This window comes from Nicotiana tabacum, chromosome 21 (genome assembly GCF_000715075.1).
Source record: "Nicotiana tabacum cultivar K326 chromosome 21, ASM71507v2, whole genome shotgun sequence".
Taxonomy (NCBI): domain Eukaryota; kingdom Viridiplantae; phylum Streptophyta; class Magnoliopsida; order Solanales; family Solanaceae; genus Nicotiana; species Nicotiana tabacum.
The window spans coordinates 59,212,047-59,284,135 of NC_134100.1; the positions used below are offsets into that span (position 1 = coordinate 59,212,047).

General features: G+C 39.6%; 1 non-coding gene across 1 annotated transcript; it reads right to left on the reverse strand.

Annotated features, from left to right (window-relative positions):
* Positions 1 to 14,134: 14,134 nt before the first annotated feature.
* Positions 14,135 to 14,241, reverse strand: LOC142175644 (small nucleolar RNA R71). Its single transcript, XR_012704739.1, has one exon. It is a non-coding gene; the product is annotated as a small nucleolar RNA R71 (small nucleolar RNA).
* Between the last annotated feature and the right edge of the window lie 57,848 nt (positions 14,242 to 72,089).

A 72,089-nucleotide genomic window follows, 5' to 3' on the forward strand; every position in this document is an offset into this window, starting at 1 on the left:
GTTACTTAAGGACTATGACATATCCATTCTATATCATCCTGGGAAGGCCAATGTGGTGGGTGGTGCCTTGAGTCAAAAGGCGGAGAGTTTGGGTAGTTTGGCATATCTACCGGCAGTAGAGAGGCCATTAGCATTGGATGTTAGGCCTTCTCCAACCAGTATGTTAGATTGGATGTTTCGGAGCCTAGTCGAGTTCTTGCTTGTGTGGTTTCTCAGCCTTATCCATATGATCGTATTAGAGAACGTCAGTATGATGACCCCCATTTGCTTATCGTTAAGGATACAGTTCAGCATGGCGATGCCAAAAAGGTTACTATTAGAGATCACAGTGTGTTGTGGATGCATGGCCGGTTATGTGTGCCTAATGTGGATGGTTTGCATGAGTTGATTCTTCAGGAGGCCCACAGTTCGCGGTACTCCATTCATTTGGATGCCGCTAACATGTATCAGGACTTGAGGCAGCACTATTGCTAGAGGAGGATGAAGAAAGACATAGTGAAGTATGTAGCTCGGTGCCTAAATTATTAGCAGGTGAAGTATGAGCATTAGCAGCCAGGTGGTCTACTTCAACGACATGAGATTCCCGAGTGGAAATAGGAGCGTGTCACCATGGACTTCGTTTGGCTCCCACGGACTCAGAAGAAATTTGTCGCGGTATGGGTGATTGTGGACAAGTTGGCCAAGTTGGCGCATTTCATTCCTGTAGTGACTACCAATTCTCAGAGCAGCTGGCTTAGGTTTATATAAAGTTATCTGGAGTTCATAATTCCATAAAAGGATCGGCGAGATTGTCCGACTTCATGGCATACCGGTATCCATCATCTCTGACCGGGGTACGCGGTTCACATTGCATTTTTGGAGAGTTGTACAGTGTGAGCTAGGCTCACGAGTTGAGTTGAGTACAACATTTCACCCTCAGACGGACGGACAATCCGAGTGCACCATTCAGATATTGGAGGATATGCTTCACGCTTGTGTTATTGATTTCGGGGGTGCTTGGGATCAGTTCTTGCCACTTGAGGAGTTTGCCTACAATAACATCTACCAATCGAGTATTCAGATTGCTCCCTATGAGGCCCTATATGAGAGATGGTGTCATTCTCTAGTTGGGTGGTTTGAACCAGGAGAGGCTAAGTTATTGGACACGGATTTGGTTGAGATGCTTTGGAGAAGGTCAAGATGATCCAGGATCGGCTTCATACAGCCCAATCTAGATAGAAGAGTTATGCGGATTGGAAGGTTCACGATGTTGAATTCATGGTTGGAGAGCGAGTCTTGCTCCGAGTTTCACCCATTAAGGGTGTGATGAGGTTTGGGAAGAAGTGCAAGTTGAGCCCTATGTATATCAGACCTTTTGAGATCCTTGAAAGGATTAGAGAGGTGGCCTACAAGCTTGCTTTACCGCCTAGTTTATATGCGGTTCATCCGGTGTTCCATGTCTCTATGCTCCATAAGTATTATGGTAATCCGTATCAAGTTTTAGAGTTCAGCATAGTCCAATTGGATTAGGGTTTGACTTATATTGAGGAGCCTGTGGGTATCTTGGACAGACAGGTTCGAAAGTTGAGATCAAAGAATATTACTTCAGTGAAGGTTCAATGGAGGGGTCATCTAGTTGAGGGGGCGACCTGGGAGACCGAGAATGACATGCAGAGTCGTTATCCTCATCTATTCACCACTTCAGGTATGTCCTTATGAATGTTCGAGGATGAAAGGTTTTTTAATAATGGGAGAATGTAATAACCCGATCGGTCGTTTTGTGTAATTATGCCCCGTTACCCCTTTTTATGCTTCACACATATGTATTTATGATTTTATGATTTGCGGGATTGGTTAGTTTCGTTCCGGGAAGCTTTCGGGTTGATTTGGTCCCTTGATTCTTGACTTAGAGGTTTAAATTAGAAAATGTTAACCAAACTTTGACTTTTGTGAAAACGACCTTGGAATAGTATTTTTATGGCTTCGATAGCTTCGTATCGTGATTTTGGACTTGGGCATATACCCGAAATTTATTTTGGAAGTCCGTAGGTTGATTTGCAAAAAATTTTGCAATTTAAAGTTGAAATATTTGACCGTAGGTTGACTTTTAGTTATCAAGCTCGGAATTTGGTTTTGGGACTTGGAATAGGTTCGTTATGGTATTTAGAACTTGCCTGCAAAATTTGGTGTCGTTTGGAGTTGATTTGATAGGATTCGGACATTTAGTGTAATTATAGAAATTCTTGAACTTTACTTTGAAATTTATGTGTTTTAGAGTTCAATTCATAGTTTTAGATGTTATTTTTGTGTTTTGATAGTGCGAGTGAGTTCGTGTGATGTTTTTAGACTTGCGTGAAGGTTTAGTTTTGAGCCCCGAGGGCTCGGATGAGTTTCAGACATATTTCAGAATGGTTTTGGACTGAAATTAGACTGTTGGTGCTGCTGGTGCTCAGGTGTCGCAATTGCGAGCACCAGCATCGCAATTGCGAAGGTGACAGTGGGGGATCTGATGTCGCAATTGCGACTCTCTTTCGCAATTGCGACTCCCCTTCGCAATTGCGAAGACTGCCAGAATTTGCCTTAGTTCGCATTTGCGAACATTTGTTTACTTTTGCGATGCCTACCAATTCGCAATTGCAATGAATGATGAGATTGTCAGGGTTCGCAAATATAAGCCCTAGTCCGCAATTGCGAGGGTTTGCAAATGCGAACCCTGTGTCACAAATGCGACTCTACAGCTGGATAAAGGGCTGGGAGAGGGGATTGTTGAACACATTCTCTCATTTTTGAACCATAGACTCGGTAGGAGGCGGTTTGGAGAGGGGAGCTTTACCTACAAACTTTGGGGATGTGATTCTAATCTATTTCTAATCATATTCCATCAACATATCTTAGACTTTAACATCAAAATCATGTGAATCAAAGTGAAAATTTATGAAACTTGGTGAAGTTTTTGAAAAATAAGAAATTGAGTTTTGAGACTCGATTTGGACTCGGATTTTGAAACTAATCACATATATGAACTCGTGATGTCTTGGGTAGACGAAATCTACTATTAGATCCTGGTTTTGACCGGGCGAGCCCTGGGTTGACGTTTTGGGAAAAGTGTAAAGATCTTAGCTTTATCTATTGTAATTGAATTCCCTATCATTGCTTGATGATATTAAGTCGATTTTGGTTAGATTTGAGCTGTGTAGAGGCGAATTTCAAGGGAAAAGCTATTTCCGAGTGTTGATTTGGCCTAGTTGAGGTAAGTGTCTTCCCTTACTTCGTGTGGGGGAACTACCCCTTAGGATTTGGTATTGAATTGTATCTTTTGTGCTATATGAAAGTCGTGTACGCAAGGTGACGAGTGGGTACACGGGTTGTACGTGGTGTTTAACTAGTTTAGGCTATTTAGACTCTTCTATGTTTTAATTGAATTGTAGTATCATGTTCTAAATTCTCATAGTCAATCCATTCATACTTGTGTTAGTCTATCCTTACATGCCTTAAATGATTTCATTAGCATTTGTTCTACATCCTAATTGATAAATTGCGCTCATGCTTTAGTTGAACTTGTTGCCTCTTTTATTGTTACATGTTATCTCTTCATTGTTGATTATTATTCTTTGAAGTCATGTACATGTTATCTCTTTCATTGTTGATTATCATTAATTGAAGTTATTGTTTATGTTACCTCTTTCATTGTTGATTACCGTTATTTGAAGTTATTGTTCATGTTATCTCTTTCATTGTTGATTTCCATTATTTGAAGTTATTGTTATACGTTATCCCTTTTATTGAGAGTTAGTCTTATCTAATATAGTGGTTATACTTTATCTCCCGCATTGTTGAGTTATTGGTGTTGGTGCTGTGAAAGTCGTTATCACATTGAGGTAAAATTGTTATTGTTGAAACATCTTCCTTGTTGAGCATTTTACATTCATTGTTGCTGTTGATATTCTTGTACATGTGGTAGTGGAGCCGTGTGCTATTATTGTGAAAACATTAATATCGTTGATTGTTGACAAGTTGTGATATATGGGCACTTGTGGTGCGAGTTGTTATTGTAATGTGATATTGACGTGCATACGGCTGTATAAGGGTTGGGGTTAATGTGCATGCGGCGGGATAAGTTGGGACTTATGTGCGTGTTACTTGTAGGGGAACTACGTGAAGTCACGCGGGGTCATAAGATGGGCTAAAGTGCGTGTAGCTATTTCGGAAAAACTGTTTTTCAAAAATCTATTTCAAATGTAAGGCTCACTCGGCGTTATAAGGAAAGATTGTGATTGAGATTGTGTATTGTGAATACGAGGCGTTACCTCAGTTGTGATTCTTGATTTATACGAGGCGGTAACTCAGTGGTGATTCTTATTATACACGAGGCGGTACCTCGTTGTGTTATTTTGTTGTTTAACTCATGTTGCAAAGAGCTTTTGGCGAAAATGTTCTTGTTGTTTTGTTCTTCTTTGTTCTAGCGGTTGATGTCCGTATATGGTTTTTTTGGTTCTCTTCAGTTGCTTCTTTTATGTACTCCCATGTCTAATTTCTGGTATTAGTTCATGTTATTATCTTGTTTCCTGTCAGTTATTTCTTCGCTTCCATTATTTATCCTTATTACATTTCCATACTACTCATTTATATGCTAGTAGGTGTCTTGACTTGGCCTCGTCACTACTCTACCGAGGTTAGGCTTGATATTTATTGGGTACCGTTGTGGTATACTCTTACTACGCTTCTGCATATTTTTGTGCAGATCCAGGTACGTCTGCTCGTGCTGGTCATTAGAGATCATTTGTAGCTGCCTTACGGAGAGTTCAAGGTATGCTTGCTCGGCGTCCGCATGCCTCGGAGTCACCTTCCTTTGCTTTTGTTTTTTACTACTGTTGTACTTCTTTTCTTTCAGAGAATGATGTATTAGATATTCTAGTTTTATTCTATAGTGTTTATGACTCAATTCCACCCGGTTTGAGAAAGTATTTGTTGAGATTCTATTTTGGGAGTTTATATCAGTTATTCACCCTTGTTTTAGTAATTTGGTTGATTAATTTTGTCATGTTGTTATTAATTATGAGGCTTACCTAGTCGTAGAGACTATGTGCCATCACGATGTCCTACAGAGGAAAATTGGGTTCGTGACAAACATCACGAGATATCCAAATACATATCCAAGTTATGAGGCATTGTTATGTATAACCCCATAATTTATATTTTTTAAAACATAAATAGAGTTATATACCTGAATTCTCTTATACGAGTATAATTTGTACCAACCCTGAGTTATTTTCATACATTCATGTGTCAGCTTTACTTTATCTAAAGCTTTTTGTACTAACTTTTATCAAGTAACTATATCTTAATGGCCATGAACAACCAACTACAAAGTGTTTCAAATGGTGATCTGCAATCTGACTTGATAACTGCAACTACACACTAACTTGACCAATGGCATGCGACCGTACGACTTCCGTTAAAATTAATACAACCACCTCAAATGTATATACAAGTCTAAATAGTTCTCTCTAGCTTCTCGTAATCGAAAGAGTGAACTTGTAATCGACTAAAAATTTAGTACAAAATTCTTTCTGGAATTTCAGCCTAGACTGTATTGCGAACTGAGTGTCTCCATTTAGGAGGGTGAGTTTGGTGACTCTTGTTGTCATTATTTTCCTTTCCAACAAAACTAAGTATACTAACCCGTCATATGGTGAATTATACTTCTCTGTTGCATATGAGGCTAACAACGAATTTCATGTTACTATGTTCTCACATCTATTCTGAATTTTTTTGTGCTTTGAACTGACTCACTAAGTCTTTGATGGTCAAACAAAACATGTTATCAAGTTAGGCACTTAATCATAAATATAGATACATCATTCTTCCTTCTTCCTTTCTAACAGGGTTCTTTTCAGTTCTGGTACCTTCTGATAGATTCTGAACGAACATGATACTACAAAATGCTTTACTTCCGTTGTTTCCACTAGCATGACCCTTTTGTTTATATATGCTTCAACAAAAAATATTAGTGCACTCTGTTTTATTATATATTAGCTTGTATACTGAAACTTTAACTATCACTTACTATATTAAAGTCATCAATGTGTTTTCACATGAATATTGATATACTGGAAATTGCAAAATTCGTCGCTGGATATCTGAATGTTGATAAGCTAGATCGTTGTAGAACTTCTAAATAAGAGACTGTATAATTATTAACTGAAAAAAGCGGATAAGTGCAAAACACAACTTGTGACACTTGGTAATCTCTTCTAGTACTTTTTGCTAAAGGGTTGCACTCTCTCCTATAACAACTATCGCTCAACCAGTCCAAGGACATCTACTATATTATACTCACAATAATTCATTAGGCAACTCCTTTTTGTTTTCGTTTCATACATAAAAAAATATACTTGTGTTAACTCATGGAGTCATTTTTCTTATACATTTACATATTCCCAATTGTTGTTTTTCTTGTACACCCCCCTACGAGTTTGCTCTAACATCATCAATTCACTCGGTTTTCTTCAGCCCTTCTTAGATATTTAAGCCTTTATTCACAGGTTCAAAAATCTTATCTTATCTAGAATGTTTCACCAACATGAGGCGTAAGTTAGAAAATCTGATCCGGAATATATATCATATCTACAAGACTTCAAAAGTTACACCTTTTCTTGCAACTCATCATACTGGGCTAATACTTCTAGTTTCTTGCCTAGAGGGCCTTGCTTTCTCATTTAACTTTTATACTATGTGTTTGTACGAGTAATCATATTGTTGTCTCATTGAGGAAATAAAATCAGGAAAACTTAAATATTCAAGTTTGTGTCCACAAATTGGAAACATACATGCATTCTGCCTAGCTAAAGTTGTAGGAAATCCGTCTAGTCTACCTCTTGTCTGAGTTTCGTGGTTAACTACGCCATGTCCCATTTGAGTATTACGTGTCTAAGTTAAAGGTGGTGTGGCCACAATTATAACTATAAATGCCGATTGAGTGAAAGAAGCATTTCTCTTAGTATGATTTCAAATTGGGCAATTTTTTCTTTTATAACTCTGGTGCCTACAATAAAAATAACCCTTCTGACCAGCCTGACATGGACTCGAATGTCTCTTACCACATGTTGGACAAGTAGGAAATTGTTGCTGAGATACAATTTTTATTGCCCCTATACCCCTACTAGCCCTGGTCGTGTCTCTTTTTAAGTGTATCTTGAACGAGGGAGACCTGTGGTCCCACAAGTAGTGTATCAATATTTGGAATATCTAGAAAAATCAATTGTTGCGGCCCAAAAATCACTACCGGTTGTGATGTCACCTAACCCAATTGCTAGGCAAGTCAGTCATAAAATAATATCAAAACATGATAACGAATTACAAAATATGTAAGTCTAAAACTCAAATAACACTAGATAATGCCAAATCTTAATACAACTCCCCCGAACTGGTAACACTAAGTCATGAGCTCTATAATATGGATACAAGTCTGAAATACAGAAATACTGTCTAAACAGAAATAACAGTAAATAAACATAGGAAGAGACACCGGGTACTGCGATCAGGAAACAACTCTACCTCGGTCTCCGAAATTCAGCAAAAAGCTCTCCTCACAAAGCTCGGCTAGGTCCAACTCCAGAATCTACATAATTAAGTGCAGAGTGCCGTATGAGTACAATAGACCCCATGTACTCTGCAAGTATCATGACTAACCTCGATAATGTAGTAGCGGAAAGAGTTACCAATGATACTCACCTAACAACCTACTTAGAATATAATTATACAGGTACATATCAATGGTACCAAACTAAGCATGAAACATAGGTATAATCAAATCAATGCACATAGAAAAGATGTGCCGAGTCTTACAATAGTTTAACAACTCAGCATATAGAAAAGATATGTATTAATAATCTAGTCAATATGCACAGGTTAACATATAGAAAAGATATGTACTACACCTTTACCTTCCGGTCAAAACAACATATAGAGAAGATATGTATAAAGAGATATGTATACATTTCAAAAATAGCATATAGAAAAGATATGTGATAAAAACATAAATGCACCCCAAGGTATTTGCAAATAGAGAAAAGATTCAAAAACCAAACACTAACAAGTTTTTCTTATACCGCATGTATGTCATCGAGAGTACGATCCTAATGGGATGGATCCTTATCCACGCGTTTCACGGTCAACTCACATGCCATAATATATCAACCGCACGAACCATTCACGTGCTATCATAACTCAAATTGCACGGACCACTCATGTGCTACCAATTCAGTCTATATTACATAGAAAGCATATACAATAATACATGATACGAACAATTGATATCAATTCACTTACTCATGGACTAATAAAACGTTACATGCTAAGGTGTATGCATGTGCGGGGTGTACTAACATAGGTCAAATTAGGCAAATACACCACAAAATAGAAATAATCATATTGAACAAGAGATTAGCCTACATATGATCTGTAGCTTGATTTAAGTAGCTCACAAAGGGATATAAACATATGAAGAATGATAGCAAGAAGCTTAGTATTCAATTCAAGGCATAACATAGCCTAAGTAATACCCCGAGCATGGATTAAAACTAGGTGCACGCATACATGCTCGTTCCCCGCATGTGTGTCACCTTCGGCACTCCATAATCAACAATTCAAGCAATCGGTGCCTCAAACCAAGGCTAGGCAAGATACTTACCTCAAACAAGCCAAATAAATACTCCAAAAATACCTTCTCACATAAATCAAAGTCCGAACAACTAGAATCTACTCAAATAGCACACCACGATATTAAATAATAATAAAGGGAACAATAACAGACTATAAAGGCCCGATCTTTAATCAAATACATAAAGTCAACATAAAAATAAATTCGGGCCCGCACCCCTGAATCCAACAAAAGTTACAAATCCCAATCACCCATTCCAACACGAGTCCAAATATATAAGTTTCGCCCAAATCCGACTTCAAATCAGGGTTCAAATCCTAAGTAATCACTCTCCAAAATTCTAGCACAAAAACTCTAATTTTTCTCTTTCGAATCCATATTCTAGGTGCATAAAGCAATAGGAATTAAGATCTAACATCATAATCAAGTAGAGATTACTTACCTTCCAAAGTGTGGCGAAATTCTCCCCAAAAATTACCTCTAGTCGAGCTTCAAATCTTTAAATAGTAAAAAATAAACTAAACCCTAGAATTATAATACTGCTCAGTGATATCTGCATTTACGAAAACATTTTCGACCCATCGCACTTGTGCAACAAGTTTCACTTCTGCGGAACCGCACCTGCGCAAAAGACCTCGTAGATATGCCATCGCTTTTGTGCACTTCCTCCGCATATGTGGGCTCCCAGCCAGGCACCTCTTCTACGGTCTCCCTTCCACTTCTGGAGGCTCACACGTGTGCACCATAGCTTGCAGGTGCGAAACACCAGTACCATAATTGCCAACCAGCCTCCAAATGTTCTAAAACATACCTGAGTCCCCCGGGACCCCTTCTGAACATACCTTAAAAGTCCTAATACCTTTCCCAAACATATCCAAAGGCTCGACACACCATAATTAACATTAAAAACCAAGAATCGACGATCAAAATACAAGTGGACCTTCTCTTAAGTTTATCAACCTTTAAACATCAAATCAAGCGTCTTTCAAGCCTAACCAGTTTGAAATGAATCCAAACTTTGTGCATAAGTTTCAAATGATAAAACGGACCTATACCAAATCTCGGAATAACAATTCGAGCCCGATAGCCTCAAAGTCAACTCCCTGTCAAACTTATGAACTTTCCAAATCTTCAAATTCCCAACTTTCGACAATTAGAGCCAAATCAACCTAGGAACCTCCAAATCCGAATATACGCCTAAGTCCAAAATCACCATACAAACCTATTGAAATCATCAAAACACGAATTCGAGGTTGTTTACTCAAATATCAAAGCTTGGTCAACTCTTATGACTTAAGCTTCCAAAAATGGGACTAAGTGTCTCACTTAACTCCAAAACTTTTCTGAAGACAAACCAACCATCCCCCTAAGTCACCAAACATCAAATACACATATCGGGGACATCAAATAGGAGAACGGGGCTAAAATATACAAAATGACCGACCAGATTATTACATTCTCTGCCTCTTAAATAAATATTCATCCTCGAATAAGTTTAGAGTTATACCTAAATTTCCAAAAGGTGAGGATATATTCTCTGCATATCATGCTCGGTCCCCCAAGTCGCCTCCTTGACAATTTGACCTCTCCACTAAACCTTCACAGATGCAATATCTTTAGAGATCAGCTTCCAAACCCGCCTATCCAAAATGGACACCGGATCCTCATCATAAATCAAATCCATGTCCAACTGCACCGACCTGAAATTCAACACAGCATGAAACACCAGATGAACTCTTAACAAGCTGGGTGGAAAAGCAAGTTTGTAAGCCACCTCGCGAACTCTCTCCAAAACCTCGATTTCACAAATAAATCTCGGGCTCTAGTTGCCCTTCATCCCAAACTTCATCACACCCCTAGACGGAACTCTGAGTAGAACCTTCTTACCCACCATTAATGCCACATCATGAGTCTTCCTATCAGCATAACATTTCTGCCTGGACTGTGCGGTATGAAGCCTCTCTCGAATCAACTTCACCTTATCCGAAACATCACTAACCAAGTCTGTGCGCAACAACCTAACCTAGGTCAGGCTCAAACCAACCAAATGGAGAACGACATCGTCTCCTATATAATACCTCGTATTGAGCCATCTCGATACTGTATTGATAGCTACTATTGTAGGCAAACTAGGCTAGTGGTAGGAACTTATCCTAGTGGCCTTCGAAGTCAAAAATGCCATCCCTCAACATATCCTCCAAAATTTGAATAGTTCGCTTCGATTGCCCATCCGTTCGAGGATGAAATGCCATACTCAACTCAACCTACATGATCAACTCACGCTGAATAACCCTCAAGAAGTGCGATGTAAACTGAGTACCACAACATGAGATGATAGAAACAGGTACACCATGCAAGCAAAACATATCTCTAATGTAGATCTTGAAAACTGCTCCAAAGTGTAGGAAGTCATTACAGGAATACAATCTGTTGAGTCAGCCGATCCAAAACGACCCAAAAAACATCAAACCATCTATGTTGCCTCAAATTCAAATCTTTCTATTTAAACAGATACTGGAGACTCCGATGATTCATATACACATCACAAGACATGCAATATAAGTAATGCTTCCAAATCTTAAGCGCGTGTACAATAGCTGCTAAATCTAAATCATGCATCAGATAGTTCTTCTCATAGGGCTTACACTGACATGAAAATTAGGCAATCACCCCACCATCCTGCATCAACACACACCAAAGTCCAACGATGCACGATAGTGGAGAACACCCTATCCTTCAACTCTGCTGGTTCCATGTGATGTGATAGAATAGAGATAGGTTTGAGTGCCCGACACCAAATCAATACCAAAATCAACATTCCTATCGGGTGGCATGCCCGGTAAGTCTGCCAAAAATAAATCTAAAAACTCCCTCACTATTGGAACTGACTCTTCAATAGGAGTATCATCACTAACATCTCTCACAAAGGCAAGATACGCCACACACCCTTTCTCATCCATCTGTTGTGCCTTCAGAAAAGAAATCACTCTACTAGGAGTATGACCAATAAAACCCTTGTATTCCAACCTTGGCAACCCCGGCATTGCTAATGTCACGGTCTTAGCGTGACAATCAAGAATAGCATGGTATGGAGATAGCCAATCCATACCCAAAATCACCTAAAAATCAACCATATTGAGTAAGAAAAGATCAACCCTAGTCTCACAACCCTCAATGATAACCACACAAGACCGATCACATACGATCTACCACAATAGAATCACACCCAGGTGTAGACACATGAACAAGAATACCAAGATAACCACAACGCATATCCAAATAACCAGCAAAATATGATGACGCTTAAGAAAAAGTGTAACCTGGGTAAAATTATACTAAACCATCCCTGTGGAACATTAAAACAATACATGTCATCATGTCATCTAAAGTAGCTACCCCCGATTTGGCCGGGAATGCATAGCAACAGGCCCGTCGTCTACCTAACTAACCTTCCCTCCTAGGATGGCCCCGAACAAACTAAGCTCCACCCCTCTCAGTAGGGACCAAAACACTACATGACGAGCTAACTCCATGAACCTCATCTTGTACTGAGTGACAATTAAGTCCTCCTGGTGTAGATGCTCAAACTCACTATGCAACGCATCTATGCGAGTCTCAGATATGAGCTTCTCCAAGAAGAAGAAGTGAGAACTAAGATCGAGTAAGTGGTGCTTCGCCAGCTAGCCTACCCAACTCATAGGTCTACCACCACCTGTAGGCTGGCCTAGTGATGGTAGGCTATAATCTCGAGTTTTAGTCGCTTATTGCACTCTAGTTCACTACACTTTATTTGTGTTTGAGTGTTAATTGGTAGTGTTTTGCACTTATTGTGTGTTTTATGCCTTGTAAGAGTGATTCCAAGTGATGTAGATGTTATGCAGCTAATTTGAGTTATTAGAAGCTTTCAAGTCTGAGTAAAAGCCAAAAAGGATTAAGTCGGGATCGTGTTTGGGGGTCGAGGACCAAGTCTGGACATCAAAAATTGAAGTTTGAACCGTACTCTGAGAAAACTTCACAATCACAGCGCGTGGGGAGGCGCGTGGGGCACCGCGGCTGCCCAAATCCTGCTGCCTGTCAAATTGTTAGCTCTCTATATTTCCCCACTAATGCCCTGCATGGCGCGTCACCCCATGCGGTGCGCTTGTGTAATATTTAAAGAGCCAATGTCCTATTTCGGCTAGAAGAAGGTGGTTTTGTCTGGTCCCGGCCCTACTTGGTATAAATATATGGAAAAGATGTTATTTTCTAGACTTTTGACATACATTGGACCTAAGGAGGCTAAGGAGGAGTTGGAAGAATACAAGCACAAGGATTTCATCATTCTCTCCTCACTCAAGACACGAGTTTGGATTGAATTTATGTTTTCCTATACTTTAATTATATTTGTGATGAATTGCTCCATGTCTATGGAGTAGTTCCTTTTAGGGTTTGATTGATTTGGTGTATTGATGATTATTTGTGGATTATAACTCTAGTTTTATGTATTGAAGCATTTTTGGATGATTTAATTGTTGTATCTATATTCACAAGTTCATGTAATCGAGAGAGGCATAACTTGTGAATTCTTTGCATTATTTTATTGGTTGAGTTCATTAATTCTTCTTAGTAATCGAAAGAGGCTAGTTGAATCATTGATTAAACCTAGTTAGGAGAATAATCGAGAGAGGTTCTTCTAAGGACCAATCCACTACGCATTCTTGCATATCTTCACGTTCTTAAATTGGCTCATCTTGTGAGGTTAAGACTTAATTGAGAGAGAAGTTTTTGCTGAACGTATGAACTAATAATTGAGTGAATTCGAGAGAATCACTTGAACATTAGAAGTGAATTATCTAGACTTAGATCCCAAACAATTATCTTGCATCTATCCTATCAAAACCCTATATTCTCCCATTGTTAACCTTCTTTGCTTATTCCTTGCTTCGATTGTCATTAGTCATTAGCTTTAGACTATAAGTTAATTTTAGTTAGAAACCATTTAAATGTCAATTATTGATCATCTTGGATAGCAATCAAGCTAGAAACTACGATGCACAGATTATCTATGAAGAAGAGAGGGGTTGAGGAATTTCTCAAAATCAACCCTTGGTTGCAGACCAATTTGGAAATATAGCTCCCATGCCTGGGATACCACTGCGCGATTATGCTAGACCAATCTAAAACCAGGGCTTATCAAGTGTTAGAGCACCTCTAATTGCAGCTAACAATTTCGAATTGAAGCAAGGGTTGCATCAAACCCTTCAGAATTGTTATGTCTTCAGCGGGGAGATGAACGAAGATTCAAATACACATCTAATGGAATTTGAGGAGATAATGAACACCTTTCAATACAATGGTGTGTCACAAGATATTGTGTACTTAAGGTCTTTCCCCTTCACACTCAAAGATGATGCAAAGCAGTGGCTCTGAAGCTTGCACACTGGATCGATTAGAACATTGGAGGAGATGACGAGAAAATTCCTTGATAAATATTTCTCCTCAGCTAAGACGGGCAAGTTTAGAAGAGAAATACATAAATTTTGCCAGAAAGAGACTGAAACTGTTTTTGAAGCATGGGAGAGGTTTAAGGAGATAGTTCAAAAGTGTCAACATAGTGGAATTGAACTCTGTATGCAACTCCAAGTCTTTTGGGATGGATTGACACTGGCCTCACGCAGAACATTGAGCAATGCAGTAGGAGGCCCTTTGATGAAGAAGACTCCAGAGGAGATAGTTACAACTTGTGTTCACCAAGTTGATGTTACTACATATGTGCAAGCACAACTTGATGCTATGGCTAAAGAAATACGGAAGCTGACCTTGGCTATAATACAAAGTTAGCCTCATGCAGTGTATGATATATGCGGAAGAGGACACCTTACTCATGAGTGTCAAGCCTAAACTGAGGAAGTGAATGCTGTGGGAAATTATAATTTTAATGCAATGGGTCTGAAGCACTCCGATTTTTTATGGAGTTCACCTGGAGGGCACCTCTAATGCATGGCAACAAAATAACCCCAGATTTTAGGGACAAGGAGCTCCTGGTTTTGTGAATCAGCCGAGGCAGCAGTTTCAGCCTCAACAGCCCAATCAGCCTGGTCTAGAAGATCTCATGAAGGCATTAATTGTGAAAACTGATGAAAGATTTGAAGTACAAGGTGAAGCAATTTGAAATTTAGAGAAGCAAGGGTTCTAGGCACTCTCCCTGCTGATACTGAGAGAAATCCCAAAGAAATAGTGAATGTTATAACCTTGAGAAGTGGGAAGTGTTGAAAGATCCCACCCTGATGCATAATGATGTGAAACATGAAAAAGAAAGTTGGGAGCAGATGAAGAATGATGTTGATAAAAAGAAGAAGGGCCAAATGAAAGCTGAGAAAAAGAAGGATGAAAACTCAATAAGGGAGGAACCTGAGGAGAGCAAGTATATGACTGCTCTACTTTTTCCTCAAAATCAAAGTAGAGAAAAGCTGGACAAGCAATTTGGGAGATTTCTGGATGTGCTAAAACAGGTTCATGTAAACTTCATTCATAGCAGTGCTCTCACAAATGTCTGCTTATGCCAAATTCTTGAAAGAGATCCTTACGAAGAAGAGAAAAATAGATGAGACTTCAGTGGTCAAGCTCATAGAGCATTCCAGTGCGATATTACAAAATAAACTGCCACAAAAGTGTGGAGATCCAGGCAATTTTACTATACCTTACTCATTAGGAACGATCAATTTTGATAAATCTTTATGTGATTCTGGTGCCTCAATTAATTTTATGCCTCTATTTATTTACAGAAAACTGGAGAATAAGATTGGAGAGATAAGGTCTGCACCAATATCATTGCGGCTGGCTGACCAAACAACTTTAATACCCGAGGGTATAGTAGAAGATATGTTAGTTCGGGTGGATAAGTTAGTATTTCTTGAAAATTTTATAGTGTTGAATATGGAGGAAACTAAGGAGGCCCCCCTCATCCTAGGAAGACCATTCTTAGTGACAGGAAGAGATATATTAGACATACACGAGAGAAAACTCATGCTTAGAGTAGGTGAGAAGACTGTGACTTTCAAGATGGATGAAGAAAAGGGGGTGCAAAAAGGAAAACCAGTTGCATGTGTTGAGTGAAAGTGAAGGGATCGAAAGAGAAGGCTACAGTGAGCGAGAAAAATAATTGTGGAGTGTATCCCAAGAAGGCTAAGAAGAAGTTGTCTGCATAGATGTGTGCATTAGTTCGGGCATGGGGAATGGAGCCCGACTTCGACTTAGACCCCGAATAGATATTCAGAGAAGATTCCTCTACCTTATGCTTTTTAATTGTGTGTGGGGTGGGGGATATTTGTATGTATGTATAGTAATTTTCTGTTTGTTAGTTATAGTTAGTAAAGATAGAATTATTTTTAAAAAAACATAAAAAATTTAAAATTAATTTTTTCCGATGATGGATATCATCGACGGGTTTCTTGAGGGATTAAAGTCGAAAGAAAATAGACAAAAAGATTTTGGTTTGTAGGTAGTGTAATAATTCCTCCTTTATTTTTCTTTGTGTCGTGGTTCTTTTTCAAGGGTTTTGTTTGAACCAGGTGTAGTTAGTTTTTATTTTTGTTAGGAGTAGGAAACTTTGTATTGTGATTTGAATTGAAAGAAATATCTCTTGGCTTTATTATACTTTGAGAATAGTAAGTGATTTAGTTGTGACGCTTAGGCTCAATTTTTGACTCTTGTATAAGTACCTTAAAGTGTATGATCTTAACTTTGCTTAACTGTTTTGACTAGAGTGTCGTGATAGTCCATTCCTGAGTAAATTACGTGACATGTGTATGTGAGGTTTTGTGTTATTCTGTGCATTGCATTTGATGTCTAGATCTTGTCCCGTGTGTTTGCAAAGCGAAATAGTAGTTTATTCAGTTTTGGAAGCGATATAGGCATTTCTTTGTTGCGCTAGTTATATGGTTTTGCCCACCTAATTGTTATATATCTTAGTTAACCTCGTTGAGCCTGTAATCCTGTTTCTTTAGAAACCACATTACAAGCGATGCCCAGTTGCTTGATTTGACCATCTATTTGAACCTTATACCTCTCGTGAGCACTTGAATTTGTTATGAACTTTGTAAAAGTTGAAGTGTGGGGTGGTTGGTTTGGCTTTTGAGTGGAACTATTGAAATAAGTAGAAAGGTGCAATATTTTGAAAAACTAAGAGCCACTTGAATTGAAAAAGAAAAGAAACAAATAAGTGTATAATTGTGAAAAATATTCCTTGATAGTGGTTACTTGATGTAATTGTGCTTAAAAAAGTAGGGAGTTAATATATATTGATGTGAAGGTGGAGTTATGGTTTGACATAAGTATAGAGTTTTGAAGGTTAATTGTATGTATTAAAATTCTTAGAAAAGTGTAGTAACTAATAGTTAAAGCATTTACACCTAAGATCAATCAGACACTTTCTTATCGGATAATTGTCTTATTAAGCATTTTCTTTATAGTCACTTTATTGTCAAGACCTTGACTTAGGGAATTTAAAACTCATATTACCTGAATAAACTGTCACGTACCTCTATCAATGAAGAAGAATATTTCAGTCCTCTCAAAAAATCTATAATAACCATTAACACAACTACAATCTCATCTCGTTTTTCCTAAATTCAAGTTTTATTTAGTCATTAATGGCTTCATATAGGTTCTACCTATGAATTCATCATCCTTATGATCTACATGCCAATCTAAGCTATAAGGTTTCTAACTTTAATAGTAGAGAGAAAAAACATTATCCGGAATGTTGTTCTAAAGAAACTATAGGTCTCGGGTCTTGAAGAACTCCCTCAGTTCTTGATGAATTTGAATCTCTAGGTGTTAGATGATGTTAATATGACGCTTTTAAGTTGAATCTTTGATAAAAATCTTCCCTTGAGTGGATAGTGACACCCTAAGTCGTTTTCCCTCAACAAGCTCCCCAAAACGTTGTAAACTATAGCGAGTATCTCTTTCCTTAAAGTGCCCTTTTATTTTACGCATTTAAGGGTCACATAGGCCAAAATTTAGCCTGCCGCGTTGTGCTACGCATTGCATGACTCCCCGTGAAAAGAGAGATGTTCAGAGACTTGAATATATGTACTTTTTGCCAAAAATTAGCCTGTCACGTCGCGCTACACGTCACAGGGTCCGCCGCAACAAGACATGTTTTGGAACAAAATTTCTGCTCTGCTATCCTTTAATAAAATGGTCATAACTCATTGTAGTAATTTTCAAAAAATTATTGGTTTGAACTTTGAAGCATTGGAAAACTAGTCTCAAAGAGCTTTCACTCGACATATATTTCATAACTCTGTTAATTATGAGCTGGGAGATTTAGTCATTTAAAATTGTGTCTTTTGCAACTATGGTCGTCTTTTCCCCTTAAATATTTTAAATTTGTTTTGTACCACTTCTTCCATCTTTTATATATCTATACTACCTTTCAAGCATAAGATTCAATACTATATATCTCAAAACATTTTGAGCACTCCTATGCCCAACATAGAGCGCCGTGGCGAGAACATAATAAATAGTCAAAAAAACTTATGGGTATTATAGTTAAAAGAATATATCAAATTTATTAAGAGTAAGGTGTTAGGTGTGGCAATCATATATGTGATCACATAACTTATGTTACGACCCAAAATCTCACCAAAGATCGTGATGGCACGTAACCTCCAATACTAGGTAAGCCATCATACAATATAATGAAGACAGTGGAACAAATTACAATAAGTATGAATAACTACAATAGCGGAATAAAACTTCCCAATAGACAATACACTGATACATAAATCAAACTCTCAAAACCAGGTAGCACAGAGATATGAGCTTTAAACCTAGTACATAAAGATGTCTCAAAAGTACAATACAGTCCAAATTTAAATGCAATGGTATCAGAGTAAAGGAAGGGGACTCCAAGAACATGCAGTTTCCATGGAGCACTATCTTGAATCCTCTTGATCAGAAAATGAACTCATTCCCTAGGTCCACTGCTGCCAACACCCGAATTTACACAAAAATGTACATAAGTATAGTATGAGTACGGGACAACATGTACTCAGTAAGTATCAACACTAACCTCGGAGAATTAACGACGTGGTTTAAGTCATGTTACTCACTAATCAAAGAACATTTTCAATATACATAATAACTTGCAACAGGAATAACACTGGATGCAATATCATTAACTCAACAAAATAGGAGGTATCAACTCAACACAGGTAAATCAGTTTTCAACAGTCAAATTATCAATCAATAATAGAGGAGTGTAGCATGTTAAAATTCACATAAAAGGACGTAAAATGCACAACAAGGCATAAAGGATTCACTTGCATGGCCAAGCTTCCACCCTTACACTCGCTTCCATCATCCGCCTCCACATCAGAATCAACAACATCTGTCAAAGTACCACATTCCGCGTGTACGCCATCAAGAGAGAAACATGGGAGGGCGACCCTAGGAGATGAATCCATATCTACATGCTGCATGGCAAAAACACATGTCATAACAATAAGCACACAACAAAGACCTCGTGCTATAACAATTATCATCAATCAGAACATCAAAGATCTCGTGCCATAACAATAACAATATTCTCCATGCGCACAGCAAAGAACTCGTTCCATCCTGACAACAACATCATCATGATCACAATATCCGCACGGAAGAGACCTCGTGCTAACCAAACCAATATCCTTAACATGTCCATATGTGCTAAATCACAACAAATCAAAATAACAATTTATCATCAAGAGACATATACTCATAATTTATCAATAAGGTACATAAGGACATAATAATAATTATAACGTGCGGATGTGTGCTCAAGATGTAAAACATGACTACGCTAAATCAATAAAGCAATGATTCCACAAATGCCCATCTCGGCCAATTAAGAGATAATAATCCATAACATGATCTCTAGCATGCAACGATAAGCTCACGTAGTCATATAAAAATTATTCATGTATAATAGAGTGCACATAATCAAATTTAGGCATAATAAAAGCCTAGAGTCTAATCCGATCACACTTCATACATAGCATTCACATATATGCGCGTCACCTTGCATATATATATATATATATATATATATTGCGTACACATATAATAATTAGACAAATAAGATCCAATCCAAAGTGTTATTCCTTCATACAATATTAGGCAAGATACTTACCTCAAGAAGCCTAAATCAATCCTCTAAATTGACTTTTCCTTAGAAATTGCGTCCAACTGGCTTGAATCTAGCGAAATACAACTCAATAACGTCAACCAATGCTATAAGAATCAATTCCAAATAATAAAGCTTCAATCTTTATTCAATTCCCAAAATGTCAGCAAAAGTTAACCCTAGGCCCACTGCTGAAAAAATCGAGTCAAGTGTCATATCTTGACTACCCATAACCTCACGAGTACAAATATGTAATTAGATTTAAAAAAAAGTCCAAATCATAGCTCAAACCCCCAATTTTTATTTTCTTAAGTTGTAGGAAAAATCCCCAATTTTTCCTCAAAATTCGATGTTTTGGCTGTTATTAATCCATGTATTCTTGAAATAATACTAGAAATGTAGAGATATCACTTACCCCAAATCCTTGTATGAAAATCTCCAAGCCAAAATCACCTCTCCCAAGTCTAGGATTCAAAATATGAGATAATGAGCCTAAATTCTGAAATTCCTAAAAGATATAGTTGCAGGTGTTGCATTTGCAACCAGGGGTTTGCAAATGCGAGAAAAAGGCTCACAAAAGCGAACTTGGTCCTGAGCAGCAGACTTTGCAATTATGACCATGAACCTCACAAATGCGACCAATTGTTGCAAATGCAAAAACACCATTCGCAATGCGGATGTCGCAACTATGACACCATCTCCCTAATGCGAAGCTAGCCTTCATAGCCAAATATCGCAAATGAGATCAACAGTCCGCAAATGCTGACCTCACAAATGTGTGCAGATCATTGCAAATGTGATGTCTATAGCACCAGCAAATCTTCCAACTTCCAAAATTAATTTGAAATCAATAAGAAACTCGCATGATCCCTTCGAGCCCCACTACAAACATCCATACAAGTATATAAACCTCAAACGAACTGAATCATAAGCCCAAAACATCAAAATAATATTTGTGACCGTGAATCAAGCACTAAAATACATGTTGCATGCATTAAAGTTTAATAACTTCAAAGATTAACAACCAATTGCATGATTCATGCTTAACCAACTTGGAATGCAACCAAACTTTGCACACAAGTTTCAAATGATAAAATGGACCTATTCCAAGTCCCGAAGCAACAATCCAAACCCGATAGCATCAAAGTCAAGTCCCAGTCGACCTAGTAAACTTTCTAAACCTTCAAATTATCAATTTTCGGCAAATTGAGCCAAAGCCTAGAAACCTCCAAATCCAAATCTGATCATATGCCTAAATACAAAATTACCATACGAACATATTGGAACTATCAAATCATGAATCCTAGGTCATTTATGCAAAAGTCAAATCTCGGTAAACTGTTACAACTTAAGTTCCAAAAATGGAACTAAGTGTTCCAATTCACTCCAAAACCTCTCCGGAACAAAAATAACCATTCTCGCAAGTCACAAAACAACAATCAAGCATTTGGGGAACATCAAATAGGGGAACGAGGCTCCAGTACACAAAAAAAACTGGCCGGATCGTAACGTTCTCCCCCTCTTAAACAAATATTTATCATTGAACGGATTAAGAATCATACTTGAAATACCGAAAAGATGAGGATATCTGCTCTACATATCATACTCAGTCTCCTAAGTCGACTCCTATACTGGTTGACCTCTCCACTAAACCTTCACCAACGAGAACTCGTTAGACCTGAGCTTCCTAACCTGCCTATCCAAAGTGGCCACCAGCTCTTCCTCAAAAGCCCGAATCTCATCCAACTGCGGTATGTTGAAGTCCAAAACATGGGCAAAATATGAAATACTAGATTACTCCCAAAAGATTAGGTAGCAAACCTCAGGCTCAGTCTTCCCTTCTTCCCAAACCTCAACACACCTTTCATGGGCAAAACTCTAGAAAGAACCTTCTCAGCCTCTGTGAAAGCCACATCACGAACCCTTCTATTAGCATAACTCTTCTGCCTGGACTGGGTTATGCAAAGCCTCTCCTGGATCAATTTTACCTTATCTAAATCATCACGAACCAAGTCTCTTCCCAATAACCTAGCCTCACAATCTCACACCAACCAACTAAAGAATAACAACACCGCCCATATAGGGCCTCATATGGAGCCATCTAGCTACTAGACTGGTAATTACTGTTATTGGCTAATTCCGCTAATGGTAGAAAGTGGTCCCACTGACCTCTAAAATCAATAGTGCATTCTCTCATGATGAGCGCAAAACGCAACATAAAATTAATGGTCTCTAGCCAAAGATAGTATAATAAAATTTTCATCTCCATAGGAATTGGATTTAAATAATGTTCAAGTAATTTCTAGTTTAACACTATTCAAGATGATTAACACTTTGATGATAATGATTATGATCTAAAATTAACTATTAAAACTAAATAAATTAGCAATTGATCACAGAGGACTAGAGAGTAGAGCAATGGGTTATTATCGAGACGAAGAATAAGGGGTTTGACATTATAGGTGCATGACTGCTATCCTAGATTTGACACTGTTATATTTCACTCTTAAGATTCTATCAGTTCTCATGAATTCAATAGGTGATTATCTTATACTTCCGATAAAGATTCCTCTCTCGCTTAAATCAAAATCTTCCAAAAAAAGCTAATGTGAAGTGCAGTGAAACTTGCAAGAAGTTATTGGTAGGAATGATATAAGAGAAATTTCTCACGAATATTTCTCAATCTTAATTTAAATGGTAAGTCAAAAAGATCTCTTGATTATTTCAAAGAATCACCAAAATAAACTAAGGCATACACTATAATAATATTCAATAAGATATTCCTCTTTCGATTAAACACTATAAAGAATAAAATCACAACTAATATTAAAGCTCCTCCAATAAATTTAAATAATTAAACCGTAGTCAAATCCATAAACAAAAGATAAGTCACCAAATCATGTCTAATGCTAAGGTAAACTACTCCATAGATGTGGAGAAAGTCATCACAAATAAAATTAAGAATAATAAAACATTAATCCAACGTTACAATCCAAATTCGCGTATTGAATTGGTAGAAGGAAGAAGAAAATGTGTGTCTTGAAGCCTACAATGCTCTCCAAAAGCTCTCCAAGTCAAAAGTCCCTTCAAAATCGTGTTTTTGGTATATTTATACCATGTAGGAGCGTGTTCGGACAGAACTACCCTTTCCAAACCGAAGTAAGAAATTACTCTAAGGAAAATGCACATACGCGGCACCAAACTCGGGGAGCGCGCCCGGCGCTCAACCGAGTGAACCCAGTAAAGCAAGCCTGTTGAATACTTTCTACCCGACTCACCCATAATTTAAAGAGTATACATAACTTTGTTAATTAACCAACAAGGAGATCATGTAGACAATACTAAATTCATTACCGTTAATTACTTCATTTAATAAGTCTCAAAACACACACACACCTCCATGGTTCAAAGTGGTACTAGTGATTCAATCACAACAAAATTTGTTAACATTCCCAACACCCATATATAACCCATACTATGTCTACGGAGCCTCTAAAGATAGCAAAGAGTATAATGATAGTGCCAGCAACAAGGCTCCGGCTGTACCTCAAAACATAGTAATACACACGAACCAAAGATACACAACATCGGAATGAGATGGGGCTCACCACGTCAGCTGGGAAGTATGAGTACTGCTATCACTGGTCAATATCCTCCGTAGTAGAACCACCTACATCCATTAAAGATGCAGCGCCTCAGCAAAAAGGACGTTAGTACATGTCGAATAGTAGTAGTATGAATACCAAACACCAAATCAAGAACATGGAAATACAATATGAATATGATGAATCAGGGTGACAATGGAATAACATAGATAGAAGTTTAAACCAAAGAAAATTTATCAAGAGCTTTCAGTATCATATGTAAATTGCAAGACGAGATCCTCTGTAACCATCTTTACACAAAGCAGCCCGGCCGCCTCACCCCAATGTGTGCGGGTGGAGATGCAAGTACAATACCACAATACCACAACACTACTCAAGCGGCCCCACCACCTCACCCCAATGTATTCGGGTGGAAGTGTAACCATAGGACCAAAACCTACACAAAGCGGCCATACCGCCTCACCCCCAATATATAGGCGGGTGGAGGTGTAACAACAGTACTAAAAATCCTACACAAAGAGGCCATACCGTCTTACCCCAATGTATATCCGGGTGGTGGTGTGACAACAATACCAACATCCTACACAAAGTGTCCATGCTGCCTCACCCCAATAAATGCGGGTGTAGGTGTAATCCCAAGCACAATCTCTACACAATTTGGCATAATAACTTTTATATGAAATATGACATTGGAGTCACAACATGTAGATATAAAATCCATAGGTTGGTACACACATCAATTAATAGTACAACATAATAAGAGCACTTGAAATACGAATCCAACATATATCTTTGTCACAAGCTTATTTGGGATAATCGATTTATGATAAACATATTGGAACTTACAAGGGTGATGCGGGGTTAAATTCTTAAAGAAGAGTTTGGCCAACATACCTCAATTGAGCTTCCTTAAACTCTAAAATATTCCGGGATTCTTAGCAACTTCAATCTATTTTAGAAATATAACAAATTGAACCAATATTAGGAAGATGATCATGGTTCTAGCTCATTTGAGCATTTTATCAAACACTAGGTGTGCATTAAGGTTTCAAGGCCCTTTTATGGAGGATTCCATCATCCCACAACTCATTCTTTACTATTTTTAGCTCAACAATCTTCCTACACCCCTTAATAACATATGCATGTAAAATAGCCAACTTACATACCCAAGAATTATCTTACTAATTACCAAATTCTAGTTAAATTTCGAAATTGAAGGATTGAGGAAAGAAATTCTTACCTCTTTGAAGCCCTAGCAACCCTTCGATGAAATTTCAAGGTTTGATTCATGGTAGGGTAGTGAAATCCTTAGTCCTTCCTGTCCTCTCTCTCTAGAATCGCCCTTCCCTCTCTCTAAAACACCAGAAAATCCCCCAAAAAATGAACCCTTAGGCTAGATAAATGAAATCGGGTTCGGGTTATAAAAACCCAAAAATTGCACAGCCGCGCCGCATGGGGCTCTGCGGGGTGCAGCGTGGCAGTGACAAATGTGCCCAGAAATGATTTTGCAAAGTGTTCTGGAAATCCCCACAGGCGCGCCGCATGGTGCGGTGCGGTAGTTTCCCATTCTGCCAGCGTTTGGCAACTTGGTCCTAACTTGTTGTAGGAGTGTCCAAATGGTGAACGGTTTGAAGCGTTAAAAACTAGAATCGAAGATCTTTCATTTGATAAGTTGTTAATTACATAACTCCTTATATATATGTATATAGGCTCGTTCAAATTTTGGTCTTGTGCATACTCATTTGTAACTTTAGTCTATCAAGTAATATCCAACTTGACTTAGACTTAGGGCTCTCCTTAGACCCCACACCACTTATAATATGCCTCATACACTTATTATCATATCCAATTGATATCCATCATATTAATAGTCCTCGTCTGCATATAAAATAATATAATTAGCGCACATCAACTTTCTTAATAGCGCTTAAGTACCTCAAAATATTTCGGGGTGTTACAAATACTCTACTAATTGAGTTCATCCAGTCAAAGATCAAGAAGGACTTTAATTGGTTGTAATGTAGGCTGTGGAATGGATATGATTCATTTAGATATAGTGGTTATACCTCCTTAAGCAGATTAATACATATACATTAACAATTCAAACCACACACTTATGTTGAGCCACACCCCAACCATCATAACGTACTAGAAACAAGCTCCCAATGTTTTAAGCACAAATAAGATGAGAACTAACACTAGCAAGGAATCAAATTTTTTCTTTATAATACATACACAAACTCTTTTTTTCTAAATACTAATTTTTTTTCAAGCAAATTCACTTTGTTTTTTTTTCAATTCCCTACAAGTGGCTCTCACAATTTTTTTTAAAGTAGTGCACCTTTCTCCTTTTCCTATAGTTCCACTCAAAAATCCAATCATACCTCCACTTAGCTTTTAACAAACTCTTAATAATATGAAGTGCTCAAGAGAGGTAAACGGTTGAAACAGGTAATCAATTCAATGAAAGAGGTTGGGCTTGTAGTGTGGTTTCCAAAGAAAATAGGATTATAGGTTCAAGGGGACTAACTAAGATACACATTAATTAGGTAGGTAAAAGCATACAACTAGCTCAACAATGAAACTCCTTTATCACATCCTAGACTGAACAAGACTGTTATTTTGCTTTACAAACACACGGGGTAAGTTTTAGACATCACTGACATGCATAGAATATCAACAAAAACCACACACACACTTTGGTACATAACTCACTTACAATCGGATCTATCCTGACTCTTTAGTCAAAGCAGTTAAATTGAGTCAAAATAAGATAGTTTAAGGCACAGAAAGATGAGTCAAGAAATAAGCCTAGGTATCACAACTAAAGCATTCACCGCTATCAAGTCACAACAGAGTTAAGACAAGTTATGTCCATTTAACACCATAGCACAAGAATTCTCTATTCCTAACAATAAAACTAACTACACCCAGTTCAACCAAAACCCTTGGAAAAGAACCGCGACACAAAGAAAAATCAAGGGAGATTGTTACACTACCTAAGAAAATAAAACTAAAAAAATAATAAAAGTCAATATTTTTCCGACTTTGATCCCTCGAGAAGACAGCTGAGGAAATCCATCATCGAAAAAAGTCAAAAAAACAAATATCAAACAATTCAATGACAAAAACACACATAAAACTAAGGAGAAGAAAAGAAAACAAACACACACACATATACATATCCACATCTCCCACCCCAAACTTTAAATTGTGGCATGTCCCCATAACACACACAAAAAAAGGCAAGAGGTTAAGGAAAATCCCCTAAGTCATCTATTCTAGGTCTGAATCAATGTTGGGATCGACCTTGCATGCCCGACCCAGTCCACACTACCATGCCAATATTTTCTTTTCTGACTTCTTCGGGCACACTCCACACTTGTTGTGCTTTCCCTCTACCTCTCACTCCTTTAGGGCCCCTGCCTCGAATTCAGAGTATACAATCCACTTATCTCTAGGTTCTTGTATTGCTTCCTTCATCTTGAACACCATTGTTTCTTCCCCCACTCTTAGCATGAGCTGTCTTTCCTGAATATCTAGTATAGCATTGCCAGTAGCCAATAAAGGTCTCCCTAAAATAAGAGGGACCTCCTTATTCTCTTCCATGTCACCATACTGAAGTCCACGGGAAACACAAATTTATCCACCCGAACTAGCACATCTTTCACTATTCCTTCGAGTATTATTGTGGTCTTATCCGCCAGCTTCAAAGACACATGTACAGATTTGATTGACCCAATATCTATCTCAAGCTTCCTTAAAATAGACAAGGGCAAAACATTAATAGAAGCACCTAAATTATACAAAGACTTTTCAAATTTAGTACTTCCTAGAGAACAAGAAATAGTAAAACTCCCTGGATCTCCACACTTTCGATGGATCTTATTTTATAAAATAGCACCACAATACTCTATGAGTTTGACAACCAATGTCTCTTCTATTCTTTGCTTGTTGGACAATATCTCCTTTAGGAACATGGCATATGATGGCATTTGTGAAAGTACCTCTATGAAAGGTAGATTAATATGCACCTTCTTGAGCACTTCTAGAAAACGCCCAAATTATTTGTCCAACTTCTCTCTTCTTTGCTTCTGAGGGAATGGTAGAGCTGGCATATATTTTCTTTCGTCAGTCTCATCATATGTTGAGTTTTCCTTTTTCTTCTTTTTCAAAACTCCAGTCGTCCTCTTCTCCATTAGATCATCCTCTGGGTCTACCCCCACTTCATCTTCTTGATTTTCTTTATTCTTCTGCTCCTATATAATTTCCACTTGTCTTTTAATTACCTTACCCTTCTATTTTGCAATGGGGTCCTTCAATACTTGGCCACCCCTCAAAGACTCTGCATTTGTCATTTCTTTTAGATTCCTTTCGGTGTCACCAAGAAGAGTTCCTGGAGCTCTCTCAGACAACAGATTAGCAATTTGTCTGTCACGAGCCCAAATTCCCACCTTAGGATATCGTGATACCACCTAGTTTGTAAGACTAGGTAAGCCTAACAAACAAGAGAATTTAACTGAAATAACAACTAATAATAATAAATTAAATTGATAAATCTCATGATAACATCAATACTGAATAACAATCACAAACTCCCTAAACCGGCGAAACTGAGTCATAAGCTCTACTAAAGTGTACTAAGAATCTCTAATACATTATTGTTTGATAAGAAGGAAACCGTAGTAAAGGCAATAACAGAAGGTGACTCCGAGGCTTGCGAGCGTCAAGCAGATATACCTTGAATTCTCTGAAATATCTGGTCAATCACTAGCTCCCGGTACGAGTAGAAGTACCTTGATCTGCACAAAAATATGCAGAAGCGTAGCGTGAGTACATCATAACGGCACCCAGTAAGTATCAAGCCTAATCTCGGTAGAGTAGTGATGAAGCCAGGTCTAGACAAAAGAAACCCGAACAAAATATAATATAATCTAATAGCGGAAAGCAAAGTAATAGATAACAGCAAAGCAGCACAATGATGTAAGGCTAACAACAGATATTATAGCAATAAAGGAAAACAAGAATGATCATATGATAAGAACAACAAGTAATCAAATATAGTCAAATACAAGTAGACCAAATGAAGTATTAACAATAATCGCTATGCATTCTTGTATATCTTCACGTGCTTAAATTGGTTCATCTTGTGAGTTTAACACTTAATCGAGAGAGGAGTTTTGCCTAACGTTTGAACTAATAATTGAGTGAATTCGAGAGACTCACTTGAACATTAGAAGTAAATTATCTAGAGTTAGATCCCAAATAATTATCTTGCACCTATCCTATCAAAACCCTATCTTCTCCCATTGATAACCTTCTTTGCTTATTCCTTGCTTGGATTGTCATTCGTCAATAGCATTAGATTCTTAGTTAATTTTAGTTAGACATATTATAAATCTCCATTGTTGATTCTCCTGGATAGCAACCAATCTAGAAACTACGATAATATTGTTTAACTCCACTCCATGTGGATACGATATTAGACTATACTATATTTGATTAGCGAGCAGAATATAAGTGTGTGTTTTGCGCTCGTTAATATTACGGACTAACTTATGCAGGTACTCGGCCAAGGAAAAATATGACTATTAGGTCTGAAAGCACTTGTTGTACTCTTTTTCTCTTGAACCGATTTTATCCCGAAGTGGGTTTTTCGGCAAGATATTTTAACGAGGAAAAAGTAAAACACGCTACCTTAATTTTGAAGAACGGCCTTATATCAGAATTGTTGATTATTTGCACCAAACCAACAGTAACCGAGCCCTCACATATTCAGTCTCAAATACTAGGGGCCAATACCCCTAGCTTAAGATCTTTAGAAAGGGAAAATTTTATATGTCAAAAGCCAAGGCTTGGTGGTTAGAATTTATTGTAATGGTCAAACGATCAAATGAACCGTGCCCATATAGCCCACTCTATCCATGACACAAGACTTATGCGCCTCCAATTATGTACTCTACATATAAAATAATAAAAGAAATATTTGCTTACTTCATACTTTATTACTACACATTTTGCTTCATCGATGCTTCACAGCGGATCATAGATCCTAAAGCCATGTGCTATTCCGATTCAGGGACTGTCATCCGATAAAAATATATCGAACAGCCCGGGCTATCGAATCTCGAAGGCACTGAGCCTATTAGGTAGTGCCTGAATATGAAAGGCTACAGCCACCCTAAAACGGCTTGGAAACATCTGAAGTCCATACTCAGAAAGTAAGGACATTACGTATGGGTTACCCTCGGCAAAAACATCGTTATATATGACTAAAACACTTAAGCATCTTAAAGGCCTTCGATTTTATCGAAATTCCGAAGCCACGAGTCATCCGGAGTTGCCATCAATATCGAGGCCCATTCGGACCTCCAAAGAACAAATTCTCAAGACTACGTTTGATTCTATGTTAAGGCATTCGGGACGATATGCAAATATAAAAAATGGCTACAAATGCTGAAAAGTAAAAACACGATGTTGCCAAAGGGAAACATTTATATGCATATCTCAAAGTAATATTTACAAAGGCAAGATAAAACGGCCTCAAAATAAACAAGAAAGGACAATATACAAAAGGGAAACAAAAACAAACTAAGGCATCTACGTCTCATCTTCACCAGAGCTCGACTCGGCACCAGAACCTTCAGAACCTTCGGGCACATAATGTTCCTTTGCCTCGGCCTCGAGCCTCTTGGCTTCTTTAATCTCGCCCAACAGGTCAAATCATCGAGCGTGAATCTCCTCTAGGATCTCCCTCTGGGACAACCACTTTACATGCTCAGTATTCATCCTTAAACGAGCCTCGGCTATCTCCACATAAGCCTTATACTGGGCCAGCATTTCCTCGACTTCGGAGGAATCAATCAAGGTTGCCTTCAATTTTGACTTCAGCACAGTATATTCCTGTCCAAGGGCATCCCGAACAGAGGCGGACGAATTCATTTATGTCCGGAGTTCGTCATTTATCCGTGACCACTTATTGGCCTTGTCTTTTGCCACCTGAAGCTGGTCCTTGACCGATGCCAGCTCTTCTTTTGTAGCCTCCTTTTCCGAAGCGTCCATCCAGCTCCTGATCGCCTAGGTCGTGGTCTTGACCTCATCCATCTCTACCCGAAGCTGGTCAATCAAGTCTATCTTCTTTTGGACCTGCGAAGTTTCATCGTTAGTCATCATGAGTAGCCTCTAGTTTTTAGCCTCAAAGATCCTTACATTCTCGACCAGATCGGTGTGCTCCCATTTCATGGACAAGGCCTCTTTCTGTACCTTTTTCAGCTCGGCTCAGAGAATTGGGAGGTCCTTGAGAGCCTCATCTTGTTGTTCACTAAGATCCATGTACATGTCCTTCTTCTAGACCATCTCCTTGAGCTCAAACTCGGGCTAGCTGATTTCCATTCAGGATCGAAGGAAGCTTTCCTGGTGGAGCAGTGGAGACTGAAAAATTAAACGATATGGTCGTTAGAACATGCTGAAACTAAGCAAGATTTGCAAAGGGTACAAGGAGTAGACATCTTACCCGGTTCAGTTCCTGTTGCGACTCATTGAAGAGGCTCAATGTGCCTGCTTCATTCATCTTCCCCTGGTCATCCTCGGTCACCAGGTAGTGAATATAGCTAGCCGCACCCACCAGAGCGGACAGCACCTAGGCGTTCGCTAGGATAGTATGAACGACCGTTCTTTTTTGGTCGGGATCCACAATCGGGGGCAGGGAACTGCCTCACTAGCTTCGGGCTCGAGCTCCGCTCGCCCATTCCTGATGGCACATCCGTGCCGTCTTGTTTTATTTCTCTATATCGGTCTGAGCCTCTTCGAATATAGACTATATGTGGGATGACGTCTCTGCGATGTCGATGACACCGTCTACTTCCTTCGTGTCAGGAGTGGCTTCTTGGGAGGTCGTGGCCTCCGATTCTCCTTCTGGCTCTCGAGCTAGAGGGAGATCGGCCTCTCAGCCACCGTCTCCAATTTTCACCTGCTCTCCTTAGTCGATGGTCGACCGATGAGCGATGAACTCCAGATCATCGTCCTCAGGGTAATCCCTGAGCTGGAAGAGGGAATCGGGGTCTGGTACGCTAGCTTTGGTATTCTTTTTATTACTTTTCCGGACCCAAAAAACTACCCTCTTCTTCTTCACCTCGGCGTCCAGGGAGACAGAGGATTTCCTCTTTTTCTTCTTTTTCTCCTCCTTTGCGGCAGCTCCGGACTATCCTGCAGCGGAGGGTTCAACAAGCGAGAACGGGGCCTCGTCCTCATCCATTGGCCGAAGCTCGAATGTCTTGGGAAAACTTGCAAGAGGGACAAAGACTTAGCAAAAATAAAAGTTAAGTATGTAAATGTAATTACTCGGGAGGAAGAATCACCATGGGAACGGGCCTCCCACTTGCCCTTCGAGAGCTTGCGCCATTCGCGCTCGAAGTAAGACATTTGTTTGCAAATCCCCTTGATCCACTCCTTGAAGTGGGGGACTGCATTGGGAACTTGGGTAGCCGCTGCACAACGGTAGACCCAAGCAACTAGAAAAGGAATAAAAGGAAGTACTAAGTACTCGAGAAGGGGAAAACTTACGGGATGCGTTCCACTTTTCAGGGAACGGTAGAAATTAGGGGGAATGAGATCTTCAGTTTTCACCCGAACGAACCCCCCACCAACCTCGATCTTGATCTTCATCGATGCTCGAGAATGAAGCTTTACTTACTCGACAAACGAGATTGATCAGCCCCCCCAGAAGATTAGGGGGCTGTAGAGACAAAGCATGTTGTCGAGGGTGAACCGAGGTGCTTTGGTGTTGTTGATGAAGTGGCGGAAAAGGATTACAATCTTCCAAAAGGATGGGTGAATCTTCCTAAGGCAGACCTCGTACCTTTTGCAGAAGCCAATGATTATAAGGTCCACCGAGGCGAGCGGGTAAGTATAAATAGTTAGATACCCCTCCACATGAGTGGTGATGTCTTCGTTTGGCCTAGGAATGACCACCTCCTTGCCCGTTCAGTTGCAGTCCACCCGAACTGTGGGAAGTGTGTCCTTAGTAACAGAGTATATATACCTCGATACTCTCTCACCCCGGCCCTATTGATTGGAGGCCTTCTCGATTTTGAAGTTATTTTCAATGGAACAGCACTCGGGAATGAAACTCTTCAAAGGAGGCTCCAGGACCACCTCAGGAACGGTCACCTCAGCATCCGTGGCCGGGTTGGACGTTGAATGGGAGGTTTGTTGAGGCATGGATTTGGAAGTTTTTTCTATCGGATTATGGAAAATATGAAGGTTTGAAGAAAAATATGAAGGTTTTAAGATGTGGATGAAGATTTGAAGATGGGGATGAAGGTCTGAAGGTCTGATTTGATGAGTTAAAGAAGGAATGTGAAGGTTTGAAGATGAATATATGAAGATATGAAGATCTAGAAAGCAATGTTTGAAGGGGTTATAGTTAAGTGGATAATTCGAGAGTAAATGAAAGATCTATGGAATCGAAAAATAAAAAAGTGAAAATGGGGTCAGAGATTTTACAGAGGAAGGATAATAAATGCATGACGTTTCACATTTAAGGACAATCAACCAGTGGCTGACATGTGTTTGAAGTCAGAACAACACGACTGATAGGATGTTTTGCTGACCCGTCAACTCAGTTGTAACGTACGGAAAAAGGAACCGGGTTAATTTATCGCTTCTCGTCGCTTCGATAAATCTACTCTCCGGAAAACGAGGGGACTATCTATGTATGGGTAAAACTTGGGGTAAGGTTTTCCCTGATTTCCTGATGAGAGGACGAAGGGGAAGCACGGTTCGACGTGATTATAATTGAGGACAGGAACCCCTCATATCGAGACCCAGGAAGAATGAATGATGTATTTGAGATCGAACAGGGTAAAGCGATGTACCCCGGACCAAGTATAGCTTTTTGACCTTGGGAGACGCAGTGAACAGTTATGCATGACGGATAGGGAGCCAAACTATGGACCCTTAATTGGATAGTACGACGTGAATCCCGTTCAGTATCAATTATAGATCAAAATTACCTAGAAAAGAAGATTTTTTTACCTTTTTTAGACTTGTACTAGGAAAACAATTCTCCTACTATAAAAAGGAGAAGTTTTTATTTAGTCTAACACATTGTAACACGCAATCCAAACCAATAAAAGTTTACTTTTTCCTTCTAGCTATTGTTCAAAGCATTGCTCATCTGTTCTTTTCTTCACTCGAGGCCGAGCTTGTACTGATGGTCTAATCGAGGACGCGTTCCACTATTCAATCTAAGATTAGGCTTGGTCATTACATTGCGATTGGTTTGATCATTTATTTTGTCTTTAATTCATTTTCCTGTTATTCTTAATTATTCATATTGAATTAAACCACGTATCCTTTAAACCTCGTACAAATTTAATTGTTCCTCATTTTTTTGGGTAAACAAACAGCGTCCGATGCAACCACCTCCGTCCTACTAGGAAAAGCATAGAAACGATCTTGGCCTCCCCTTCTAGGGCCACCTCTACCCGCCTAACCTCCACCCCTAGCTGGCGGCACAGGTGGAGCGGCAACTAGAGCAGTAATCATGGCCTGTGAACCCTGTGAAATCTGTAGAGCATGTGTAGTCTGTGGAGTTGCTCCCCTGCTGAGTCTAGGACAATCCCTCACCATACGTATGGTATCACCACACTCGAAACAAACTCTCCGTGGGCATGGCTATTGAAACTAACTCTGGCCTGGTCGGCTAGACTGACTGCTGAAGGCACTCCGTGCAGGAGGTGCACTGGAAAGTGGTTGTGCATAATGATAAACCTTATACCTCAGAATAGCCAAAGCATTACTAGTAGCTGGAACTGTTGAATAAACTGGGTGGCTCACATAGCCTCTGCCAGGCCACGCTATAACAGGAGCGCGGGCACCACTATATCCTCAAAAATCTCGAGGCTTCTTGGCCTCCCTATGCTCCATCTCCTGGCCCTGCATGCCCTCCATCCTCTGGGAAATCTTCTGAAATGGAGTATCCGTCTCCAACTCTCGAGCCTTGCTGAACCTAAGAGCATAACTGAGACCCTCAATGAATCTACAGACTCCCTCTCTGACTGTAGAAACCAAGGCAGATGCATGTCGGGACAACTCACTGAATCTGATGGCATACTCAGTCGCTAACATAGTCCTCTGACGCAGCTGCTCAAACTCTGTGTGCCATGCATCTCGGAGGGTCTGGGGAACAAACTCTGTCAAAAACATCTCTGAGAACTGAGCTCAAGTGATTGGGGTTGCATCAGCTGGCCTACCTTCCTCGTAAGATTTCCACTGCCTATATGCTGCTCCTCATAACTGAAATATAGTAAAGGCAACTCCGCTCCCCTTTACATTTCTCATGATGCGGAGAATACGGTGGCATTTGTCTAGAAAACCCTATGAATCCTCATTAACGGTACCACTAAAAGTATGACGGTAATACTTCTTGAACCTCTCAAGTCTCATGTGCTCCTCCTCAGATGCCTCTAGCCTGACCTCAGGCTGAACCGGGATAACAGGCTGTGCTGTCACAACACTGGAAATCTGATCAATATGGACCCGCTACTCTAGAGTACGGGCCGCGGGTCTTTGAGCTCCTTCCCCAACCTGAGAGGTAGCTGGTTCAACGGGAATCACTCCCGACTGAGCTAAAGTACTGAACATGCGCAAAAAGTGTGCTAGGTCTCCTGAAGTCCAGGGGTAATAGTAGGTTCCTCGGGTGCTTGTCCTGCAACCAGAGCAACTGGTGGCTCCTCAGTCTCTGATCGGGAAAGTGCTCTAGCCGCAGCACGTGCCCCTCCTCTGCCCCGGCCTCTCATAGCTCTAGTAGGGGGTGCGAGTGTCTGGTCATATGATCCAGCAGTGCGTGTCCTCACTATCTGTGAGAGAATAAAAAGACAAAGGCTCAGATTTTGAAATCAACCAATCCACATGATAAGGAATCAAAGATGTGGAATTTTCCTAATAGTTCTGTAGCCTCTCGAAGAGAAGTGCAGACGCCTCCTTACCGATCTGTGACACTCTACTAAACTTGCTTATGACTCGTAGCACCTATGAACCAAGAGCTCTGATACCAACTTGTCAGGACCCCGAATCCCCACCTTAGGATGTCGTGATGACACCTAGTCACTAAGACTATGTAAGCCTAACATACAAGAGAATTTAACAGAAATAATGACTAAGAATGATAAAGCAAATTAAAAAATCTCATGATATCATCAATACTGAATAACAATCACAAACTCCCTAAACCGGTGAAACTGAGTATACTAAGAATCTCTAATACATTATTGTTTGATAAGAAAGAAATAGTGGTAAAGGAAATAACAGAAGGTGACTCCGAGGCTTGTGAGCATCAAGCAGATATACCTTGAAGTCTCCGAAATATCTAGTCAATCACTGGCGCCCGGCACGAGCACAAGTACCTTGATCTGCACAAAAATATGCAGAAGTGTAGCATGAGTACACCTCAACGGTACCCAGTAAGTATCAATCCTAACTTCGGTAGAGTAATGACGAGGTTGGGTCAAGACACCTACTAGACAAACGAAACCCGAACATAATATAATATAATCTAATAACAGAAAGCAAAGAAATAGAGGACAACAAAGCAGCACAATGATGTAAGGCTCACAACATATATAAAAGCAATAAAGGACAATAAGAATGAGTTTATGATAAGAACAACAAGTAATCAAATACAACCAAATACAAGTGAAACAAACGAAGGAATAATAATAACTGCTCCAACAACAAGCTCTTTCAAAATAGAATGTACAACAAGAATCACAACCGAGGCACCACACCTCATTTTTACATTTCACAATACATAATTACAATCTTCCGTATATCACCGCATGAGCCTTGCATTTATTAAAAAAATGTTTTTTTCCAAAATAGCTACACATGGTTTTGCCCCCTTATCTCACAGCGTGGCTTCAAGTAATTCCATCACTAGCAACACGAGTATAAATCCCACCTTATCTCACCACATGCATTTCAATATCCACCTTTATACCACCGCATTCATATCAATATGACAACATAATAATCAACTCGTACCACATGTGCTCATATACCACAACATTACCAAATCAACAATAACAATGTTACTACAACACATAGCTCACAACTCAACCACAAGGTAGGATGACCTAATAATCTCAATAATAACAAAATGAAAGAGAAACAACTCAACAAGGTAGGATTACCCAATAATCATCACTTCAACCACAATGTCTCTATAGCTTTCATACTACAAACTCAATAACTCAACAATGAAGGTATTTTGGTGAAATGGCAAGTCCCAATTCAAGTGCGTAGCATAAGCTTAACATTGAGAGAGATAACATGAATTAACAACTATGACTAAATACATGAGAATAACTCAATAATGATGAGGATAGCATGTAACAACAACAACTACAATAAATGCATATAAGGGTAACTTGACAATGGAAACTAGAACATGTAATAACGACTTCAATTAAGGGATGTAAGAATAAAATTGACAACGAAAGATGGAAAAATTACTAATAATTTCAATTAAGTGCTTATAAGTAACCTAAGAGTCTAAACCTGTCAAATATCACATATAAACCCATGTACACACTTGTCACCTCATGTACACATCTTCCACATAACTCAATTAGCACAATCAACCCACATCTGAAAGTGTAGTTCTCCCACACAATGTTAGACAAGATACTTACCTCAACTCGGCCAAAGCAACACTCAAAAATAGCTTTTCCTTTAAAATTCACCTCTGCACGACTCAAATCTAACTAAAAATGACTTAATATCAACAAACAATGCAATAGAAATCAATTCTAATTAATAAAGCTAAGATCTTTACACAATTCTCCAAAATTCGACAAATGTCAACCCTGGTCCCGCCCGGACAAAACTCGGGTCCAAGGGTAGATCCCGACTTCCCATAGCCCCACGACTCCATATATGTATTTTGTTTTCAAAGCCAAGTCCAATTCGACTCTCAAATCCCAAATTTTCATTGTTCAAAACATAGACAAAATTTCCAAAACTTTCTCTTTGATTCTCATAGATTTGATGATAAATCTCATATATAATCATGTAATATAGTTGGAAAATGATCAAAATCACTTACCCAATGAGTGTAGGTAAAAATACCCTCTCCAAATCGCCTCCTACCGAGTGAGAAGGTATTCCTCAATAATTTTTCTTCAATTCTTGCACAAATTTTTGAAGATTAAGAAGGAAACTCACCAGGTCTTCATCCTAGAGGTAAGATTCTACACCCTAACCCTCAATTTCGAATTTTGTCTAGAATTGGGTAATTAGCAAGATAGGTTTTGGGCATGGGAGTTGTTTATTTTACATGCATGTATTATCAAGGGTGTAGGAAGATTATTGAGTTAAAAATGGTAAGGATTGGGTTGTGGGATGATGGAATCTTCCATAAAAGGACCTTCAAACCTTAATGCACACCTAGTGTTTGATAAAATGCTCAAATGAGCTAGAACCATGAGCATCTTCCTAATTTTAGTTCAATTTGTTATATTTCTACAATAGATTGAAGTTGCTAAGAAGTTAAGGAAGATCGATTGAGGTATATTGGCTAGACTATTCTCTTAGAATTAAATCCCACGATATTCATGTAAATTATGTAAGTCCCCAGTGGTTCATTATAAAATTGGCTATTCCAAGTAAGAGTGGGTTGAAAGATATATGTTAAACAAGTATCCCATATGCTTTATTTATGTTATGTTATCAATTGAGGATGTGTTAAAATATGGGTTGTGCATTAAAAATGTGCAACTTCAAGTCAAGTTCAAATGAAGGCTATTATGTCAAATTTTGTGTAGAATCTCTATGTGCCACAAATCCTTAATTCCTCACATATGTACTACATGCCTTGATATGAACTGTTATTGTTGTTGTTGATGACGTTGATGTTAGAAAGTGAAAATATGAGCATGAAACACTAAATACGGCCAACGTGCCAAGAATGATGATATAATTATGGTCATTAGTGCCAATGACATGTAAAGATGTGAAAGAAGTATGAAATGCTAAAAATCCCGATGGTATTGTGAATAATGGTATTGTGGACAATGGTATATCGATATTAAAATCTCCCAATATGAGATATGGAAATTAATTTGAACATTGTCTTGATCCTAAATTGAGGTTTGATGTTGATTAAAGCTTCCATTGATATTATGATAATCTTGTTTGTATTATTTGTCATTATATTGAGAGGGTGTTTAGTTATACATACTAGTGCTATTCGACAGTACTAACGTCCCTTTTGCCGGGGGTGCTGCATCTTTAAATGTATGCAGGTTGTTACACAGCAGGAGATATTGATCAGTGATAGCAGTACACCTTCTTCCCAACTGACTTGGTGAGCCCACTTCATCTCGGGGTCATGTATCTTTTGTACTTTGTGTATTCTATTTGAGGTATAGCCGGGGCCTTGTTGCCGGCATTATCATTGTACTCTTCTTTAACTATAGAGGCTCCGTAGACATAGTGTGGGTCGTATATTGGTGCTGGGAAGTCAAACTTGTTGTGTTGTGTTTGAATTACTATTTCCACTTCAGATTATGAAAAATGTGTGTGAAATTGAGACTTTAAATAAAGTAACTAATGGTAAGAAATTGGTATTGCGGACATGATCACTTTATTGTTTGATTAACGAAGATATATATTCTCTTTATTCATGAATGAGTTTGGGTAGAAGGAAAGCTAATAGGTTTGCTCGGCCGGGTTCACTCGGTTGAGCGTCGGTCGCGCTCCTCGATTTTGGGGCATGACAAACTTGGTATCAGAGCCTAACATTTTAAAGTGTCCTAGGATGTCTCGGAGCCGTGTCTAGTAGAGTCCTTTTTATCGGTGTGTTGTCGACCACATCTATAATTAGGATGCTACATGGGTATTTAGGAATAATACCCTTCTTTCATGTTCTCGATCGTGCGATAAAGCTGGTTGTAAGATTGTTTCTCCTTTAACTCGTGCTTTACTTAAATTTTTAGTACATGGCACCTAAGAAGAAGGCAAGAACTGGCCAAAGATCCAATGTCACCCCACGAGTGACAGTTGACCCTATAATTGATGATGCGGGTGAGCACCCGAGGAGTGAGAATATTCCTCCAGTTACTACACTACCTGACTTTACTGCAACTGATCAAACTGCACCTGTCCATATACCTACTGAGGGTGCAACGGTCCCTCTAACTGATATACCAGTTCCACCTCCAGTTCCAGCTTCTGATTCTGATGTTTCTGATGTTGATCTTAGGGGTGCTATATAGATGTTGGCTCAGATAGTGGCATCCCAAGCCCAGAGATCAAATGTTGCACCCACTTACTCCAGTCAGCCGGGGGATTTTACTAGTTACAGGGTGAACAGGTTTCTCCAGTTGGATCCTCCAGTGTTCACGGGTACTAACCCAGAGGAGGATCCCCAGGACTTTATTGATGAGATGCACAAGACTCTCAGAGTTATGTGTGCTACAGAAATAGAGGCAGTAGAATTGGCCTCCTATCGCTTGAAAGAGGTTGCATATTCTTGGTTTGAACTATGGGAGGAGTCCTGTGAAGAAGGGAGCCCTTTGGTGAGGTGGGGTGAGTTTGCCGATGCCATCATTGATCATTTCTTGCCTGCCGAGACTAAGGCAACCCATGCTGCTGAGTTTGAGAACTTGAGACAAGGTAGCCTGAGTGTGTGAGATTACCATGTGAGATTCACGTACTTGTCTAAGTATGTTATTTACATGCTGCCCACTATGGAGGCTAGAGTGCGCCGATTTGTACAGGGCCTTAGTCCCTTGGTAATTAATGAGGCTGCTACAGCTGCCTTGAATTCTGATATGAACTATGGAAAGATGGTGGCATTCGCTCAAGCCACAGAGACCCGAAAATTAAGGAACATAATGGAGCGAGAGGGTAGTAATAAGGCCCGGTCTCCGGGCAACTTTGGTGGTTCTTCTGGTGGCGGCAGGTCAGCCTTCAGAGGAGGGTCGTCAGGACCATCCCAGTCCTTTGCTCAGTCTTCAGCTAGTGCACCACCATCAGGGCCCAGTCAGCAGCAGCAGTGGAGCCATTTTAGGCCCAATCAGGGCAACATGGGCTCCTATCAGCAGGGTCGTCATGGTGGTGGATTCCAGCAGCAGAGGAGGCCCTCATGTCCTAGGTGTGGATAGACTCACCTAGGAATATGCTACATGGACTTACCCATATACTACAGATGCGGATTGAGGGGTCACATTCAGAGGGATTGTCATTCGTCCCAGCAGGGTGCAGGCAGGGGCATGGCACAGCCATCCAGTTCTGCAGCTACTACATCCGCAGAACCTCCTCCAGCTCGAGGCACTCCAACACCCGTAGGGTGTGGTGTATCTAGGGGTGGAGCACAGAGTTTGGGAGGATCCGACCGTTTCTATACTATGAGGGGTCGCCAGAATTCAGAGGCTTCTCCGGATGTTATCACATGTATATTGACTGTCCAATCTTATGATGTGTATGCTCTTATTGATCTAGGTTCTACTTTGTCATATGTCACTCCTTATGTTGCTATGAAATTTGGGCTAGAACCGGAACAGCTTCATGAGTCGTTCTCTGTATCTACAATGGTTGGTGAGTGTATTTTGGCCGCGCGGGTCTATAGGGATTGTGTTGTCACATTGTGTGGTCGGCACACCGTGGCCAATCTTATTGAATTGAGAATGGTCGATTTTGATGTGATTATGGGGATGGATTGGCTTTATTCTTGTTTTGCCAAGCTTTATTATCGAACCACGACTATTAGGTTCGAATTTCCAAACGAGCCAATCACTGAGTTGAAGGGTGATGATGTAGTTCCGAAGGGTAGGTATATTTCCTACCTTAAGGCTACAAAGATAATCAACAAGGGATGTATTTACCATTTGGTCTGAATTACGGACACTGATGCTAAGGCACCTACACTTGAGTCTGTGCCTGTTGTGAATGATTTCTGGGAGTCTTTTCGGATGAACTCCCTGGGATCCCACCAGACAGGGAGATTGATTTTGGAATTGATATGATGCACGACACACATCCTATATCTATTCTACCCTACAGAATGGCACCGACAGAATTGAAGCAGCTAAAGGAACAATTGAGAGATTTGTTAGAAAAGGGTTTTATCCGGCCAAGTGTGTCGCCTTGGGGCGCACCGGTCCTTTTTGTAAGAAACAAAGATGGGTCACTGAGAATGTGTATTGACTAACAACATCTTAATAAGGTAACAATCAAGAATAAGTACCCACTGCCAAGGATAGATGACTTGTTTGATCAATTGCAAGGTGCCAGGTACTTCTCCAAGATTGATTTAAGATCCGGGTATCACCAATTGAATATCAGGGAGCCGGAGATTCCGAAAATAACTTTTAGAACCCGGTATGGGCATTTTGAGTTTCTAGTGATGTCTTTTGGGCTAACAAATGCCTCAGCAGCCTTCATGGATCTTATGAATCGAGTTTTTAAGCCATTCCTAGACTCTTTTGTGATAGTGTTTATTGATGATATTCTTGTATATTCATGAAGTCGAGAAGACCATGCCGATCATCTCAGGGTAGTTCTGCAAACCCTACATCTGCACCAGTTATATGCAAAGTTTTTAAAGTGTGAATTTTGGCTTGAATCAGTCATATTCTTGGGTCATATAGTCTCTAGTGAAGGAAATAAGGTTGATCCTCAGAAAATTTCAGCTGTGAAGAATTGGCCGAGGTCTACAACTCCAACAGAGATTCAAAGTTTCTTAGGCTTAGCTGGATATTACAGAAAGTTTGTGAAGGGGTTTTCTACTCTTGCCTCTCCATTGAATAAATTGACGCAAAAGGCAATTAAGTTCCTATGGTCAGATGTTTGTGAAAAGAGTTTCCAAGAGTTGAAAGCAAGATTGACTACGGCACCGGTGTTGACTCTACCAGAGGGTATAGATGGATTTGTGGTATATTGTGATGCTTCAAGAATCGGACTTGGATGTGTATTAATGCAACATGGAAAGGTTATAGCTTATGCTTCTAGGCAACTCAAGAATCAAGAAAAGAACTATCCAACACATGATTTAGAACTTGCGGTAGTGGTATTTGCATTAAAATTTTGGCGTCATTATTTATATGGGGTCCATGTGGATATATTCACGGACCATAAGAGCCTTCAATATATTTTCAAGCAGAAGCAATTGAATTTGAGGCAAAGATGATGTCTTGAGTTACTCAAGGACTACGACATTGATATTCTATATCATCCGGGAAAGGCCAATGTTGTGGCAGATGCTCTTAGCCGTAAATCCATGGGTAGTTTGGCTCACTTGGAGAAATATCAAAGGCCATTGGCCAAGGAAGTTCACCGATTGGCTAGTTTGGGAGTTCGTCTTGCGAACTCTAGTGAAGGAGGGGTAATTGTGCAAAATAGGGCTGAATCATTGCTTGTTGTGGAAGTCAAAGAAAAGAAATACAACGATCCATTGTTGGTACAATTAAAAGAGGGGATTCATAAACATAAGACCATGGCCTTTTCTCTTGGCATGGATGATGGTACACTAAGGTACCAAGGGCGAATATGTGTTCCAAATGTGGATGGTCTCCGGGAAAGAATTATGACTGAAGCTCACACTTCTAGGTATTCCGTGCACCCAGGTTCTACGAAGATCTATTAAGATCTTAAGGAAGTCTATTGGAGGCATGATATGAATAGGAATGTAGCGGAATTTGTGGTGAAGTGTCCAAATTATCAGTAAGTGAAGGCCGAACACCAAAGGCCCGGTGGGTTGGCACAGAACATAGAAATTCTAATGTGGAAGTGGGAAATGATTAATATGGATTTTGTGGTAGGACTACCACGCACTTCACACAAGTTTGACTCAATTTGGTTGATTGTGGATCGGCTCATTAAATCAACACACTTTTTGCCGGTTAAGGCTACCGACACAGCGGAACAGTATGCTCAGTTGTATATCAAAAAAATTGTCAGGTTGCATGGCACTCCAGTTTCCATCATATCTGATCGGGGAGCTCAATTCACTACTAACTTTTGGAAGCAATTTCAGCAAGGTTTGGGTACTCAAGTGAATTTTAGTACAGACTTTCACCCGCAGACTGACGGGCAGGCAGAGTGGACTATTCAGACTCTTGAGGATATATTGCGCGCTTGTGTTCTAGACTTCAAAGGTTGTTTGGATTACCATTTACCACTCATAGAATTTGCCTACAATAATAGCTATCACGCTTGCATTCAAATGGCACCGTTCGAGGCTTTATATGGTAGGAGATGTAGATCTTCCATTGGGTGGTTTGAAATTAGTGAAGAAGAGTTGATAGGGCCAGACCACGTACATCAGGCTATGGAAATAGTTAAAATCATTAAGGAGCGGTTGAAAACTGCTCAGAGTCATCAGAAGTCCTATTCGGATGTTCATCGTAGGGATCTAGAGTTCAAAGAAGAAGATTGGGTATTCTTGAAAAAATTTCCCCATGAAAGGTGTAATGTGATTTGGTAAGAAAGGGAAATTAAGTCCGAGGTATGTCGGACTGTACAGAATCATTCGGAGGATCGGTGAGGTGGTATACAAGCTTGAGCTACCACCTGGGATGTCATTAGTGCACCTCGTATTCCATGTGTCTATGTTGAAGAAGGTAGTTGGAGATCCATCAGCTATTGTACCGGTTGAGACCATTGAGGTTAATGAAGAACTGTCATATGAAGAAATTCCAGTTGCCATTCTTGATAGGCAAGTATGAAAGTTGAGGAATAAAGAAATTTCCTCTGTGAAGGTGTTGTGGCAAAACCAGCAAGTTGAAGAGGCTACTTGGGAGGCCGAGGAAGAAATGAAAAAGGAGTATCCTTACTTGTTTGTATAAACTATGTGACCTTTTTATAAGACAGTAATTGCTTGTATGGATTCTTGTATCATTTATTCAATTATTGTAAATGTGCTTCTTTCTAAATATAATTGCTTGTGAGGCCACAATTGGTGTTATTTTGTGTTATGTTACGTTGTTGGATTATGTATCTATTTTAGGGAGTTGGTCAAGTTTGGGGCTGCTGGTGTGTGGTATGAAAACTGAGTTGCATAAGATGCTAATAACAGATTTTGACCCTCATTCGAGGACGAATGATCCTAAGTGGGGGAGAATGTAAGGCCCCGTAAAATTTTTGCAAAGGAAAAATAATGTTTCATGGTACCGGACTAGTCTTACGTGTTTGAGGATTGTAGAAATTCTTCGGGGCGAGCTTGTTAGCCACGGCTCTGACATTTTGGGTTGAATAATGCACCGAAAAGTAAAGAAAAAATTTTGGCAGCGAAATGCATTTCTGCGGTCCATTATGCGACCACAGAATCACTCTGTGGGCCGCATAATGGCCGCAAAAGTGAGGCAAGAGAGGGTCAGTTTGGATGTCATTCTGCGGTCGACTATGCGATCGGAAAACTGTTCTGCGGTTCATTATGCAATTGCAGAACATGTCTGTGGACCGCATAGTGACCGCAGACATAGACAGATTTTTGCCAGTTATGGACAACAATTATGCGATCGATATGCGGTCCGCATATCGATTATTCGACCGCATATGCGATCACAGACTTTGTTCTGGAGCTCCATTTTTTATTTTTTAAAACCCGACCCTACTTCGTTAAATACACGCTTTGAGCCATTTTTGAGCTAAAATCTGATATTTTAGAGTGAGACGGTGTTCCTCAATAATTGTTCTTCAATTCTTGCTCAAATTTTGAAAGATTAAGAAGGGAAACTCACTAGGTCTTCATCCTAGAGGTAAGATTCTACACGCTAACCCTCAATTTCGAATTTTATCTAGAAATGGGTAATTAGCAAGATAATTATGGGCGTGGAAGTTGTTTATTTTATATGCATGTGTTATCAAGGGCGTAGGAAGATTGTTGAGTTAAAAATGGTAAGGATTGGGTTGTGGGATAGAATCCTCCATAAAAGGACCTTGAAACCTTAATGCACAGCTAGTGTTTGATAAAATGCTCAAATGAGCTAGAACCATGAGCATCTTCCTAATTGTGGTTCAATTTTTTATACTTCTACAATAGATTGAACTTGCTAAGAATTTCGGAATATTTTAGAGTTAAGGAATCTCGATTGAGGTATGTTGGCTAAACTCTTCTCTTAGAATTAAATCCCACGATATTCATGTAAATTATGTAAGTCTCGAGTGGTTCATTATAAAATTGGGTATTCCGAATAAGAGTGGGTTGAAAGATATATGTTAAACAAGTATCCCAAATGCTTTATTTATGTTATGTTATCAATTGAGGATGTGTTAAAATATGGGATGTGCATTAAAAATGTTCGACTTCAAGTCAAGTTCAAACGAAGACTATTATGTCAAATTTTGTGTAGAATCTCTATGTGCCATAGATCCTTAATTGCTCACATATGTACTACATGCCTTGATTTGAAATGTTATTGTTGTTGTTGATGACCTTGATGTTAGAAAGTGAAAATGTGAGCATGAAACACTAAATACGGCTAACGTGCCAAGAATGATGATATAATTATGGCCATTAGTGCCAATGAAATGTAAATATATGAAAGAAGTATGAAATGCGATGATTGATATAAAAAGGTTGATGTCTCGAATAAGACAGCCTAGACGATCGGGTCGTGATCGGACACCATGTTGCACACATGATGGTGATTGTGCTGGAAATTGTAATTAAAATGCTGATTGTGGTCGATGTCCCTAATGGATAGCCTAGCCAATCGGGTCGTGATCGGACTCCGCGTTAAAGACGGTGGTATTGATATTGAGAGTAATTATGGTTGATGTCTCTAATGAGATAGCCTAGCCGATCGGGTCATGATCGGACTCTGCGCTGAGAGTACGGTGGTACCAGTATTGTGAATAATGGTATTATGGACAATGGTATATCGATACTAAAAATTTCCCAATGTGAGATATGGAAATTAATTTGAACATTGTATTGATCCTAAATTGAGGTTTGATGTTGATTAAAGCTTCCATTGATATTATGATAATCTTATTTGTATTATTTGTCATTCTATTGAGAGGGTGTTTAGTTATACATACTAGTGCTATTCGACAGTACTAACGTCCCTTTTGTTGGGAGCGCTGCATCTTTAAATGGATGCAGGCAGTTATACAGCAGGAGATATTAATCAGTGATAGCAGTACACCTTCTTCCCAGCTGACTTGGTGAGCCCCACTTCATCCCAGGGTCATGTATCTTTTGTACTTTGTGTATTCTATTTGAGGTATAGCCAGGGCCTTATTGCCGGCATCATCATTGTACTCTTATTTAACTATAGAGGCTCTGTAGACATGGTGTGGGTTGTATATTGGTGCTGGGAAGTCAAACTTGTTATGTTATTTTTGAATTACTATTTCCACTTCAGATTATAAAAAATGTGTATGAAATTGAGACTTTAAATGAATTAACTAATGGTAACCAATTGGTATTGCAGACATGATCACTTTATTGTTTGATTAACAAAGATATATATTATCTTTATTCATGAATAAATTTGGGTAGAAGAAAATCTAATAGGCTTGCTCGGCTGGGTTCACTCGGTTGAGCGCTAGTCGCGCTCCTCGATTTTGGGGCGTGACACTTCAGACCTTGATGGTTGGTTGATGGAAGAAACACTCTGAGCCATGTATCTGTTTGAAGTGACTATGAGTCTCACTTTACCTGCGGTAGAATGATAACTACATATTGCATGTATCCGATTTCATATGGATTATGTTATGGCACCTGCATTGAAAGTTACAATCGCAGAGGACATAAGGGTAACATAGGTGGTATGGAGAGAGTGTGTGTAGGATGGGAGAGAGAGTGTGTGGGAGAGTGTGTGCGAGCGTGATTTTTCTGTGGGTCCCTACTTTGGTACCTATACTTTTTGCCTACTCCTTAAATCGGGTCCCGAGTGGAAGGGTTGGATTTTTGGTGGGTATTAAAGATACTAACCTTAAGAGATTTAACAGTTGTATTAACAACATCTAAAGGGAGTATTTTACAAATGGTATCTTTTAGAATATGTTGATGCATATTACTTGAAAAATATATTTCCTTTTTACTTAGATCCGTAGAAGAAGCAGCGTTGTCAATGGGTGGGGTCCACTGAGCCTCTTCCCTCCCCCACCACTTATAGCATTGCACTAGGCAGTTGTCTGATTCCTCTTTCTCGATTCTCTTTGAATTGGGGATTTTCTCCTTTATTTGAAGGTTTGTGTATCAAGAAACTTACTTGATGAGGCATCGAACATTTTTACCCGGATCGCTTTTGATTCATCGTTTAATTTCGTCTTTGACTTGACATCTGGGTTGCGTTTTTCTGCTCCTGGGAAATCTCACAGCTTGCCATCCATCTTCTTCCTGAGTTGGGAGTTCACGGGAGGTGGTTGCTTCACTCTTCTTTTAAATTGAAATTGTTTGGTGGCTGGACCTACTCGCGATATGGCTTATTCTCCCACAACCAGTACATAGGATACATTTGCCTTCTTAAATGATAAGCTGAATATGGATGCCTATGGTGATGTTGTTTATTACAGGAGTTTCAATTAGGACTTGAATGCAGATTCTTGCATATCTTCTTCTTAAAGTTGACGAGGTGCAGGAGTCTATTTTGAGTAGTCTACCTGCTCTTCCCCCAATTTTCTCCAGTATTTAACGGTCGTAGGATTTTGTTGGTGATTGGGGAAGTCTTATCCAGATGGCAGTAGAGGACAGTTTGGTTCTACTGGGACTAAATTTGGTTCCCATCTTCGAACTGTTAGGAAATGGCCATGTACCCTTATGTAAGGCCTTGATCATGCTTTCCTCCATATTGAATTTTATAGTGAAAAACTCCCAGCCTAGATCCATCAGTATTAGATTCTCCACGGGTTTCCACAGTTCATTCATCTTTACTTTCAGTGTTAGGTGTGGGATTTTCCTTCGAAATAGCTTGATGATGATGGAGAATCTCCATGGATGATACAATCTTAGTTTATCCTCCTGTGTCAAAGAAATGCGATCTTTTCCCCTTTGTTACTTTGGTTGAGGATCTCTGGAGAGATAATCCCTTACATACAAGCTAGTTGTGGATAAACTCTTGTCCACCAATGCATCTTTGAAGGGTGATATAGGAGATGAAATTTCATCCATCTGACAGTCTGATGTATTGTTTGATTGGTCAGGAGGCTCCTGTGGGATTTGAGTGAAAGCCTCTATTGTAGAGGGTGGTAGTGAGACCATAACTTCAGAGTAGATATTGTGTGTGTAGTGAGAAATGTACAGAAGAGAGTCTCTCTCTAGTATTTCCTTTCTAGATAAATTGAGTCATTTTCTTTCTAGTAAATTTCGTTTTTATTGATTCAATGATGCAAGACGTGTATATTTCCTATAAACATTCATCATTTTGTCATCGCTAATTAAGTATATTTCCTTTCTATTTATGTGAACCTTTTTATTTATCCATTTTAAAATTATGTCATTTTAATTAATATTTTGGAATGTTTTTTTTTAAAATTGATATTTGAAATATTGCAACTTTTACTTTTCATATAATTTTTGAATAACTAAATTTTAACTTTACAACATATCTAATAAAATTTAGCTTAAAAAGTTAGTCAATTTGTCTTTCGAAAAGTGAAAATATTCATATAAATTGAAATAAAGGGAGTGTGTGTGTGTATATATATATATATATATATATATATATATATATATATATATATATATATATATATATATATATATATATATATATATTATTTGAATGTTGTAGGAGGCTCCGGTGGGATTTGAGTGGAAGCCTCTATTGTAGAGGGCGGTAATGAGGCCATATCTTCAGAGTAGATGTTGTGTGTGTAGTGAGAATTGTACAGAAGAGAGTCTCTCTCTAGTATTTCCTTTCTAGATAAATTGAGTCATTTTCTTTCTAGTAAATTTCGTTTTTATCGATTCAATGATGCAAGACGTGTATATTTCATATAAACATTCATCATTTGGTCATCGCTAATTAAGTATATTCCCTTCCTATTTATGTGAACCTTTTTGTTTATCAATTTTAAAATTATGTCATTTTAATTAATATTTTGGAATTTTTTTTTAAAATTGACATTTGAAATATTGCAACTTTCACTTTTCATATAATTTTTGAATAACTAAATTTTAACTTTACAACATATCTAATAAAATTTAGCTTAAAAAGTTAGTCAATTTGTCTTTCGAAAAGTGAAAATATTCATATAAATTGAAATAAAGGGAGTGTGTGTATATATATATATATATATATATATATATATATATATATTGTTTGATTGGTCAGGAGGCTCCGGTGGGATTTGAGTGGAAGCCTCTATTGTAGAGGGCGGTAATGAGGCCATATCTTCAGAGTAGATGTTGTGTGTGTAGTGAGAATTGTACAGAAGAGAGTCTCTCTCTAGTATTTCCTTTCTAGATAAATTGAGTCATTTTCTTTCTAGTAAATTTCGTTTTTATCGATTCAATGATGCAAGACGTGTATATTTCATATAAACATTCATCATTTGGTCATCGCTAATTAAGTATATTCCCTTCCTATTTATGTGAACCTTTTTGTTTATCAATTTTAAAATTATGTCATTTTAATTAATATTTTGGAATGTTTTTTTTTAAATTGACATTTGAAATATTACAACTTGCACTTTTCATATAATTTTTGAATAGCTAAATTTTAGCTTTATAACATATCTAATACAATTTAGCTTAAAAAGTTAGTCAATTCGACTTTCGAAAAGTGAAAATATTCATATAAATTGAAATAAAGGGTGTGTGTATATATATATATATACACACACACACACATACAATAATAATAACATACCCAGTATATTTCCAACAAGTGGGGTGTGAGAAAGGTAGTATGTATGCAAACCTTACCCCTACCTAACGAAGGTAGAGAGGTTGTTTTCAATAGACCCTCGGCTCGGAAAGGGTAAGAATGAGGAGAAGAAGAAGGAGAAGAAGAAGGAGAAGAAGGAGAAGATGAAGAAGCAGGAGAAGAAGGAGGAGGTGAAGGAGAAGGAGAAGGAGAAGGAAGAGGGTAAAAGCAAGACATGAAGAGAGAAGAAAAAAGGGGAGATAAAGGATAAGTAGTACCAAATAATAATAATAGGGAATACAATACCTGAGGCAAAGTAAACAATATAACGCAATAAAGATCTAAGAATATGAAGGGACATGCGTGTTACTAAGACTAACGGTGAAAAACTAAGAAACTCCTAACTACCTACTAACCTTCTACCTTAATCTTCGACCTCCACACCCTCCTATCAAGGGTCATGTCCTCAGTGAGCTGAAACAGCATCATGACCTGTCTAATCACCTCTCTCTAATACTTCTTAGGCCTACCTCGACCTCTTCTCAAACTCGTACCAAATAATAACAACATGGAATACAATATCTGAGGCAAACTAAACCACATAACGCAATAAAGATCTAAGAATATGAAGGGACATGCGTGTTACTAAGACTAACGGTGAGCAACTAAGAAACTTTCAACTACCTACTAACCTTGTACCCTAATCCTCGATCTCTACACCCTCTTATCAACGGTCATGTCCTAAGTGAGTTGAAACAGCGCCATGACCTGCCTAATCACCTCTCCTCAACACTTCTTAGGCCAACCTCGACCTCTTCTCAAACTCATCATGGCCAACCTCTCACACCTCCTAATGGGAGCTTCAATGCTTGTCCTCTTAACATATCCGAACCATCTCAGCCTCGACTTCCGCATCTTGTCCTCCACGGAGGCTACTCTCACTTTTTTTCGAATAGCTTCATTCCTAATCTATCTCTCCTGGTACACCCACACATCCATCTCAATATCCTTATTTTTGCTGCTTTCATCTTCTGCGCGTGGGAGTTCTTGACTGGCCAACACTCAGCCCCATATAGCATAGTCGGTTGAACTGCTACTCTATAAAACTTACCCTTAAGTCTTGGCGGCACATTTTTATCACATAAAATACTAGAAGCAAGCCTCCATTTCATCCATCCCGCTCCGATGTGATGTGCGACATCTTCGTCAATTTCCACGTTACCTTGGATAATAGACCGGAGATACTTGAAACTAGCTCTCTTGAGGATAACTTGAGCATCAAGCTTTACATCTACGTCTGTTTCATGGGTCCCATCACTGAATTTGCACTCACAGTATTCTCTTTTGGTTCTTCTCAGCTTGAAACCTTTAGACTCCAAGGTGTGTCTCCAAACCTCCAGCCTCGTATTAACTCTGCATCGCGTCTCGTCAATCAATATTATATCATCGGCAAATAGCATGCACCAAGGCACCTCCCCTTGGATGTGTCGCGACAATACATGCATCGCCAAGGCAAATAAAAACAAGCTAAGAGACAATCCCTGGTGCAACCCCATCACAACAGGGAAATGCTTCGAGTCACCTCCTACAGTCCTCACCCGAGTCTTAGCACCATCATACATATCCTTACTCTTTATATATATATATATATATATATATATATATATATATATATATATATATATATATATATATATGACTTTATATGTTGTGACTGCTAATATTGAATTACTTAATTTGGTATAAGCATCACACCGGAATAAAACAATTTCATCCCATCTCTTGCCCCCAAATTCTCGTAGTTAATTAATGTAAGCTACTTACTTTATCAAATTGTATTTCAACTAATTAAACTGCTATAACCTTTCTCCAACATTTAGATAGTAGTTTTGAAAACCTACCACCTCACGCATTTCCAACTAATTACAATAATATGTACTATTTATTTTATTTCGACTGTAAAAAGTCATTTATAATATTAGAAAGTAAAACTCACATTTTTTTATGCTACTTGTCATAAGCATATGTATTTTACAACTTATCACTAACACTAGTTATTAATTTGTTCAAATTAAAATCTCCTCTTCAATACTCCTTCCGTTTCAATTTATGTGAACTCATTTTCTTATTAGTATGTGTCAAAAAGAATGACTCATTTCCATATTTGGAAATCATTTACCTCTATGCAATGATTTATAATCACACAAAATATATGTGCAGTATTTTACACCACAATTTCAAAAGTCCTCTTTTTTTTCTTAAATTCTATGCACAATAAAATATATTCACGTAAATTGAAAGGGAAGAGTACAACTCTAAGGACTTTTTTCCTTGCGACTAAAATAAAGGATCTTCTACCTATGTGTTATACTTGTATTTGGTCTACAAAGAAGACTCCTAATCATGTTTATAGGCTATATAGCTAATCATTCAGCGTCGACTTTTAAGTGCGATTATTACGTATCAATAAGAGCACCATGTGGAGATTCTGACCAACGATTAATTTTATATATATATATATATATATATATATATATATATATATATATATATATATATATATATATATATATATATATAAAACCTCAAAAATTAAAAGTTGAATTACTAAAATATACTTTTAAATAACTTTAATACCCTATTTAAAAATGAAACAAAAAGAGAAAGAAATTAATATTTTTAAAGTCTCTTTAGAAAAAGTTGTGTCCTTCCATTTACGATAGGGTTTAATACCGTTAACAATAAGTGGTTGCCTTCTACAAAGGCTCATCAGTCTAATTTTGATTTATCTTTGTTAACAATCTATTTGTGATGCAGATGCATGCATTACAAAATATTCCCCGAAATCAAAGAACTTCTCAAGAGATTGCCACAACTTATTCTGTTCATGTTCAAAACAAATGACTGTTTACGAGCCGTTAATAGGTTATTGGTATGACTTTGGTTTCAATGTATTACGAATGTGAAACCTGTACGAAGAGATAAGAGGTTGACGAGGACTCGATCGGAGTGACACGCCACAGGATCAAAGGTCAGGACAAGGTTATGAATAATATGTGAACATTAATATAATTCAGTGAAGGTGATTTAAGCAAAAATTCTTATTGCATTTGGTCTGATTATTGAGCAAATAGAATAGATTGTATGGTAGGACGAGGGCTATAATTAAGTTCTTTCAATTGGTTAATAAGCTACACATACCATCTTAACCTCAAAAATTAACAATTTAATTCCCAAAATGCTCTTCTAAATATCCTACTTAAAAAAACCAATAAAAAAAGAGAGAGATTTATATTTTCTAAGGTGTATTTTATTAAAAGCTTGTGTCTTTTTGATTAATGGAGGGGTCTAATTAATCGGTTAACAGTAATTTTAATGCCAATTGTGATTGAATGTTTACCAATTTGCACATACTAAAAGCCAATCCCTATTTTCAGATCAAGTACATGAAAAAAGGCTTCGAAGCTAATGTGCTGGATATATTTTTCATCCTTTAAACTCATTCATTTTTCTCCGTTGCATTAACTTAATGTGAATATGCAGTTGAGAAATTACTGTATCAAATTGTTAAACAAGGATATCGCTAAACTTGAAAGGGCTACACTGCATTCTCATTGGTCATAACGCAAAGAACTTCAAAACAAATTCGTTTGCTAATGAGAAATAAAATTCATGCCATATGTAGATCATGTTAACGATTGTAATTAATGTTTATACTCTATTTCTTGTGAAACTTTTGGTTAACCTGATATTAGATCTTTCATGTATTGATTGGATGATTTTAAATGGTCAAAAACTTTGATTATTTCTATATAGTAACAAAAATAATAATACGTAATGTCCGCGCAAGATATTGACTTTTTAAACTCCTTTTTAAATTATGTAATATTTCAAACAAAACTATCCATCACGATAGAAAGTATAGAACCTAAATTATATTATAACTATCATACAATTATTGATTGTTGCACCTAGCCATTTCAGGCTCATTTAATCAAATGATCGGCAACCGAAGTAGAATTAGGGTTGTATACGGGGAAAACGGAGCTCATAGTACACCCCGGTCTCCGACAAAATAATCCAAGCTCGAGACATGATGACAGGGGACCGAAATCGGGGTAAAAGTCTCATCGAGTCAGAATCCGGGGACATGACACCCGCCCTCGAGAATATCGGAGTCATGATTCGGAATCGGTCCTAGCCTTGAACGACTTCGAAGAATGTTGTCGGGCAATCAAGCACGGCCAACGGAAGGCCGTTATATACTTGACCGACCGGATATCACGGCAGGGATCTTGGCACGTATCGATGAAGAACCATCAATCAGTTAATCAGAGGATTTTGTTTTTACCTTTTATGGAGTTGTACCTAGAGTAGGATTCCCCTACTATATAAAGGGTGTCTGATAATTCATGACATCAATTGTAACACGTATTCCAAAGTAATATATTATTATTTTCTTTGTTATTAACTCTTTCTCTTGTTCATCAGTGTTGGCCATAGCGAGCCCGGATCGAGGGTGAATATTTCACTAAGGCTGGAATTATCTTCCTCGCGTGGTTTGAATCCACTTTATCTTTGTTTGTTCTATTTGACTTAATTTATCGCTTTGTGTCAAATTAATTCCGGTATCCTTAAAATCACTTAAAATTTAATTGTTATCCGATTTTGAAGGTAAATAGTTTGGTGCCCACTGTGGGGATAAGGATAATAGCGGCAATTTGATACAAATTTCCGTAACACATCGTATTTTACACTTGTTCTTTGGAATATCTTTGATTCAAGGTTAAAGTTTGAAATGTCGAACTCCCGGTCTGCCACTCTAAACGTGGATGCCCAATCCGGCCACCATGGTGAGAAAAATAATGTAGCACCCGATAACGAGGTGCCCCCCGTTGATCTCAGCGGAGTTCCAGACGCAGACCAGATCGACGCTAGCTTGCATCAGTTAAGGTGATGGGATCAATTTGCGGGTGATCTTCGAAATATTATAGGCTCAACAGGCAGCGATAGCCCAGTTGCAGAACCAAAGCTGCGCGCCGAGTAGAATTGAGCCCGAGTCATCCCGGGATCTCGCCCGCAGAAATGAACCGGTCACGGAGAGGCCGAATAGTTATGAATCGGGGACCAACCCTGAGATCATAAAGATTCTCGAGGAGATGACAAAACGGGTAGAATCGGGAGAGAAGAAAATCGAAGCCAATGACAAAAAGGTGGAAACCTACAATTCCAGGGTTGACCAAATCCCAAGAGTACCGCCGATATTAAAAGACCTGAATTACAAGAAGTTTGTTCAAAAACCTTTTCCTCCAAGCATAGCTCCGAAGCCGATCCCTAAGAAGTTCTGCATGCCCGAGATTCCTAAGTACAACGGAACAACCAACCCAAATGAGCATGTGACCTCCTACACATGCGCCATCAAAGGGAACGACTTGGAGGATGATGAGATCGAGTATGTCCTGCTAAAAAAGATCGGGAAAACTCTGTCAAAGGGAGTTATGATATGATATCATAACCTACCTCCTAATTCTATTGACTCATTTGCTATGCTTGCAGATTCCTTCGTAAAAGCACACACCGGGACTATCAAGGTCGAAACGAGGAAGTCAGACCTTTTCAAAGTGAAACAGAGGGATAATGAGTTGCTCAGATAATCCGTGTCCTGATTTCAAATGGAACGGATGGACCTGCCTCCGGTCGCAGACGATTGCGCCATTCAGGACTTCACCCAAGGACTCAATGTTCAAAGCTCGTTGGCTTCATAGCAGTTGAAACAAAATCTGGTAGAATATCCGGTTGTTACTTGGGCCTACGTGCATAACTGGTATCAATAAAAAATCAGGGTCGAAGATGATCAGCTTGGGGCCCCTTCTAGGTTCGTTTATTCCGTTAGAACCATTGACAGAGTTAAGAGATACGTTGATCGTGAACCAAGATTAAACAAGGATCGGTATCATCCATACAATGAAGACTGAAGAAGTAGTGGGTCTGGGCGAAACCTTGTGAGAAGTAAAAGGAGGAGTGATCAAGGTCAGAACAACCGGGGACTCATGAGCAAAAACAATTTTGACAGGCCCATCAGGCCTAAGGAAACGCCAAGGTTATCGGAGTACAACTTTAACATCGATGCCGCCGCCATTGTATTTGCGATCGGACGCATCAAAGACACTAAATGTCCTCGACCTCTACAGTCCGATCCAGCCCAAAGGGATCCTAACCTAATGTGCAAATATCATGGCACTCACGGCCACAGAATAGAGGATTGCCGATAATTAAGAGAGGAAGTAGCCCGGTTATTCAACAACGGATATTTCTGAGAGTTCCTGAGCGATCGAGCCAAGAATCATTTCAGGAATAGAGATTCTAATAAACAGATCGAGCAGGAGGAACCTCAGCATGTCATTAACATGATCATCAGTGGGGTCGACGTTCCCCAAGGGTCGATGCTGAAGCGCACCAAAGTATCCATCATAAGGGAAATATGTACTCGGGATTACGTGCCAGATGGAACCTTGTCTTTCAAAGACGAGGACGATGAAGGGATCGCAGCCCCACAATGATGCGTTGGTAATATCTGTACACATAAATAAATCTCGAGTTAAGCATGTGGTAATTGATCCAGGTAGCTCGGCCAACATCATCTGATCGAGGGTCGTGGAACAACTCGGTCTACAAGATCAAATCGTGCCTGCAGTCCGAGTTCTAAACAGATTCAACATGGCATGTGAGACTACTAAAGTGGAGATAACATTACCGGTAAACGCTGTCGAGGCCATTCAGGAAGCTAAATTCTATGTAATAGAAGGAGATATGAGGTACAATTCTATGTTCGGGGACGACATGGATCCACAACATGAGGGTAGTACCCTCGATTCTGCAGCAAGTGTTGAAATTCTCAATGCTAGAAGGGATTAAGACAATCTATGGAGAACAACTAGCCGCAAAGGAAATGTTTGCAGTTGAAGAGGTGATCCCGATATCCGCACTTACAATGACAAAAAGTATGGGTTCGGTCGCCAAGGAAGAAGCCAAATAGCAATTACCAACACCGGCCCCGACCCAACCAGAGAAGCAAGGGACCGATGAAGATGACGACTATGGGGTTCCCATGTCTTTTATAACCCCCGATGACTCCGATGCCACCAAATTGACGGACAAAGAACTGGAGCAGGTCATATTGATCGAATATTTGCCCGATCGAAAGGTATACATGGGCACGGGTTTAAGTCCCGAGCTCAGGAAAAAACTCGTTAAATTCCTTATAATGTGGATTGCTTCGCTTGGTCCCACCTTGATATGAAAGAGATCCCCACGAAAATAATCACTCACAAGCTGATCCTAGACCCGAAGTTCCATCCAGTCAAACAGAAAAGGAGACCTCAGTCCGAAGTCAAGCATGCATTCATCAAAGACGATGTATCTAAACTCCTTAAAATAGGGTCCATTCGGGAGGTTAAATACCCTGATTGGTTAGCAAACGTAGTGGTAGTCCCTAAAAAGGGAATTAATTAAGAATGTATGTAGACTATAAAAATTTGAATAAGGCATGTCCCAAGGACTCTTCCTCTTTACCCAATATCGATCGCATGATCGATGCGACAGCCGGCCACGAGATTCTCAGTTTTCTCGATGCCTATTCCTGGTATAACCAAATTCGGATGGACCCGGACGATCAGGAAAACACGTCCTTCATCACTAAGTATGGTACCTACTGCTATAACGTAATACCATTCGGACTAAAAAACTCCGGTGCCACTTACCAACCACTAGTAAATCGGATGTTCGAAGAATAGATAGGAAAATCAATGGAGGTTTATATTGACGATATGTTGGTTAAGTCCCTGCAAGAAGAGGACCACTTGAAGCATTTGTAGGAAACCTTTGACGTATTGAAGAAATTCAATATGAAGCTGAACATAGAAAAATGTACATTCAGAGTCTGATCGGGAAAATTTCTCTGATTCATGGTGTCGAACCGGGGGATATAAATCAATCCTGATAAAATAAAGGCCATAGAGGACATTACCATAGTGGACAAGGTCAAATCCGTACAAAGGACAACCGGACGCAAATCCGCTTTGAGTCGATTTATGTTGAGGTACTCCGACAAGAGCCATCGATTCTTCTTACTGTTAAAGAAGAAGAATAACTTCTCATGGACTCCGGAGTGCCAACAAGCCTTGGAGGAACTCAAACGGTACCTCTTGAGCCCACTTTTGCTTCACACTCTGAAGGCAGCCGAACAACTGTACCTATACTTAGAAGTATCTGAGGTGGCGGTTAGTGGAGTCCTAGTCCGGGAAGAATAAGGTACGTATTTTCCTATCTATTATGTTAGGAGAATTCTAGGCGAGGCGGAAATTAGGTATCCTCACCTAGAAAAATTGGCGCTCGCTTTTCTAAGCGCCTTTAGGAAGCTAAAATCATACTTACAATGCCACCCCATATGTGTTGTAACTACTTACCCATTGAGGAACATAATGCATAAACCCGAGCTCTCGGGACGACTAGCCAAATGGGTCGTGGAAATCAGCGGGTACGATATCGAATATCGACCCCGGATCACCATGAAATCTCAAATTTTGGCAGACTTCATGGCCGACTTTACGCCGGCCCTAATACCCGAGGTCAAAAGAGAGTTGTTGTTGAACTCAGGGACTTCTTCGGGAATATGGACCCTCTTTATGGACAGTGCCTCGAACATAAAGGGGTCCGGACTTGGCATCGTATTAAAGCAACTAACAGGTAATATAGTTAGACAATCTGTTAGGACTATAAAATTGAGTAACAACGAGGCCGAGTATGTGGCCATGATTGCAGGTCTCGAACTGGCTAAAAGCTTGGGGGCAGAGGTGATCAAAGCTAAGTGCGTCTCCCTCCTTGTGGTGAACAAAGTTAATGGGGCGTTCGAAGTCAGAGAGGAGCGAATGCAAAGATACCTCAATAAACTGCAGGTACCGGTTCAAGGAGTGGACTGTGCAACATATACCTCGGGATCAAAATAGTGAGGGCGATGCTCTTGCTAACTTGGGATCGTCGATCGACGACGATGTGTTCAACACGGGGATGGTCGTACAACTCATAAGATCGGTAGTGGAAGAAGGTCAAGCCGATATAGACTCAACAAGCCTAACCCGTGACTTGAGAAATAAATATATAGAGTATCTGAAGACGAGAAAGCTGCCCTCAGATCCTAAAGAATTGAGGTCTTTACGTACAAAGGCGGCCCGATTTAGCTTGTCCGAAGACAGTACCTTATTCTGGAGAACGTTCGATGGCCCACTAACGATATGTCTAGGAACGGGAGATACCGAGTATGTCATGAGGGAAGTCCACGAAGGCACCAGCGGAAATCATTCGGGCGTCAAATTATTAGTTCGAAAAATAATCAGAGGTGGCTACTACTGGATCGACATAGAAAAGGAAGCGAAGGAGTTCGTATGAAAATGCGATGGATGTTAGAGGCACTCTCCTATTATTCATCAGCCCAGGGAGCTGTTGCATTCGGTCTTGTCACCCTGGCCGTTCATGAAATGGGGGATAGACATCGTCGGCCCCTAGCCAAGGGCACCCGGTAAGGCTCAATTTATATTATTTATGGCTGACTATTTTTCTAAATGGGTGGAAGCCCGGGCATTTGAGAAAGTTAGGGAGAAGGAACTTATTGATTTTATATGGGACCACATAATATGCCAGTTCCAATGTCGGTCGAGATCGTGTGCAACAACCGGAAGTAGTTCATCGGCAGCAAGTGAGCAAGTTTTTCGAGGACCATAAGATCAAAAGAATCCTATCGACACCCTATCACCCTAGTGGGAACGGGCAAGCGGTGTCCATGAACAAAACCATACTCATAAACCTCAAAAAGGGGTTGACAGATGCCAAAGGAAAATGGAAATAAATCTTGCCCGAAGTCTTATGGTCATATCGTACGACCTCAAAATCCAGTACCGGAGCCACCCCATTCTTGTTGGTCTACGATATTGAAGCTCTAATACCGATCGAAGTGGGAGAATTGGGTCTTGGGTTACGATATGCCACCAAAGAGTCAAATGATGAGGCCATGAGTACGAGCCTAGAACTTTTAGATGAAAGGAGCAAGTCCGCCCAAAAATAACAGATCGAAAGGTATTACAATCGGAGAGCCAACCTTAGACACTTCAATGTCGGGGATATGGTGGTAAGGAAGGTCACACTAAGTACCCTGAACCCGAACGAAGGGAAGCTAGGGCTAAACTAGGAAGGTCTGTATCAAATTATAGAGATCACTGGAAAAGGATCGTACAAACTCGGAGTAATTAACGGTGAGCGACTACCGAACAGCTAGAACGTAACTCACTTGAAACGATACTACTAATAAGGTATGACCCCATTCATTTCTGTTCTTTACATATTGGACTAACACTTTCAGGTAACAGTCAAGGAATTATACAACTTTAATCCTGAAAGCATGGGTTGCACTCTTTTTCCCTTGAACCGGTTTTGTCCCAAATGGGTTTTCCAACAAGGTTTTTAATGAGGCAATAGTGGATTGTGCTAACTTATAATTGAAGAACAGCTATGAACCGGTGTCAAATATCACGTTAATAATATCCGAGGCTTCTCTAAAGTTCGGCCTCGAATACTGGGGGGAATCACCCTCGGACAATGATTTTAGCAAGGAAAGAAACTTTGTGCTCGAACAATCTAGGCTCGGTGGATAAGATTTATTGTAAAGGCCAAATGATAAAATGAACCGTGCCCGCATAGACCACCCAAGCCATAACAAAAAGCTTTAACATATTTGAAACTTTGTATATTGCGCACAGAAATGAAAGAAAGTTTCTACCTTGCAGAAAAATACTTTGTCTCTAAACAATTATTACATTATGTTCCCTTTAGACATCGAGCCCAAGGGCCACCTCTATCAGGGTCCAAGGGGTCACTCTCACTCGGGGACTGTCGTCCAAGACAAACTCGGACGGCCTGGGCTATCGAAGCTCGGGGGCGCAAAACCTATTAGGCAGTTCCCGAACTTTAAAAGCTACGGCCATCCCCATTCAGGGACTGTTATCTTGGGCAAGCCAAGATGACTCGGGGTAATAAGCCCTTTGGGCAACACCAAAACAACGTCCGAGACCTGTAATCAAAACACAAGGCCTTTAAATTTTCTAAACCGGTTCAAAGGCTACCTTCGAAAAAATTATAACCTAAAAATCCTAAGTAAATACTTTAGGGAAGGCTTTCGATCATACACGTATCTTGAGAAAAATAATATCGAGAACAATCCTTGTTCGAATCTCCAAACAAGACCTAATTATTACATGCTAAGGCATTCAAAATCTTTGCAATCGTAAATAAAAAAGTAAAAAAGCTTGAAAAAAGCCTTGTATATATATTAAAAGATTTTGACAAAGGCTAAACAACCTCAACAAAAAATACAAAAGTACAAAAACATCTACAAAATACCTAAGCAGCGTGGTCCTCGCCGGATCCCGCCTTATCACCAGGACCATCGGCATCCTCTCTAGCCTCGAATTCGCCAGAACCCTCAGAGTCTCCTTCATCCTCGGGATATGCCAACTTCTTGGCCTCGGCCTCCAGCCCCTTAGCATTTTTGACCTCGGCCGATAAATCAAAAGCCTGGGCATGTACCTCCTTGAGGGCCTCCATTCGGGACTGTCACTTCACCTATTCAACGATATCTTTTAGGTGGTCCTGGGCTGCCTCAGCATCAGCTTTGTACCGGGCCACCATTTCATTGGTATCGGCCCTGGCTATTTCAGCCACTGACTTGGCTGCTTTAAGCTCTTTGGCGAGGGTTTCCCGATCAGCAACAGCCAAGCCTAGTTGAGACTGGAGCTCCTCGATATTTTGGGACCGGGCCTCAGCTTTCTCCCTCATCGCTCGAAGTTGAGCCTCTACTGAGGCCAAGCAATCCATCTTGCCCTTCCACTCTTCAGCCTCGACCTTGATTACATCCATCTCGATCCAGAGTTGGTCGATCCGATCGATATTCTGTTGGACCTGTGTATTCCGACCATTAGTCACCGAGTCTAGCTCATCATCACTAACTTCAAATATTTTTACATGTTCTACCAGGTCGGCATGCTCCTTCCGAGCCACCTCTAGCTCAGCTTGGAGGCTCTTAGCCTCCCATTCACGCTGCTCGCTGAGAAGTTTGAACATGTCTCTCTTCTCAGCAAGCTCTTTGACTTTGGCCTCGAGTTGGCTCAACTCATCTTGATACCGGAGGAAGGTTTCATGGCAAAGCACCGACGCCTGCAATTATTAGAAGAAGTATTAGGATCATCAAGAACTAAAGCTGAAAAATAAAAAAGTTTGGCAATACCGTACCTGGTTCTGCGCCTGTTGTGCCTCGTTAAACAGGCATGGCGCATCCACCGCATTCATTTTTGCCTTCTTCATTGGTTACCAGGAACCAGAGGTAACTAGCTACCCTAACATAGGTGGAAATAACCCGGGCATCCTCCAAAATGGTGATGATAATTGACCGCTTCCGACCAGGATCCGCACTCGGTGCAAGGAACCGGTTGACCAGTATCAGACTCGAGTTAGGCCCACCTTCCTCAGAGTATGAACATTTCCTCGGTACCTCTAAGTCACCTAACCCGGTGGCGTCCTCCATGGCAGTGGAATCCGCACCATCAAAAAAGTAGCGGAGGGGATCGTTCGCTCCATGGTCCCCCCTCGTTGGGTCGTTTTTTCACAGTTTGGGCCTCGTTGTACATAGACTCGGTAAATGAGGGTGACTCGGTGTTGTCTATCACACCAAGCGCCTCTTTCGGGGCACTGCCTGCATCCCGGGAAGTGTCACGACCCGGAATTCCCACCATCGGGATCGTGATGGCTCCTAATATTTCACTTGCTAGGCAAGCCAACGTTAGAGAATCCTTTAAACCAAACCCTTATTTCCATTCAGTAAATAGCAACCACACACGAATGATAAACACGATCTACAACAATAGCATCCCCCACTTGTGTGGACATATGCACAGGAGCACTCAATGAATCACGGGGCACAACCAAATATGAAGCAAAATTGGATGACACATAGGAGTAAGTATACCCCGGATCAAATAGAATTGAAGCATCTCTACTGCAAACTGAAACAGTACCTGTGATAACAGCGTCAGATGACTCAGCCTCAAGCCTGGCTGGGAAAGCATAACACCAGGGCTGGGCCCTACCACCCTGACCTACGTCCCTGGGACGACCTCTAACTGGCTGGTCTCTACCTCTAACGGCCTGACCTCCACCTCTAATAGTCTGGCCTCTACCTCTGGCTGCCTAACCCCTACCTCTGGCTGGCTGAGCAGGTGGTGCAACAACTGGTGCCGGAACCATGGCACGAGAACCCTGATGTTATGAGTTACACGTTACCCGAGGGCAAAATCTAGCAATATGCCTCAGATTACCACAAGTATAACATAACCTCGGTTGTTGTGACTGCTGACCTTGAAACTGACCCTGTAGACCTGAATAACCACCCTGATAAATCTGGAGTGGAGTTGCACTAATAGGAGCTGGTGGTGCACTATAGGCTAGCTAGTCAGAATAATGCATCTTAGGGGCACGACCACCTGAGGCACAGTGGGATGCCTGGAGTGTTGAATGAAACGGCCTAGGAGGATGGCCTCTACCAAAAGTACCCATGACTCTAGATGAGGCACTGCTGAACTCACCGGAATAACGAGGTCTCTTGTCGGACCCCTGACCTCCCTGAGCAAGAACCATCTCGACTCGTCTGGCGACATTAGCAGCCGCCTAAAAAGAAATCTCACTCCCAGTCTCCTTAGCCATCTGCAATCTGATAGGTTGAGCAAGTCCATCAATAAACCTCCTCACCCTCTATCTCTCTCTCTCTCGGTGGGAAGCAAAAGAATAGCATGACGGGCCAAATCCACAAAATGGATCTCATACTGAGTAACAGTCATACTGCCCTGTTGGAGATGCTCAAACTGACGGCGACGCTCCTCTCTCAATGTGATAGGCAAAAACTTCTATATGAAGAGCTAAGAGAACTGGTCCCAAGTAAGAGCAGGCGACCCCGCTGGTCTGGTCAACAAATAATCTCTCCACCATTTCTTGGAGGAACCAGTCATCTGAAATGCAGAAAAATCGACCCCAATGGTCTCCATTATACCCATGTTCCGTAGAACCTCGTGACAGCTGTCAAGATACTCCTGGGGATCCTCTAAAGGAGCACCACTGAAGTGAACTGGGAAGAGCTTGGTAAACATGTCCAATCTCCATAAAGCCTCAGATGACATAGCTGGCCCATCTCTGACCTGTGCCGTAACAGCCGGCTGAACTACTCCGACTGGCTTGAGTCAGAAGGATTGATAGGGACTTCAAGGTCTATGAACGCTATCAGATCTACCTTGAGTCTCCAGATAGCGGGTCCCATAGCAAAAAATCTCGATCAACTCAAGCCGGTACCAAAATCTGCACAAAAAGTGTATAGTGCAGTATCAGTACAACCGACCCCATGTACTGGTAAGTGTCGAGCCTAACCTTGACGAAGTAGTGACGAGGCTAAGATAAGGCACCTAGAAATCAACATGTGCAGTTTAACAATCTATATACAAATAACAGTAATGAAGAATTAGACAGGAGATATCGGGAGAGGGAAACATGATGGGGGGAATACGAGATAAAGAACTACAGCAGAATGATAACTGGAACAACCAATATATTATGAATCAACAGGAACAAGAATACAGTAAAGGAAAAATGCACGGCATCACCCTTCGTGCTTTTATTCTCAATCTCACCATAAAATCAATAGAACGACACGGCATAACCCTTCGTGCATTAACTCACATATCATGGCACGGCATCACCCTCCGTGCATTAACTCACAATATGGCATGGCATCACCCTTCGTGCTTTTACACTCACAATATGGCACGACATCACCCTTCGTGCATTAACACTCACAATATGTCACGGCATCACCCTTCATGCTTTTACACTCATAAGTACAAGCCTTACTTCAACATTTGGTTCCATAATATCAATCTCAACTTTGAAATAAATACTCAATTATCAGCAGAAACTCCGTAAATATGATAATGACGATCAATTTAACAACACTAGTATAAACACGTAGCAATTAGGCATAGGAAAGAGACAATATAAGAAAAATGGAAGAAACATGGAAAACGGGTAATTTGGCGGCGCATAAGTACTCATCACCTCACATATATGCCGCTAACATGAATTTCACATAGCAAATAGTCTAAGGTTCCTAATTCCCTCAAGTCAGGGTTAGACACAACACTTACCTCGCTCTGAAGGCTACTTAATTCTAAATCACAGCTTTTCTTCTAGAATTCACCTCCAAACCACTCGTATCTATTCAAAAATGACTCAATAATATCAAATATTACTAAAGGAATCAATTATATTGCATAAATTAAATTTCCCAAATTTTCCTCCAAAAAGTCGAAAAATTGACCCCGGGCCCGCTTGGTCAAAACCCAAGGTTCGGACCAAAATCCATTTACCCATTCACCCCCGAGTCCGGATATATAGTTGGTTTTTGAATCCGACCACAAATTCAGGTCTAAATCCCCAAATTTCCGAAATCACTAGTTTCTATCCTAACCCCTAATTCTACCATGAAAACTCTAGCTTTTAGGTTGATAATTCATAAAATGTAATGAGTAATTGAAAGAAAATGGTTTAGAATCACTTACCAACACTTTGGGGAAGAAAACAACTCTTGAAAATCGCCTCTAGTCTGTTTGTTTTGTGAAAAGTGGGAAAAATGGCTTAATCCTGTGTTGGATTCTGTTTTAAGTGCTGGGCGACAATGTGCATCGCGTTCGTGAGGCCACTGTCGCGTTCGCCAAGAGCATTTGCTTCCAAGACTTCGCATTCACGAGATATTTTTCGCATTCGCGTAAGCTACCCCCTAGCTTTCACGTTCGCGAGACATTGCTCGCGATGAAGGAAAGGCTGACTCACCCCCCAGTGCCTAACACTACGCGTTCACGATGAGCTTGTCGTGTTCGCGAAGGGTAATGCCCCCATCGCTTCGCATTCGCGAAGAAGAAAATTATGGCCTCATCAGTTTACTCTTCGCGTTCGCGAGAGGACCTTCGCGAATGCGAAGAAGGACATGCTAGAACACCAGAATCTGCAGAAAACCAGATTTTCTTAAGTCCAAAACACCCCGTGGCCTATCTGAAACTCACCCGAGCCCTCGGGGATTCAAACCAAACATGCACACAAGTCTAAACACATCATACGGACTTGCTCGCGTGATCAAATTGCCAAAATAACACCTAGAACTACGAATTTAGCACCAAATCAAATACAATTTGCAAGAACACTTTAAAATTCCTATCTTCTCATCTGGACGTCCGAATCACGTCAAATCAACTCCGTTTTTCACCAAATTTCACAGACAAGGCTTAAATATCATAATGAACTTGTACCGAGCTCCGGAACCAAAATACGAACCTGGTACTAACAATGCCAAACATCAAACAATTCTTAATAACAAATAATTTTCAAACTTTTAATTTTTATCAAATATTCATAACTCGAGCTAGGAACCTCTGAATTTGATTTCGGGCTTACGCCCAGGTCCCATAATTTGATACGGACCCACCGGGACCGTCAAAACATAAATCCGGGCCCATTTACCAAAATGGTTGATCGAAGTCAACTAAAATCAACCTTTAAGGCATAAATTCTTATTTTCATCAATTTGCAACAAGAAAACTTTCCGGAAACATGCTCGAATTGTGCACGTAAATCGAGGAGGGTAAAAATGAGATTTGTTAGGGCTTAAGAGCGCCGAATCGAGTTCTAAAACATAAGATGACCTTTTGGGTCATCACAAGAAGCCTCAGCTCCGGCATTTTCATCGACCTCCCTAGCCTAAGGAAGATTGTCTTTGCGAGTCTCTAGTTCAACGGCCCATTCTCTTAGAGGGGCAGCATCTCATAGGCCACAAAAGGCTCTTCCCCCTCAGACTCGTCCCTAAGCCGATAAAGCAAGTTCGAAGCTGGTGCTCGGGAGCTGGTATTTTCCTTTGGCTTGCGCACTAGCCATATCCTTGGTTTCTTTTTCTCCGAGCTCAGGGAACTCGGAGCCCTCCTCCTTTTCCTCTCTCCGGCCTACCCCAAAGCAAGAGACTCAACAGGCAAGTCCTCGTCCCCGACCGGAGGCCTAAGCTCGATATTCTTAGGCAAACCTACAAAAGAAAGTAAAGGAGATAAGGACGCGATGTTAAAAGAAAAAGTTCAATACGACTTGTTTGGGAAAAGAACCTTATCATTGGAATGGGCCTCCCAACGGCCTTTTGAAAATTTGCACCATGAGCGCTCAGAGTAGGGCATCTGTGACACAATGCCCTCGACCCACTCCTTGAGCCGATGGATAGCATTCAGAACTCAAGCCAGGGCTACAACATAATAAGAACCGATAAGAAAAGGGAAGATAAGGCATAAAATCGACGCTTAAAGGGAATACTTACGTGATGAATTCCACCTTTCACGGAACAGCCTCCATTGGGCAGGTACCAGGTTGGCGGTCCTCACCCGAACAAAACATCTCGGTCCTCGTCGATGCTCGAGAATGGGGCTTTGCTAGCCCAGTGTACTAGCTTTATCAGTCCCCCCGGAAGATTGGGGGACTGTATAAGCGGAGTAGATAATCGATGGTGAATGAGCACCCACCGATTTTGTTCATAACGAATCAGAGGAGGATCGCAATCCTCCACAGTAATGGATGAATCTGTCCAAGGCATACATTATACCTCATGCAGATATCTAAGATGATCGGGTCTACTGGGCCCAATGTAAAGGGATAAGTGTAAACACTTAGATATCTCTCGACATGGGTGGTAATGGCCTCTTCAAAGTCGGGGACCACTATGTCTTTGTCGGCCTAGTTGCAGTATTTTCGGATCGTGGGGAGGACCTCTTTGGTAATAGAGCAGATGTATCTCAAGGCCTCCTCACACTAACCCTGTACAAAAGAAGGCTTCTCAACCTTGAAGTCATTGGTGACCAAACAACCACCGGGAATGAACACCTTCAACGGGGACTCTTCCGCCGGATCATCAAAATACGTATCGGGGACGGTCTCCTCGACCTTAGTGGTCGGTCGCGAGAGAGAAGGAGCATCCTTCTGAGGAACCTATTTTGAGGTTTTTGCCATTGTTATGGAAGAAAAAGGTTGGAAAAGATGGAGAAAGATTGAAAGTTGATAGATTAGACTTGTTGGCTTGAGAAGGAGATGAGTAAAAGTTTTTGCAAAGTACTGAAGAACGTTGAGTAACGGATGTAAAAATGCTAGAGAGTATTGAAATCCTGAAGGTACGAAGGTAGAGGATTTGGTGTAAAGTGAAAAATGGACAGAGGAGGGGGTATTTATAGGAATTCAGCGACGTTTCGCGTCCAAGGACAACCGACCGGCGGCTGACATGCATTTAATACCATTATGACATGACTGACGAGATATTTCAGGTATTTTTTCGTTTCTGCCGCGATGTGCCGAAGTAAGAATCGAGAGCTCATGTCGTTTCTCGTCATTTACTCTCCGAGAAACGAGAGGAATATCTGTATACGGGTAAAACCGGGCTCATGGTATACCCCGGTCTCCAATAAAATAAGCCAAGCTCGAGACATGATGACAAGGGATCAAAATCGAGGGAAAAGTCTCATCGAGTCAGAATCCGGGGGCATGACTCCCGCCCTCGAGAATATCGGGGTCATGGTTTGGAATCGGTCCTAGCCTTGAACGACTTCGAAGAACATTGTCGGGTAATCAAGCACGGCCAACGGAAGGCCGTTATATCCTTGACCGGCCAGATTTCACGGCAGGGATCTCGGCACGTATCGATGAAGAACCGCCTATCAGTTAATCAGAGAATTTTTTACCTTTTATAGAGTTGTACCTAGAGTAGGATTCCCATATTATATAAAGGGTGACTGATAATTCATTACGTCCATTGTAACACGCATTCAAAAGAAATATATTATTATTTTCTCTGTTATTAGCTCTTTCTCTTGTTCATCAGTGATGGCCATAACGGGCCCGGATCGAGGGTGAATATTTCACTAAGGCTGGAACTATCCTCCTCGTGTGGTTTGAATCCATTTTACCTTTGTTTGTTCAATTTGACTTAATTTATCGCTTTGTTTTAAATTAATCCGCGTGTCCTTAAAATCACTTATAAATTTAATTGTTATCCGATTTTGAGGGTAAACAAGGGTGATAAAAGTATTAGTAATTCGAATAGGGATAGTAAGCCCATACAAAAATTCAAAACATGAAAGTATTTTTAATTAGGCCTGTCACACCCCTTTTCTACCCCAAAAGATATTTATATTATGGATCGTTGTGGGTTAAAGAGTTTTTCCAATTAAAGTGATAAATTTGAATAGGGATTATTTTTATTTACAAAGTCGCCATTTGGAATTAATATTTTGGGTGTTCCAAGTCACCTTTTATTTGAATCCCTAGACAAAGGAAGGTTTGACTCTATTATTATTGGTCTGCAAAAATAAAGTTCGGGTAAGGAATTTTGTTGACCGGGGAGAAGGTGTAAGGCATTCCCCATGTCCCGTGGTTCTAGCACGGTCGCTTTATTGACTACAACTTGGCTTGAATTAATTTTAGATAAACTGTGATTTATTGGTTTTCATGTTTTATCTATCCGCTTTTATATTAAAATATCGAATTATCTTTGAAACGAATCACGTGTATGAATCCATTTTGTTTATTGTGCCAAAATCATGTCACGTGTACGTGTACGCAATTAATAGCATTTTTATTATATTTAAGGTTGTTTCACCCCAAAGTTGCGCGAACGCATACCTTAATTTTAGTTTTGGGAATCGTAATTATGTCGCGCGAACGTATACATAATCACGATGATTCAATTAATTAAGAGTACGTCTAAATCATTCTAGCGCATTCATGATTTGTTTCTTTCCTAAGTTTGAGATTATTGTGAAGGTCATGAATTATGGAATTACTTGTGGAAGAAATGTATGATTTTAGATATTTGAATAAACAAACCATCATATATCAATACCCTACAACCCAACAATTGAAGCCCAAACTCATTAGGGTCCAAATCTTCCCAACTTTAAAAGCAAGTTTGAATACCATATTTCCAAAAACATGATTAAGCATATAGCATTTAAGGACTAACTTACATTATTATTTATAAAGTTTAAAGGCAAATAAATAAAATCACATGAAATAAGATAAAAAGAACAGAGGGAAGAATAAACCTTTAATGCAAAATTTCCAATTAAATGAGTCCCCAAGAACAGGTACAATAACTCAGACGAACGTCAAAAAGCATAAGCGACGAATAACATCAAACCAAGTGAACGGAGCTCCAACGGAATCTTCGACCTCAACTATTGACTCCACTGTTTAGCGTGTAAAAAGAGATGTTGTGAAGTATTTTTGTTGGGTTTTGGGTGATGACTTGCTGGATTTTTCTAAAAGAAAGACGAAGAAAGAATGACACGAGTAGAAATTCTCTTAGCATAGAAAAAGAAAAACAATTTCTCTCAATTCCCTCCTCTCTTTTTTTCTTCTCTTTCTCTCCCCCCCCCTTTTCCTCACATTTCTCTTCTATTTATAAAAAAAAATCAGAATTTTTTCAGATTTTGTTTTATTATTTTATTTTTTTTTTATTAAAAATAATTCCCACTTCCCATTTTTCTTATTTTTTAAAAAAAAAAAATTCTCCACTTTCCTTTTTATTAATTTTCCACTTTTTACTTTTCTTTTTTTTTATTTTTCCACTTATTTTACTTTTCTTTTTTTTAATTTCCACCTATCTTACTTTTTCCTTTTAATTTCTACTTGTTTTTACTTTTTTTTAAAAAAATCAGCTACTTTTCCTTTTATTTTTTAATTAAAACGTATTTTACTTTTCATTTTTTAAATTTCCACATTCTTTTACTTTTATTTTTTTAATTTTCCATTTTCTTTTACTTTTTTTAAAAAACAATTTCCACCTAATTTTAATTTTACTTTTTTTTATTCCATACTTTTAATTTTCCTATTATTTTATTCCCATCAGAAAATTAAAAAAAATATTTAATTTTGTCCTTTTTGTTTTAAATTTATTTTATTTAAAAATAAAGATAAAAAATAAAAATAATACTAATAGTAATAATTTGACCTTTTAAATTATTTTTAATTCTTACCCTATATTAAAAAAATGTAACAAAGCTAAAAAATATATATATATTAAATTTCTAAAAATATTTACATAGTAGAAGGTGGTAAAAATTTAAATATAGTTAAAATTTAGGTGCTCACAGTTGCCCCTCTTTGCTTGGAAACATGAAGAGTTTTCACGCAAATAATAGGTGAGCCATGTGACTAATTTTTTACCAAACCGTTATTCAAAAGGAAAATAAATAAAAGATAGGGTGTAACCGAGTCCTGGTTTTGGACTGCCTACATATCCCGGGTTATAGGGGAATCAGGTCAAGTGTAGTTCAAGGAGAATGGTAGAATGATGAGTTGAGGAGTCGAGTGAGGTTCCGTCGAGGCTCCGGTCCGCGGTCCTGCTATTATATCAAAATAAAAAAGAAACTCAACAAGCCTATCGGCTATTAGTTACAAGATTCCTATCTATGAGTCTTCTGAAACTTGATCTTGAGTTTTGACTGGTTCTTCATGCAGACTCTCATCTAAACCTTGATGCTCGCTAGTTGTAGGTGCTAGTGCATTGTTCTATAGCTTCTTCTAATCAAAACGAGACTCCAATGCTCGTGGCTTCAGTCATGTATTGAGCATTCCACATCTTTTCAACTACTTTTGCATTTTGGATTCACCTATTTTTTCTTTTCTTTTATTCTGAATTGAGACTT